The sequence below is a fragment of the Chiroxiphia lanceolata genome, chromosome 1 (genome assembly GCF_009829145.1).
Source record: "Chiroxiphia lanceolata isolate bChiLan1 chromosome 1, bChiLan1.pri, whole genome shotgun sequence".
Taxonomy (NCBI): Eukaryota; Metazoa; Chordata; class Aves; order Passeriformes; family Pipridae; genus Chiroxiphia; species Chiroxiphia lanceolata.
Genome location: NC_045637.1, coordinates 118,291,707 through 118,363,795, shown reverse-complemented (window position 1 = coordinate 118,363,795; position 72,089 = coordinate 118,291,707). Strand labels below are relative to the sequence as shown.

At 37.7% G+C, this 72,089-nt stretch overlaps 3 protein-coding genes across 5 annotated transcripts; 1 reads left to right on the top strand and 2 right to left on the bottom strand.

Moving 5' to 3' along the window:
- Positions 1-21,448: 21,448 nt before the first annotated feature.
- EFHB (EF-hand domain family member B) lies at positions 21,449-37,043 on the bottom strand. Of its 2 annotated transcripts, none has more exons than XM_032705435.1 (13): positions 36,942-37,043; positions 36,647-36,709; positions 35,624-35,767; positions 34,118-34,298; positions 33,405-33,515; positions 31,679-31,805; positions 31,227-31,310; positions 29,608-29,675; positions 27,492-27,646; positions 26,471-26,678; positions 25,885-26,079; positions 25,190-25,371; positions 21,449-23,186 (listed from the first exon to the last, which is right to left on the bottom strand). In XM_032705435.1, the coding sequence occupies exons 1-13, from the start codon at positions 37,020-37,022 to the stop codon at positions 23,040-23,042; spliced, it is 1,746 nt and encodes a 581-aa protein (XP_032561326.1). In that variant the 5' UTR covers positions 37,023-37,043; the 3' UTR covers positions 21,449-23,039. The 2 variants fall into 2 exon arrangements, with proteins under 2 accessions (XP_032561326.1, XP_032561317.1); XM_032705426.1 differs by having other exon boundaries at positions 21,451-23,186; positions 25,885-26,091.
- Positions 37,044-43,820: 6,777 nt separating this feature from the next.
- On the top strand, positions 43,821-60,533 carry RAB5A (RAB5A, member RAS oncogene family). 2 transcript variants are annotated; one of them, XM_032705448.1, is made up of 6 exons: positions 43,821-44,040; positions 49,808-50,060; positions 53,400-53,551; positions 54,535-54,657; positions 56,508-56,601; positions 59,047-60,533. In XM_032705448.1, the coding sequence occupies exons 2-6, from the start codon at positions 49,898-49,900 to the stop codon at positions 59,160-59,162; spliced, it is 648 nt and encodes a 215-aa protein (XP_032561339.1). In that variant the 5' UTR covers positions 43,821-44,040; positions 49,808-49,897; the 3' UTR covers positions 59,163-60,533. The 2 variants fall into 2 exon arrangements, with proteins under 2 accessions (XP_032561339.1, XP_032561342.1); XM_032705451.1 differs by lacking the exon at positions 43,821-44,040 and adding an exon at positions 45,176-45,286.
- A 968-nt stretch (positions 60,534-61,501) lies between these two features.
- On the bottom strand, positions 61,502-67,379 carry PP2D1 (protein phosphatase 2C like domain containing 1). The gene is given in 8 exon segments (XM_032687476.1): positions 61,502-61,878; positions 61,881-61,994; positions 61,997-62,085; positions 65,396-65,698; positions 65,700-65,740; positions 65,742-65,932; positions 65,935-66,040; positions 67,230-67,379. Coding segments are annotated over 8 exon segments (1,299 nt in total). The 3' UTR covers positions 61,502-61,573.
- Between the last annotated feature and the right edge of the window lie 4,710 nt (positions 67,380-72,089).

Genomic DNA, 72,089 nt, shown 5'->3' with positions numbered 1-72,089 from the left:
ACAGAGTGGAAGGACTGACAGGTAATTTGTAATAGATATTTTCTCTCCAAGAATGAGTCAACAGTTTCAGTAAGCACACAGCTTTTCTTTTTTCCACAAAGTTATTTTTTACTCATTCTCGAAATGGAGAAGTGTTGTATCTACTATTGCTTCAATATATCTGAAAGTTTTTGCACCTTCTTGAATAAATGAAACTATATCAATTGGATCTCCAATTTGCCAGCAAAAACCACGAATTTTTATTGTTCTTTGATAAAAGTCACAGGAAAACTGCATGAAGGCAGTCTGTGACAATCTCCCAAAGACTGACAACCTCCAGAGACTGATAGCCCTGCTGAATCTGCAAGGACTGCCCCCCCCCCAAAAAAAAAAAAAAAAAAAAAGCCACAAGGACACCTGTGTGCCTGCTTGAGCCAAGGACTCTGGAACCTGGCAGCCTTTGGGCATCCAGCTGGAGTTGACCCAGCAAGGGCACTATAAGACAAGGTGTGAGTGAGCTACATGAGCAGGCTTTACGTGAACAGTTAACTACTAATTACCATTTGAGAAACAAAGGCATTCTAAATAATGCTAGTGTTCTGTGACTTGCATGCATGCACACACACAATAGAAACAGAAATTCACATTGCATACAATTAATAAGACATCGATACCTTTAAATTCGATCAGATATTTGCCACCGATGCTATTACAAACACATTTATAGATGTATTTACCCAAAGACCTCTATTTCAGTTTATCATATGTATTTAGTCTCCAAAAACACTCTATGATTATTGCTAACACACTGCATTCTAAAACCTCACTGTTTTCAAGTCCATTTCACTGTACATTTCAAAAGCGCACAGCACTAGCTTTTGTCATTTTCTCCCTGCCTCCTTTAAGCCAGTCAAGTTGCTTCCACAACAAAATACCGACTAAAATTTTTTAAAAAAAAAAAAAAGGGAAAAAGTCCTAATTGAATTCTCTGAGTTCGAAAAATATCCACGTAACTGGATGCTTCCACATCTACTGTTACTTTTATATGCATTGACATAATTCTAATTTTTTTCCTACCTGCTGTCAGCACATACATTATTTTAATAAAATTCACATTGCATTCAAGCTCCATGTCCTACATAAATGTATGTGAAGACTGACTCACTTAGCACCTCCAATCTAACTCAATGGAAAGTACAACAGGCAACCTGCTTTCCATAGCACCGTGCTGATTGGCATTAGCTGTGCTAACATTACTGTCTGATTGCGTCCCATATCAGTCTCAATCATCTCGTCTAGTGTCGGTGTCCAGGCAACCAGCACAGCTACAGAGGTTATTTTGTCTATTTTGTTTAAGTATTGATGAGACTTTAGCTTTTCTTCCCACTTTCTAGAATTTCTCCAACTTTAAAAGACTTTTATTTAAAAGACAAAACACAGCCAATATTAATTTTTGTAGCAGTTCTTAGTAGAATTTATCTGTGAACACTCAGAAAAGTTTTAATAATAGTGATTGAAAGGTTTCCACAGCCCTGACAAGATCTCAGTTTGATATACATTAACATGCATCTACCCTTACTCCTGAATAGTCGAAATTACAGATGCAACAAACTGGTAAATATGGTTGTGGTAGCTTGTGTTACTGTCTGCAGCTGTTCTTCCCATACTTGGCTCCTTGCAGTTACTGTCCTCATAGCAGGAGTTTAAAAAAACAGAAATCAAACAAACAAACAAACAAACCACACCAACAAAAACAACCCCAGAAGCAGCATCCAGGGCACAGCTGTCACAGTTGACAGCATATTGCTTTAGCCGCAGACCCGCGGTCAACATCCATTTACACCGAAGTGCAACAGTGGAGTCACAGGTTCCACTTCTTTCACTGGGGAGGGCATGGGAATTGCCCAAGGAACACATTTAAATACTACAGCTGCTTATTTTACCAGATATTTGCAAGAGCTCTAAGTAGAGAAATAGTACTTTGAATCTACTCCCTGCTAGAGGTGGTCAAAGATTTTTTTGGCCCCCTTTTGCTCCCTGGAAGTTGTTCTGTAAGTTGTTACCTATTTAGAGTTGGATGTTTTGTTCTTTTAGGTTTGTTTTACAGGAAACGTTGTCAGCGAAACAATTCTTTTCTATTATAAAATTTAAAGTCTATTTTGACTTTAATGCAGCATCAAAATACTATGAAAGAATCTGGACTGGGTTTTGTGGGTTGGTTTTCATCCTGTATTGGCTTAAGCAATTTAAACAGAAAAGGTAAAAAGCCAAACTCTTACAAGACCGCAAATAACTCCATTAACACTTAACAAGCTACTTGTATAAACCCTAGTTAGGGTGGAGAAGAGTATGCTGAACTCATTTTGCATGTCTCCTCATTAAAAAGAGCAATTACAAACAAATGTGCATTCCTTTCATTTAAAAGGGGCTGTTCAAGGAAGCAAAACCTATCACATGAAGAAATATATCAGCAGCACACTGAACCCAAAAAAAAGCAACTGGAATTGCTGATTATTGCTAATACACTCAAAGAGAAGAGGTAATTATAAGGACAGTAATTTTGTTTCCTTTTCTTACTCAAATCATTCAATACAAGTAAGAGACTGTGTAGGGCTATCAGAGATCTCATTTTGCATGCAGAACTCCATATTAACAGGTCACTGGTGTATTAAAAACCCAAACACCATTCTTCTGCCTTAGAAAAGAGCATCACTAACAAATGTGAATTGCTTGCACACACGTTAGTTTCAGCTGCATTTTTTTTGTACAAAATTTGTGTCAGGCTGCTGAAAGCCCTGGCAAAGATTACATTTGTTTTTGCTTGTAAAAGTTATTTCTCAGTAACAGATAACACTACACAAATGAGAGAAAAACTAATAAAATCTAGAGACAGACCATCACAGTGTCACTCTAATATTTCATGATTTCTAGTGCCTGTATTCTCTTGGATGAGCAGTAGACTTGGTAGTGTTAATTTTCCAGTGGGACCTGATGATCTTAGAGGTCTTTTCCAGCCTAAATGATTTCATGCCTACTTCTGTCCCGAGGATGCTGCACAAAGCACAAGACTTTTCAGAAATAACTTTGAAATTACATACCTGCTGACCTTCACCCTTACAGCACATTCACAGTCCTCAAAGCAAGCACAGGTACCAGTCCACATCACTGATAAGAAGGTACTGCTGGCAGACTGTGGCCATCACTTACTTCCTGCAATGTGCTGCAAGCTCTTCAAGGAAGCTCCCTCTTTCAACAGTTCTCTGTAAAGTTCCTAAAGCAATTTATGTGCCATATAAATAAACAAAACATACTTTTGGAGCAGATAACCTTTCTAATATTTGTTTAAAGCATTTAAATTTGTCCGTAGAAGTGTCTAAGCAAAGCAGATTTTATAAAAAAAATGCAAAATGCTACTCAAAATCCCTTTAACACTGCAGCACATTATTTGTTTCCCTTTCCTTTCCCCAAGAGTTAAGATTTAAACAGGTTTTGGCTAACATATTCTCATACTTCAAATTATATACCATGGTGCATGAATCATAAAGATAATTTAGTGGCTTAAATGTTGATCAAAGTAATATTCTACTGATTTCTGAACTTGTCAGGGGAGACGAGTCATGATTTTTAGTTTCTCCTCATTTCTTCAATGGTAGTAGATTGAAGTTGCTCATTTCTTTGTTAGTAGCTTCAAAACACAGAAGCAATTTTGTAACTTGCATTGGATCACATTTTACTGCACCAATTTTTACACAAAGGAAGGAAAATGGAGAAGATAAACATTTTCAGTTCCTTGAAGTATTGGTGACCAATTATCTGACTATTCTGAAAGTCCTACACAAAACTCATAATTTTATTCAAGGTATATAATTCTCAGATAGCAGCATGATGCAGTATGGAACCTGAATGTTTTTTCAGTATTTTTATAGTAGTGTTTTAATAGCTGCTGCAACAGTGTTGGTAAAGTTTCTAGGACCATTTCTACCTTTGAAACATCAGGTAGATTTTCTTTTTTGCATATGGATTTTAAAACACCGACCTTTATTTTTAGGATTTGTATTTTCAGTATTCCTCTTTTACTACAGAAAGACAAACAGTTCAGCAACTTGGACTCTGAGCTGTAGTTCAGAAGACCCCAGAATGAACTCCCCAGGTTATCATCTGTTATTCAATGTGACCTTACACGGGTTCCTAGGGGAATGAAGGTCTAGGAAGATTTAGGAGACAGCACTTTTGACTCCAGACTACAAGGACAGGATAAATACCTCAAGGAATGTTAAAAGTTCAGTTAGTATTTTAGTGACCACTGAAATATCCAAGACATATCTAATGAAAAAAAGCATACCTCACAGTCCTGTTTAAGCAGTGCATTAATCAACAACACTGCTTCCCATGTGTATAACCTCTTCCATTTTAGAGGAGCAATCCTTTTGCTATCTTTTTATTCAGTAAACTTTGATTAGTTTTATCAGAGCTAATTTTCTAAGAGACATAAGTACATGTAAGTGCTAGGGGAAAATAATGTAGTCACAATGTTCTCTTCGCAGCATCTTCATGCAGGAAATGTTTTTGAAACATGAGAGTCAGCTCCTACGCATTGAATTGAGTACAAAGACACAGTCCAGAGTTTCAGAGCCATTGTGCATAACTACCATCCGTAGAACCTGAAGGGAAGATACAGAGAACATTCCTTGATGGGCAAGGTGCAGCAGCCTTGCCCTTAGAGCAGATTGCTTTGTATGAAGCAATGCCTGCCTGTCTTTCCTGTGCACCTATGTGCAATGAAAGGGGAGTAAGCACTTTCATTCTATTCTCTTCTGCCTCATGGCACACAAAGGAAGAACTGTCAAATCACAAGTTTTATAGCAGCAGTATGACACCACATCCTCTGAAGCATTAGAAAAAAAACACTGAAACAAAAAGTAATAGCAAAAAAACCCTAAACAAAACACCAGAATTCAACAAAAAATTACAAAACAGGTTTTCTAATCTTTTTCTTCTGAGTGAAAAAAACTAAACCCAAAATGTGTATCTACAGTAGTTCATTTAGGAAGCTTGTTATGAGAACAGGTACAACATTTCAGACACAGTCTGAAATTGAGAACCAATTACATTCTTTCCTCCCCTCATCCTTTACGGGAAGGAAGCACAAAAAATAACTCCTCTATAGGTTTTTTATTTACAGAAGTCAATATTAATAATATTTTTTTCCTTTAGACTGAGAGATGGAAAAATATTCCATACACGTTCATTTAAAACATAAGGCAGTTAGGGGTATTAGCCAAAACATTTATCCTTGGTGAGAAATGGCGAGTGCTACCGGACAAAATTAAAATAATTAAGGAACATTGCAGCTGGATTTCTGCAACCTCATCTACAGAATTCTCTGCATTCACCTTATTCATGTGTTTACTAATTTCTCATCATTACTAGCTAAAAGAAGCCTGAGTGCCTTCTGTTCGTTGTACATTTATTCATAAAAGGTTCACTGTTTTCCTCATATGAATGTTTTCAGCAGTTTATAAAAAGCCAATGTGGCGATTCAGTTCAAGAATTTTAGTCCATTTTCTTAAGCTGAATAACCAGTGCTCAAATCTCCTAAACATATGGGGACCAGACACTGAGTTCATAGGTACTAAATAATGAGTTGTCATACATTCTCCATGTCCAAGGATAGCACTGAAACTCATAAACAACCATTGTTCTGTACAGCTGAATTGCTTATCCACTGAGGACAGCAGTACTGCCTGATTTTGCACCAAATCAAGCCATAATCAGTATTTGCACCACATCTTATCATGTTTTTGGTTTCTTGCTTTCATCTTTTTGACAACTTCCTTAAATCCTTTAGCTTAAGATGGTTTACAACCTGTTTATAATCAGCATCACTGCAGGCAGGACCAAATTCTGAAGTGCAGAGGATTTGTAACCCAGCAGTTCTCACACACCTGAGGTAGGTCTCTGATAGATTACCACCAGCACTGATTTTGCATATCAGAAAGGACAAGGCCAAAACCTTCTAATTTGTTATTTGGCTCTGTCTTCCACCAACCTACACCAGTCTTTCCTAAAGAGGAAATCCAGTGCAGGGGGAAGTTGAAACTAAACCGCATTACCTGTACTGCACTTCACTGGCAAGTTACTCCTACTTCCCAATACCACCTGGAAAGGTATCTTGCTTCACTTTGAACTGAAAACAGATACCTTTCGGGTACATATAGTAGGAATATCTACAAAGGTAATTAAAGCATACTGGAAATCAATATAACCTTTGAGATCTGTATATAGTAACTGTTTTGGATGAGATGGTTGTTTTTTGCATGGTTCTGAATATCATATGGTAATTCACATCCATGAAAATATAAAGAGAAGACGCTAAGAAATTCAGATGGCAGCATTTTGTAGCGTCACTGAGGGTGTGGGGTTGAAGAGAATAGGTGGTGGAGAGTTTCAGAAACACAGAGAGTAAACAAAGACATTTTCTGAGGAGAATGGACAGAAATAAGTTTAGGTAAATTCTGTTTTGGTATTTGTTAAGGCAACTTCATGGGTCCCAGTGAGAAATGAGTGTTGTCGTTTGAAAAAGGTTTTCCCCCCCTGGAGTTGGAAAGTGGTTTGCTCCAGGGGTGGTGTTCTTGGTGTTGAGCCCATCAGGGCACCCCTGCAAAATTAGCATATTACACAGACCAGAAGACAAGTTGTTGGCAGAGAGAATTGGAGCAATGAGGTAGCAGAGGGGAGCCCCAGGTGCCCCTAGGCACCCTGCAGCCCCGGGTTTATGGCTATGGCCAGGGCTGCAGTAGTTCCTGGCCGTTTTCCCCCCTATGAGCAGGGGAAGCAGCAGCAGTGATCATGAAGCAGAGCAGAAAGAATTCCAGGCAGAAGAGAGAAACTTCAAGCAGTCTCGCTGCCACCCCCCCTGCCATGGTGAGGGGAAGGAGCAACCCAAGCTGAGACTGGAGCAACAGAGATGGGCCGAGGGCTCCGAGGTGCCCTACGTGAGGTTTGGGCGAGGGCAGCCAAAAACTGAAGGATGAGGAATGCAGGGGATGTCCCCCCTCCCTTGCCACGTGGCAGTCAAGCTGATGCTACAATTGAGACAGAGAGAAGTCAAACCAAGCAGGCTCTTTCTGGGTAAGGACTTTAATGAAAGCTATTTGGGGTATAAGACTGAGCAGAACCCAGAATCCTGCAGCCTAGGGAGAAGAGTAAACCCAAAGTGGAGAAGACCCTGAATCTTACTCCCTGGGACGAACCTTCACGAAGCAGGGGGAAAAGGACTCAAATGCTTTGAGACTCCCTGTAGCTTGTGATGCAGACATGGCGCAGCAAATGTTCTCTTGCAGTCCAGGAGGAGCCCTTGGCAGAGGCCAAGCAGCTGGTGGGGGTGCAGAAGAACCCCCCATTTACTCCAATGAGAGACTTTAGCTATCATCCTGAAGGTTCTTCTTCTGAAATGATGTGGGAGGAGATCAAGGGGTGGTAGAAATTGTATTAATACTGTGTATTTGTTTGCTTTTTAGTTTTTATTCTGTTTTAACTTTGACATAATTCCCCTATGCTGGGTTTGTTGCCTGTCTGAAAACTTCTCTCAACATTTTAGCAGATTTGTGGGGGTTTTAAAAATTGGTTTTGAGGCTCTAACCACAACAACGAGAAACAAAGAAACACACAAGAAGGCCTTTACCCCACTTGTACATCCCAGCTTCAAGGGTTATTTGCCCAATTGCATGTCCCTTCCAACTCAGAATATTCTGCGATTCTATGTGGGAATTTGAAAAATTTCATGACATAAGTTATAAAGACATCACTAATTAGTTCTAGGAAATATACTATCTATATAGCATATTATGCTGACCCTTTCAGCTATTTCTTTAAGGCTATAAGAACTAGAAAGGCTTTTAAAAAAAAAGTCAGAAATAGAATTTTCATTTCTGTCTCCAACTGTTGTTTGAACAAAAGCAAACAAACCACATAGATACCACAAGAATTAAAAACAATAAAAAGATCATCGCATACCTCTTTTCGTTCCATCTCAACATGAAACACTGCAGCATTAGCTGGAATCCCACCACAAAAATCATCAGACCAAGAGAAATAAGAAGCCTAGTTCTGCCCTATCACAGAGATCAGAAGTTCTGCACCTCTTTGCCACAAACAATACCAGGAGATATAAACAACAACACCTGAATAAAATCCCAACCTAATTGAGGAGAAACAAGGAGAGAGTGAATCTTTTTTTCCTGTTTTCATCTTCTCATCTGAGTGTTATTTACAGCTCATACAAGCAGCTGTGTCTCTTCCCGTGTAAAAGACTTTCAGGCTTAGGGCAGACTATTCAAACTCTAAAACACCATCTCAGTGCAATTAAAGCACACATACCTGGCAGAAATAATAAAACAGATTGCAGGGGAATATGGGGGGTTAGTGAAGAGTCAGTAAGATCAACATAAAACAGCAGAAGTATGCGATAATTTCTATTAATCAGGCTGATAGTTTCACAAAAAACTAGGCCATGTTTAAAAGTGACAAACTGCCAAAATATGCTAAACAAGCAGTTTTACTTCCCTTTTAGAGTTCTCATGAAGCAAAGCTGGCCCAACGCTGCCCATTCTTGGTCTCCATTTCACTGAAGATGAATGAGGAAGAGATACAGCTAAAATACTGTGTGTCCCTTTCAGCATTGCCTACACTCTGGCACTCATAATTTCTGTATGAAAGGGAGGAGTGAAACAGTTTCTCTACTTCTGTATCAATGCTTTTCTCTTTCCCATTTTACTAATACATTTCCTCCACATGTCATCTCTCCTTGTATTCATTATACAGTCATAAGTAACATAAGTAGGGTGGTCAGACTTTGGAATTGGTTGCCCAGGGAGGTGGTGGGTCACCATCCCTGGAGGTGTTTAAAAGGCATCTGGATCTGGCACTGGGCAATGTGATGTAGTGGTTTAGGGGTTACAGTGGCAGTGCTGGGTTGATGGTTGGACTGCATGATCCTAAAGGTCTCTTCCAACCTTGGTGATTCTATGATTCTATTCCATGGTTTGAACACAATTTTCACTATGGAAAACACTTTCATGGGAAAAAATACAGAGTTCTACTAAATTTTCTTTTGAGTCTAGATAAATTTTATGTATTTATGAGTGTAAAGATATGTTCACCTTGATATAATACAAACAAAGATCATAGTCCTATTATACAAGATTATTCTGAAAATTACTGATTTTTGTACATTGTTAATTTTTGTTCCAAAATTCCACATTTATGATATTTGAGTAACTGGAACATGAACCCAGTATACCTTCATACATTTGAAGTACTAAAAATTCTTCATTTACTTTTAAGGTTTTTTTTCACCTCTTAGACATGTAGACCAATAAACCTATTTTTCTTCTGTCTTTAAAATAATGAGATAAGTACAGAAAATATAGCTTTGTTTCTCATTTAAAATTACAAGGATGTATAAGACTAACACGTCTTTTCTCTAAGAATACAAAAATCATACTTACATGACTTACTGACAATTTCACCTTATCTAGCAATTTAGTGAATGAGTAATTCAAGTATGAAAATGTTATATTTGAATTAAAGTATGTCATTCTGAAGAATGGTGAAAGTAAATAAGGACAGTACCATAAAAACAGAGGTGGTTAGAGACAGGATTAAGTATTGCACCTAGCCCATAAGTTTCTTTAACTTTGGATTTCTAAAAGAAAATTAGATAAAGTTGTTTGGAAAATAACAGGCAAAGAAGCATCACAGCAGACACGTGTAAAGTAAAATGAGTATTAAAGAAATTAAAGGAGAAATAGCCTCGTAAGTTTTCCTCAGGAACATTTACATCTGTGAATTAATACTAATCTTAGTCCACTGCATCTGTTGATGCTGCTTGCTGTGTCTGCATAGTTAAAACCTAAAGGAAGTGACATGCAGAGATCTCAACAGCAGATGTTGCTTAAAAGCATTTCAGTGGAGGAGAAACAAAAAACCAAAGAAATCCAGCAGTTTTCACTGGATTTCTGAGGTTTTCTTTATGTTGTTTCCTTTGGGGAAATTAATCACAAATAATTTTGAAAAATAATCATTTTTCCCCCATTTTTGGGGGACCAGATGTCTGGCTTATTACTTTTTATTGTCTGTCAAATCACGTACAAAATAAACATTAAAGTATTAGACAAAGCAGACCCATTCTTCACAAAGTAAAATCCATGAGGATCTCATATGTTCTATAGTTTGACCATCCCCAAGATGGAGAATCATCAGTCACTCCAGCAGTCTACATAAGCATGTGCTTCACTATTTAATTACTTCATTATTTCAATAACCCATTTAAGCACAAAATTTCAACATATTTTATTCAATTTCATCATTGTGTTTTGTCCAAAAGCCACTGTAAGTAGTGAAAGAGAGGCTTTAGAATACTTTCAGAGGATGATATAAAGGACTCTGATGCAAGATAGACTCAAGAAAAGAAGAAGAAAAGTCTTTAGTAAGATGGTAAGTTTGTGGTTTCAGGAGAGAAGGCAAAGTGAAAGTACAAGAGCATTTGAGAGGGAAGACTTGTAAAGAGAAGCCTTCATCATGCAACTATAGTAGGAGCTTTGGGATAGATGTTGGGAATTAAGAGTTTACAGAAAAAGGGAAGAACTAAAATTCAGCATTAATATGGAGTTCTAAGATTACAGTCTGGGATGAAAGCTTTGGCAGCGAATACTCACAGCCAAAATTAGTGAAAAGCATCATTTTGCTAGTTCCAAGAAAATAATTTCCACTTAACCTAATCAGTTATACTTAGGAAAACATCTGAAATAATTTTCAGCAACCCTAAGGAAAGAGTGGGCAGATAAATACCCCCTAACTAAATAACTTCACTTCCACATACAAGCCCACACATTGAACAAAGGACAAAACACGGCTCAAGTGACTTGCACAATGGTCTGACCATGAACCATTTGTTCACAGACTAATAGGCAGTGTCAGCTTGTCAGCAGCTTCTGTGTCACTATCATCACTTTCTGCAGCACTGCCGGTGGCAAGAGCTCCTGCTAACATGGACACTTCTTTGCAAGGGCTGCAATGTTTTGCTATTGGATGGCACTGGAGAGGATATGCTTTTGCAAGCAAACCATGATTCTTATTCAACCCTAAGGGTAGATTCAAACTGAGGCAAAACGCTCTTACAGTTGTATTTGCTCTTTCAGCTGAAATTTTAGAATTTTTACCAACCTTTAAGAAAATGTTAAGAAAATTAAAATATCAGGCAACCTGACATCAGGACTAGGTCTTGATTTTCCCCTGTATTAATCAGAAAAAATAACATGCAAGTGGAGAGTTGAGATGCTGGCTCAGTTTCTCTGTTATTAGACAAAAGTGTCATAACCAATTCACTTCCTTAAAAGTAGAAGTTAAATTCAGGATCCCTGTAACAAAGTTAGAGTATGAATCACTGGAAGGCTATGGATAAAGTAATATATAGACATACTGCTTATTTATAATGTCTCCTGCCTGTGAGTGGCCATATTTCTAGTTACTCTGTGAGGAACTTTAATGGCTTTTACTTTTTGAAAATGCTGATAGCCTATCCTTTGAAATACCAGACCACTTACAAGTAATTCAAGTGGTCCTGGAAAACAAAGAATTGAAAGCAGGTTAAATCTCCAGTACTTAAAAATAATTCTTTTTAAAGTCCTGTTAAACTCAAGTTGTTTTCCTTCTCCCATCTCTATGACCTTAAAGAAAGACGTCTTTTGTTTTAGAGTCTTGGTCTTTATTTGAAAAAGAAGTGTGTGAGATGAGGATTTAAGAGAAAAAAATTTTTATATTCTCAAGTGTTTCTTAATAGAGGGACAATTTCATTGATTTTTGGCTCAATTTGTTTTGGTTTCATTTTGCTTTCCTCAGAGAAAGACTGATAGGTTTTAATATAGTTCAATCTCAAGAGCTGGAAATGTGACAGTCCTCAGCTCTGTTCCCCTGCTCTGCAACAGTTCCTGGGGTCAGGTATTTAGAGTGAATCTATTACTGGGTGAATTGGAGTATATTTTAAAATGAAGTAAGTTTAACATTGAGAGGATATGAGAATCAAGTAGAAAACGCATTATCAATATTTGAGCAACAGAGTGAATAATTCACTACAGAAAACACCATTCTTAAGCATTACACAGCCAAATGCTTAATTCAAAACATGTTTGCTAGCAGTGACATTAGTAATAAAATATGAATAGCTATTTAAAACTTTTTAAAGTAATTTTTCCATCCTTTTAGAGCAAAAGTATTTTACATTATCATTGCTTAACAAATAAGAACAACAACAAAAGGAAAAAAACCCCACAGTTTTTTTATCTTTTGTTTAATCAAAACCTGTATATTAACACTGAAGACAAAAATATTTCTCTAATGCATGCACTCACTAAAGAATTTTTTGCATACTTATTAGGTTATTGTAAATTGTTATTGCAATGCTACCGTAAAATATGCAGTGGCTTTTGGGGAATATTGTTAGGATTTAAAATTTTCCTATTTTAATTATCATTCACTATGGCTTCTACATATGTCAAATCAAAAACTTACAATTAAAGGGATAATAACTCTTTATATAACATATTTTATAGATATTAAAGTGTATATCTAATATATTTTATATAACTTACATTGTTATTTGCATCAATGATAAAATGTGATGTTTCTTGAAGATCTTTGAGCTATGAAAATGTCTGCTGTAGACAGCAGCTGTGCTAACCCTAACAGACAAAAATATTCTGAACACTTGTGTTGGTTTAATACTTATTGAACTTGACTGAAAATCTTCTACCTGCTTAAATCTGCATGTTGAAATCCAATCATACGAATATTACAAAAAACATGATTAATGACACAGATGTATAGCAGGGGAGAAAGTATGATAAGGTATTTATTTGCACATCACAATAGCCCAGAATGATTGAATTACATTTCTCTCAGAGAAGGTTAGATGGACCAGAGTGAACACGCAATATTAGAGATCCCCAAATTAATGTCCCCCGCCTTAGAAAGAGAAAGAGGCATCGTCAGAAGTGGAAAGCATCAGCTGACGTTTTGGCTTTCGAAAACACAGCATTAAGCAATCCCATCCCTCGGATAGCAGGTACTGCTCCCTGCAGGAGCGGCACCCCTCGGCCGCGGCTCTGGAAATCCTAGAGCGGCCCCTGCCGTCGGCTTCTTGTCGCCCGCGCTGCCAGTGCGCAATTGAATCTAAACTTCTAAATATTATCTCACCGACAAGGGTTTCTTCCCTGTCTTTTGACTGCCACCTAGTAAATACATAAATAAATAGCTTTGAATCGCATGAGTCATTAAGAGCAAATGCTGAGCCAAAACCGTGGTACAAAAGAAGGTCTTCGGTTTAAAAAAAAAAAAATGTTGTAAATCAAACTCACAAATACATTAATTTTAAGCAAAAGTACTCTCTTCCACATGGTAATATAATGTACATAGACGTAAAAGGTGCAAATGAAGCCTAGGGACTGAGGAAGGTAAATGAAGTGCTGAGTCTGGAAACATCATAGAAATATAGAATGGTTTGGGTTGGAAGGGATCTTGAAGATGATGTAGTTCCAACCCACCTGCAATGAGCATGGACATGGTCATGAACACCCTCCACTAGACCAGGTTGCTCAAAACCCCATCCAGTCTGGCCTTGAACACTTCTGGGGATGGGGCATCCACCCCTTCTCTGGGCAACCTGTCCCAGTGCCTCACCACTCTCATAGTAAAGAATTTCTTTGTAATATCTAATCTAAACCTGCTCTCTTTCAGTTTAAAGATATTACCCTTTGTTTTCATTCCATGCACTTGTAAAAAGTCCCTCTCCAGCTCTCTTGTAGGACCCCTTTAGGTACTGGAAGGCTGCTCTGAGGTCTCCCTGGAGCCTTCTCTTCTCCAGGCTGAACAGCCCCAAAAATTCACCTCGTACCTAACTTAAAGAGGTTCTAAATCTTTCCTTAATCTTTGAATAGTGAGAAAAATATTTGAGAAACTAAACTGCCACATAAGTGTACATCTTTCCTTCTGTTTAAGGTGAAGAAACTTAAGGAAAACTGGTGCTTCAATAAGTTAAGTAGAAAGACTTTTGTGCTTGGTAACACCAACAATCCTACTTCAGAAATATATATCTCAATCATCATATATATATATCAATATATATATCAATATCATATATATATATCAATATATATCTCAATCATCATATCTCAATCATCATATTTATATTTAAAATGAAATATATTTTTAAATGCCAGATAAAACCATTTTACATGGTTTTACATTTTACATGGTTTTATCATGACTCACAATTCCACAATATCATTACTAACTTGGAATCCTGGAATTAAGGTTGTGAATGACATCTAGAAGTTCAAACAAATGGGTTGGTTGTCAGAAATGCAAAGCGGATTGCAGCTCTCAATTCTGACAGGAAAATGGATTTGAAGCAATACAAAACATCCTCCCACTTGCATGAAATACTAAAAAATATTTAGACAAGCATATTTTCTACATCACCCTACCAACAGTCATTCAATAAAGTGTTAATTATTGATATTTCTACAGTTTCCAAGGAAATTAAAGAGAATAATAAAATAGTGTATTTCTATTACATGATTGACAACTTAGGGAAGAACAGTGATTTATTATTATATTTCTGTAGTCATTCAAAATAAAGAATCAGCAGTATAAATTGTTTTAGTTTAGAGTGAGTGATACATATAAGATATATTGTGAGTCCTGTCAGAGTTTCTTCAACATAACAAGAAAAAGAGTAATGATGGAATAAGGAGAAAGTCTTCACTTTATTGTTTTTACTTGCTTTTTTTAAACTAATTAGGAAACTAACAGAAAGAATCTCCCTCTATGGAAAATTCTTATGTGGTTTAATAAGGGGGGTAAAGAAAAACACCTTCTGAAGGAATTTCTTTGGCTCTTCTCGTTTTGCTCCTTCACTCATTTCCTTCATCTTTCTCTATAAAATAATAATTTACTCAACAGGGAATGTTTCCTCCCACACTTCTTGGGATAATAAAACACTGTCTGAATGTCTCCTGTACCTTCTGTGTTAGAAAGGAACACTTTCTATTTAAAAAAGACTATGCAGAAATTGTGGACTTTGTCAGTTTAAGAGATGCTGAGTAGCTAAATTTATCGGTTAAACTTATTTCACTGTTATACATGCAATAACCCATCTATACAGCCTCTAGACACTTCTAAACTCTGCTGTTTCACTACAGGAAGTTATAATTGAACTTACAGTCCTAAGAAGGTTAGCTAGATATGAAACAATTATGATATATGGAATAACCACCCTGTATAAGAGTCTTTCCATAAAAGGAAAGACATATTTCCATATTTCACAGTCTGGGGAGCCAGGGACACACTGTACTGGCACACTGCTGTCGTACAATCCAATACACAACTTTCCTCTCAATGTTTCAAAACATCTTTTAATAGTGCAGAATAACTTCTGCTCTACAGACAAGTATAATACATTTTTCTCACAAACACTTTGCTATATATCAAGAAAGAGTCAATGCCCTCTTAGTCACTTCTCTTTAGGGAATCCCAGCTTTCTTTCAGGTAGCCTCTTTGGCAAAAATGGATGGAGTTGACTGAAAAGTCTCTTCGGACTTTTGTTCTTATCAAAGAAAAACAAAGTCCTTTTGATGCAAGTTTTTCTTCTCTCCGAAAAGAAAAATTGTGTCTTTTCCTATATTACTCATTTCTAACTTCCCCACTTTCTCCTATTTTTCTTCTTATTGTGTTTGTTCTACTTTCTTCAGTAAAATAAAGAAAAAACAAGACACTGTTTCCCTAGGTCCTTTTTTGTTTGTTTGTTTTATTTTTGCACTTAAAAGGAAATAAGCCACAGAAACTGTGTAACAGCATGCAAAACATTAGTTTCTTTTTTTTTTTTTTATTCCAAAAGAGTCCTTTTCCCCACCAATTCTGTTACTTGTTAACCAGAGGGAGAATTTGACATGACATTTGACATCTTTCAAGCCCCAGTATCAAAAAATCTTCAATTCATGCAAAGCTCTTTCCAGGATAGCACTCTGTTTCCCTAATTCTTCAGTGAAGACGCAGTGGAAAGGGAAACAATCATCACTCATCTGAACCATGGCTACTTTTATGAACAAATGTTTGTTATGCAGAATTTTGTTCAATAATCTCTCAGTTCTTTTTGTTCTCAGATAGTAAGACAAATAATCATGACACTGGAACATTGTTAGCACATCTCTGACCACCTGCAGACACTATTAGGCTGTGTGTTCCTACTATGTCAATCTTACTGGCCCTAAGTAAATTGTCTGAACAGAAAAGCTGACAAACACAATAAATGGTGGGAAATGATGCAAAAAATGAGTCAGTAACAAAGTACTAGTATTTTCTGTGACAGGCTACTGCTCAGGCTACCGTTATTGTTTCCAGCAATAAAAAATAGCAAAACAACAACAACAAAACCAACCCAGCCAAACAATTTTTAAGAAACGACAGCTATTATTCAAGTGATAAATACTTGTCAGGATATCTAAGCTTTTGGTCTCAGTCTTATCCCTCTGTTACTACATTAGGTTTCACGTCAAAGGAACCTGAGAGGTGAACTGTGTACTTTCTTAAGGAAGGATGTATTAAATATTGATGATGATTTAATAAGGGTTTACTGGTGGTTTAGCAAGGGTTAACTGGCTTATGTAACCACCCGTGTGATCAGATTAGAAGAGAAAACAAGGTCCAAGACAGACAATTATGTGTCTGCATGTACACAGAGAGCAGTTCCCTACTGTTTTCAGTAGATGGCTTCACAGCTACGAATGAATTTAACACTTGTCCAAAATAAAATGGTAATATAAGTCTTTGTTTCCCTGTCTGTAGAATAAGGACAAAAGCAGACTTGGAAGAAAAAAAAAAAAAGAAAACCAAAACCAGCTCTACAACCCCATGCATCATGTTACTATTTTAACTGTAATTTAACCCAGTTCAAATGAGGTAATTGATCACTAGCTTGGTTTTTTTTCCTCAGATTTTTTGGTACTGCTTTCCATTGTAAAGATAGTACAAATAAGGACTTCAAATAGATTCTTACTGAGAGATCAGAAGTCTGGAATCCACTGACATCTGGCTTTCAGCAGGACTATACTTTGAGTGAATCATTGTACAAGTGATGTTTTGTTACCTATATAAATCCACTAAAATAAGAAGACCAATAAATACAGAGGTAGCATTAATCTACATTCCTGCTGTGACCAAACAACAGAAACAACACTTGCAGATAGCATTAGCTTTGGCCCTAGGCCAAGAGACGTGGCATTTAAGAAAGCTAACAGACTGAATCTGATCTTTATTTTCACAGGGTTAGCATGAGCTTGTGCACTAATCTTGGCCTATTATAGATGTAAGGGGTAGCTAGAGCCCTTTGTTGAATTTATGCAAAGAAAGGATTACATCTCAGTATAATAAATATCTCTCACTATCACCTTAACAATTTATCTTGCTACATCTACCATGGTGCCATCAAAACAGAGTGTTTATTAAAGCAAAACCAGTTTAATCTTAGGTTTCATCATCCATCCAACACCTCCAAAGCATTTTATGAAAAAAAATATGTCGACTGTCCAGCTGTATAAACTGAACCAAACAACCAAATTCTGTTCTCACAGGAACATGCAAACTGGAATCAAATCCACTTGACTCAGTGTATTTATAAAAGCAAAGCAGGTCATGGGGGACTAGGTTTGCATTAAGCATAGAACTATGTAATCCATGGTTGCTGCACTCAGCAGTGCCTTTCTGACTCAGTATAATATAATTGTATAGCTTTGAACACTTTTGAAACTACCCCTGACTCTACATTTGAAATACAGCAGTCCTTTCTAATAATTTCCCTATTGAGGGAAATAAACTGATAGTGCAGAGAAAGCTCCTGTCTGCCACTTTTAAATCCATGTTCACTGTATCTCAGAAAATGTGCTGCAGGATCAGAAAAACCTCAGGGAGAAGTAACATGCCAAAAGAACACTTTGGAATAATTCCTGTGCAGGCAATAGCTAAGCTATTTTTCTGTTCAGTGTATCACTAAAGCTATTGAACTCCTTGCCAAACGATGTTGCAGAGGCTAGAGTATCATAAAGTTTCAAGGGCGCACTGGGGAAGTTCATGGAGAGAAATGTGTTTAAGATCACTGAATGTAAGAAAAATACATGTTTTTCAAAAAAGTCCTTCCTTCTTTTCAACCACTTGAAGTTCAAGTGGTTGAAACACTGGAAGATTGCCCAGAAGAAACATCAAAACTTTTGCCCTTATAGGCTACTTCTCCATAAACATATTTTTGACCACTGTCAGATGGCACACTGGACTAGATAGAACCTTTGGGCTGCCCTGTAGAGATACTCTTTACATTCTTATGGTATATTCATTTCTCATAAGCAAAAGCCCTAAATTTTTTTTATGCATTAAGCCTTGTCACTTCCTTGGCGAACACACTTTTAGTAAAGCAGGCCATAGAGGATTTTGTATTCTGTCTTTATAATCTGTTGAAAACTACTGGGGGAAAAAAAATCACCCCATGATTAACTGGTAACATTTGAAAACGCTTCTGCTTTTATTTCAGGCCTTTGTTCCACCCCAGATTCGAATAAATACTTGACAGTTTCTAAAATCTGCAAAAAATTTCAAGGCTTACAGGAAAGCTATTTCTAGAAATATGTGCTCTTAAGATACTCTGTCTGCTTTAGAGCTGATTGTGTGGTAGAACCTTATCTAGTGAATATACACCACACACAGGATTATTATTTCTTTTAAGATGCAGACCATATGATCCCTATTACTAGAGGAAGAGAGACTTCACAAAAGCCACATGAATAAAACTTCTCCGTGGTACTCTAGCCCTCTTTTTTTTTTCAGATTAGGTCTTGATTTTGCCATTTTCATTTACATGTAGGCACTGGAATGAGTGAGCTTTGAAACATACAGAATACATCAAATATTTACTCATTAGGTATTACAGAATTTAACACGTCATCTTCTAGCGTATAATCTCAGAACACAGCTGCACATACCTGTGTCCTCAGAAATATAAATTTCCACACTTGGAAGAAGGAACGTGGACCCAGGATGAACACGTTCTCTACCTACTCCAGGCCTCAGAGAGGCTGCACACATCTGGCAGAAATCAGCAAGCGCCTGTCTTGGCAAATCAGAGCACAGTGACAACTGTTTTAACTACCTTTCCCCTTGCAGATTAATCCTGGTCAAAGATGTCAAAATCTTTCCTACAGGTTTGCATAATCTATGTTGTCATCTTCAAAATTAATATAGTATTAAAGAGTAGTAAAGAAATATAGATCCAATTGGAACACTTAACCATTCAGCTCTTAATGTTTCTCTGGCATGCCTAAACCTGTACCCATCTTCTAGAAAAGCACTCTGGACACAGAGTGAAGCCACAGAGGCTGAAGCCACAGTGCCCCGTGATAGACCGTCAAATATAAATAACCAATGTCCAATGAAATACATCCTAATGGCAAACATCAACTACTTAGGCTGTATAAGTCATTCCAAAACCAGCATACCAGCTCACACCTGTTGGCAAAACAAAGACTTAGGTCATCTTCCTGGAAACTTTTCCACAGTACATCCTTTTTTGCTTAAACATCTATTTGACATACTCTTCTCAGCATAAAAGGTTATTAGCATTCTATTTAGCATCCAAATGATTATATACAGTTGTTTAAAAACTAAACCAAGCAACCAACCAAAACTGGCCGTTCACTTCTAGGAATGAGTTCCAGGACCGACCAGGAAATTTACTTGATAAGGTAGATCATTGAAAACCAGTAATTCTTGATATTCGGGAAAAAAAAAAAGCTGAATCTTTTTAAGACAAATATATTAAAGTAATCTAGGAATAATATCAAGGTGAGGTCTGCATTTATTTGTACATACACTTCTATGGAAGACAGTAGGCTGAATCTTCCAGCATCTCAAACACAAATCATTGCACAGATGAATTTTTCCATCAGAGAACAGTAATAATAACAGAATAATTGAGTCCAACATGAGCTTTACTTAGCCCAAGTTACTGCCAAATAAGTCATATTAGCTGTAGGCTCATCTTCACATTCTAATATATGACAATATGTGCTAATATTCAAATTCTAAAGATTAAGAGCCAGAAATACAGAATGAATAAAACATAATTTTGCACATTCAAATCCTCAACCTTATCTTTTACAGGTGTTTTCAGGTATTGAAAGTCAGTTTCCTCATCATGGCTTTTGGGGAGGCACAAACACTGGCCTCTACCTCTGCAGAGAGGAAGATCTCCCTGCTCTGTCCCTGGAAACAATATCTCTGCTCTAAAATGAACTTTGTTCATTTGATAGAACCACATAAAAATGCATCATTATTAAATACATTACTCTTTGGAGTAATCATCGCAGTGAAACAGAGATTAGGGAGAAATAGTGCACAAGTATCTGAATGTGCTGTATCTTTTATCCAGTGTCTATTTTTATAAAAATTCCATAAAGAAAATTTGACCCAAAATGTCCAGAACTCACTGATTTTTAACATTTACCTTTGTTATAATTTGCTGTGTACTAGTTTTGTCCACAATGTCTCAGTCAACACATTTACAATCGCTGTGATTTTTTTAATGTAACTGTTAACAGAAAAAATTGTCTCGAGCACTAAATGTGTACATTTGCTCTTAGAACACATGGCTTTGGGGTCATAGTGAAGGTTGTTTTCCCAGTTCTTCCTGGAAAACTTTTCCTTGGATACAGCCCACGGGTTAATGCAAGGTAGTGTGCTATTCTGTCATAATCAACTCCATACCTAGAATCATGCTGCAATACAGAAGAAAGCAAACCTTTTATTTTCTGTCAATTGAAATATCTTGAAGGAACCATAAAAATCACAAAAGTCTGCACGAAGGCTCTGTGTACACAAAGCATTTAACTAAAGAAAACAAAAGGATTGGGAAACTCCGGAGAAGTAACTGTCTCTGTCACAGTGATTAAGTCTTTCAGGGGCCTCCTATGAATATTGTGATGAAAAAAAAGCACCTAACAAGCAGAATTTATGGCTCTGTAATTAGTCTTTTAAAGCTGAAACTTAGTTAATTTCAAACCCAAATTTGAAAGGAAATCTTTAGTCTGTGGTTAGAAATACACCGGCAAAAAACTAAACCTTGATTTATCAGTCTTCTTTATTTATTTATTATTTAGAAGACTGCCCAAGAACAACGTTGATAGCATTTAATTGACACAGGAAAAGATTCTACTGAAAGTAGAGGAATGCAAGTGGGTATCTACACTAGATTCAAAAGACAGGTTACACAGAATTTCAAGCTGCTGAACAAACACAACAGGTCTCATATATATACATATATATACACACACACAAACACACACAAATCTGGTAATTTTTTTAAAAATTTATTTTTTCCCTGAAGTGAGCTTAATTCTTTCATATAAAATTTTCTATTGAAGGAGAAAAATACATATATTTTTTTAAAAGTAATTCTGTCTAATGCTTTTGGAATTCTGCTGCAACAAAGGCAAAGAATTCTTCCCTCCCGTATTATATGAGCAGAAGAGAAGTTTTAAAGAATTTCACTGGAGGTAGTAAAATCCTGACATAATAAATTCAATTGAAATTAGCCATACATTTATCTTTCTGTCATTTGTCCACTTGGGACAGTCACAGTCTGCTTCCTGCATGCTTCCAACTGCACGTGGAGAGTTCCAGAAGGATGGGAAGGCAAGGCTACAGCAGCACAGAAAAACATTCATTCACAGAAGGAAAGAGACTGCCTTCATCAAGCAGCACTTCCACCACCTGCTCCCTGGTGATACCGGAAAGCAAATTCTATCTATTTGATATAAGACAGCTACTATTAATGCCACAATAATAAAGTAGAAAAGGGTCTAGCTTGCAGATTGCAGATTTCACATAACAAGCTAGTAAATGACAAGCTCCTAGAACACTGCCGAAAAAGGAAGCTTAACAATCATGTGAGGAAAAGGTCACAATGAAATTTTAAGCTGGTAGTACATGTGCATTTCTAGTATTTAAGGTATCAGAACCTTTACTTTCATTGTAGAACTCAGTAACTTGGCTGGCAACGTTCTCCAAATCTTACTAAGGTATTTAAAGCATCAATAGGTGACAAAGTTATATTATTCCTGAAATCCTATGTGATAAGATTACACTGGGCAAGGATCTTTCTTTTATATTACTTTGAAAGCCTAGAAATAACATTTCTCTGTTAATAATGAACAATTTCCATTTGTTTTATACCAAGTTCAGTACTGTAGGTGAAGAGTGAACATTCCAATTCACAGTTGCAGATTTTAGCACAAACACCTCTAAATATCCATTCTTTTTTCTTGTTTGTGAAAGCTGATTACTACTAATAGCCATAAGCTTGCATAGAGGATATGAGCCCTCTGCCACACAACTGGGCATTTATTTTTGCACTTCTTAACCCATTGGGTTTTATGGAGTCTCTTTGATGACAACACTTTAGATCCCGCACCGTGGCTATGTAGTTTCCTTACTATTTTACTGTAAAGCACTTTCTCACATGAATTTTTAAACATGTCAAATATTTTGCCACAACCAGATCTCTGTTGACAATAATTATGGAATATTAGAAGTAAGGCAAAATGTCATTCTATGATAGTAATCTTTAAGAGGTCTTGAATATCTGATGCATTTATCTTTAGTACTTTCAAAACTGTCTTGTTCATAAGAGAAAAAATAAATTAAAAAATGCAAATTGGAATATAACATAAATATTTAATTTACAAACATGCTGTATCCTCTTTTATTGCTATGTATGTCAGTTCCTACGACCATGATGCTCCATATATACATGGACACTCAGAAAGACAATACACAGAGAATTCCAGTCCAATAAACACACATTATTGAAAATATTTATTGTATTCAGCATCAGAATTATGTCAATTTAAATAAATGCAATGCCCAGAGACTGGAATCAGCAATGGGTTTTTGCATGTGATTCATGTTATTATGTGCAGTATATTCCACATATTTTCTTCACAATCACAAAGTTCTCTTATCTCATGTTTTGTACACACTTGCTTCCATATTTCTTCTAACCTTTCACCTGAAACATCCATGCCAATGTTGTGGAGAATTTGTGCAATCTACAGAAATAATACAAAATACACAATTAACATAATTCTGCTCAGCATTTTGTTAAACTATATTGAGTCTGGCTTTTACATATATTAGTAATCTCTATTTGCCAAAGAATATTTTCCCACTCTTAAATAAAAACTACAGATCACATTCTGCATCCTTAACCAAAGAAGTTCCTATTTAAGTAAATTCAAATCTTATTGTGATGAAAACTACACAGAATTGTCTGTAATTAATAAAATAATGTTGGTACACTATTTCAACATTGAAAAAAATCAAACACAGAAGACTCAGATAAAAATAAATGTTTTTTAAAAGCCCTAAGTCAAGTTCTGTTTAGCCACTGTTTTTGCTGTTTGCAGTTATCAACACAAATCAGATTCTACATCATCTGCATTTCACAGCAAGAATACTTCTTACATAACTTCTATTGTCTTCAACAGACTGGATTCCAGTGAAAAAAATAGCAAGCCCAAGAACTATTTTGTTCTTTTGTAACATGATGAGTCACCTCAGGAAACTGGTTTATAGCCAGAATTCACATTCATTTCTACAGGTCTATACAAAAACCGGTAGTATTACATTACTCTGGGCTTTCATCTAATAATAATATCATATGATCATAAAATAACTACATTAACTATGATATTTTGAAAATGTTAATTAAAAAATAGTCATGATAAAATGCCAAAACAGTCCATTTCATGAACATAGGGTGATTTAACAGACTCAGAGGTGGTTCTGCACTGAATTCTGTACAGTCAGTATAGTCTACAATGGAGTATGATATCTCAGATGTGTTATAGCTTCAAAGAAGAGCCCTGTCTGGTCCCTGAAAGATGTAGTTGGCTTCTCAATCAAGCATGAATTCTATTTACTGTTAGCTATATGCTGCATGCATGCATTTCCTCTTACAGAGCTAGATTATAAAATGGTTCAGGTACACAACATACTGACAAGGTATTTTATGGATATGTATAGAACGTGACATCACACCTTTCACATCCAGCCACTAACTAGCAACACTCTGTTCTGTAAAATATATATTGAAATCCCAGATCTGCTTCCAAGCGTGACTGAATATTTAATATAATGAGTAGTAGAGAGGGACAGGTTGCCAAGGCTTCTTTTCTCATTTAGATTGGAATTTCACAATTCATTGCAATTGTCTCATAAATTGTACTTCAGCTAATGAAGTTATCTCTTTATATTTTTTCACTATAAATTGCATACAAATGTAAAAGCAAAAGAGTAAACAATACTGAAGAAGAAGCAGCAAATTTGTTTTAGTATTTATGTGAGAGAAATTCTGGTCTGTGAGAAAACAGAGAGGTAGCAGCCTGCAGAGATATCAGAAAGAAAATTCCCTACAGTCTCATGTCCTATCTTCCTCTTCAGAAATATGAGACAGCACAGCATCGCTGCGTGACTCCCAATATCCTCTATCACTGTACAAGTCCTTTGCAGAACTGGGCCTCTGAATGTGACTCAGCAGAGCACCTAAGAGATATATACAAGTAGTTTCCCAAACTTGCCATTAGCAAAACCTGCCAAGTTTGTTCAAGGGGAGACACTTTGGGTAAAATTTTACACTGAACACCTCTCCGTGATAGAAATTAGTTTTATGCACCTGTAAAAATCTTCTTCTTGGACTTTTAAGACATCTCATGGAATATAGAATAACTTTGGTTGGAAGAGATCTCTGGAGACCACCCATACAACAACATAATTAAAGCAGGGCAAACTTTGCCATTAAACCAGGTTGCTTGAGACCTTGCTCAGAAATTGAATATTTTGGATCTCAATAAAATTAATATCTACCATCTTTATGAATAATTTATAATGTGAAGAGTACATAGATTTCAGATCGTTAAATGGATGTAAAGAAAGATGGTAATCTCGAAACAATGAATTTTACAATCTGTGTATTTGATAACATGCCTTTCCACTCCCACAAGGCTAGAGGAACAATTATCTTGGAAGAATACGCTGAAGAAATTCACTATACCTCTGCCTTTGGTCTCTTTTTTAAAAGCTCTCTTTCGTGCACTCCATTTTGACCGAAGACAGAAGGGAACAATAATGCAAAACTACTGCCCTGGTCACCATAATTAGTTGTGTCACTGAGGCGACGAATTCGAGGAGCAGGAATATCTGAACGAATAGTTGGAATACCACACATTGGATAACCTGCGGAAATCAAACAACAGGCATCATGGAAAAGCCTGTACATAAAGATAGTGCCAGGGAGGATAAAACATTTTGTGTGAAACAAGAAGAAATGTGATGCTTCATCTCACACAGGATCAATAACAAGTCATGTAATTTTCTTCCTTGTATCTTTTTTCGCATTTTTAAAAATCTTGGCTTCAGCTACATCATGGAACATGAAAACAGGGAATCTTGAAGTAATATTCTGCTACTTATCCAGTATTTTCTGCTCAAAGTATCTGAGGTGTTTCCAAGAAGATACGGTTCTCCTAGAATTACTAGCATAATTTCTCAAAGACATCTAGATTAACTTTGATGTTTTGAATGGATTAACCATTCCAACTTCCAAGCCACAACCTTAAACAAACTTAGTTTAGATAAATTAATTCACTACTGTACTTTAGTAGAACCTATAGCAACAGTTTTAAACTTTGCTCCTGATTTTGTCTTAAGGAATGCCCAGAAGTGAGAAGCACAGTCCAGTGTACTTACAGGACAGTGGGAGACCACCTACTACAGCATTATACTGAGAAGACGTTGTTTGATAACTTGCAAACACACGGTCTGTTGGTTTTGTAGGCGTTTTTGGTGTCTTTTCTGAGCTTTCCAGTTCTTTTAACATGAGATCTTCCTGCTTTGGCTGTGGCTCATCTTTTCTCTGTGTGTCTTCAGGAACAAGACAGGCACCTAATTTTTTCCCTATAAACAGAAGTTATGGTACGGCCAGGATATACTATCAACACATTGTAGACTAAGAGGTAAAAAACACTGCTTGAAGAACTATAAAGTAGGTAACATAATTCATCTGCATTTCTGCTAATGATTCGAAGAGATGTTTTACTTTCTCCTAATCTATAGTATTAAGGAAACTTCCCAGTGACAATCTCAACGTGCAACAAAGAACTTCAGGGTTCTGAAATGCATCTGTACCTGAGGCTCTGCTGATAGCGAGCAAGGTAAATGCACTCTCTAAATCCTACCCTTATAAAGGAGCACTTAGCTTACAACACAATGTCCCTTCAACAGCTGTTCCAAGAACAAGATCATCCCCACAAGTTCCAAGTATTAAGGCATCTACCTTTAGCAATTATTTTTTCTTCAAACTCTTTAATAGCTGTTTTGTCTTTCCAGTTCAGAAAGTTTGTAAACTCCAGATAATTAATCAGACCATCTTTATCCAAATCACAGCAGTCAAATAAGGAATCCAGGAGCTCATCATCTAGATTCAGATTAAGCTGAAAACAGGACTTTCTTAGGTTGTCCTTGTCTATCATTCCATCACCATTCTATTATAAATAAAATAAAACAGTTGTTAAATTCTATGATTCTATAACTGCCATTATAAAATGACTCTGCCAAAAGAAACACATACATGTGTTCACAGAGATATCTACACACAAATAGCACCAGACACACCATTTCAAGAACAGTAATGTTGCTGAGTAGAGAAATAAACCCTGAGTAATTTAGAAATTAGAAATCTGAATATAAAAGTGTCAAAAAGTAATTTTCAACTTAAATAATATAGTGATTTGAGAGTAAAAGTGTGACAGGGTATTGTGACAAGGTAACGGTCTAATCACAAATGTTGGGGAAAAGCCAAGATGCCTTTGAAAGTAAGACATCAATCATTCCAATCACTTTGTATACATTACAATTAATGTTACATATGAAATGTCAATCATATTTTTTTTTTCTAGAGAGAAAAAAAAAGATCTGAAATTCTGATGCCTGGCAACTCAGTCAAAAAGTACAGCTTGGAAGAAAATACGAACATAATCCCTTCAAACTCCTTTCCCTTCAAGGAGAAATGCCAAATTTTGATGTGCAAAAATTGCTAAGATTACTCCTGCTCACACGTTCCTTGCTCGCTCTAACGTGGATTTTTCAAACGCTATTGTGAAATGCTCCAAATACTATTGTGTTTAATTCAACAGCATATCACAGTAGATTAAACACACAACAACTATGAAGTTACCTTGTCTTTATATTCTTCACCTATATTTACCTCGCTATGCTTATCCTTCTTCATGGCTGTACCTCCATAGCACAGGAGCACTAATGTCACACGTTACATTTATACTTTTCAGAGCACTAACCTTATCATAATGCCTGAATGCTTTTAGCAACACATCGAAATTCTCATAGTTAGCTTTCTTCAAACTTTGCCGAACTGCAACCAAGATGGCTTTTTCTCTGTTCTTACCACGGAGGAACTCACATGGAACACGGACATGAAGAAGATCATAAAGTCCTGTAAAAATGAACAGTTCCTCAATTAGTTGTGCATATACAGAAAACAGACATAAAAAATAAAAAAAGCTTGCATTTTTAAGGAAAAGGAGAATTTAAGTTTCAAGAGGCTGATTTTCAGCACTGCTGAACATCCGATACAGCCATTTAATTACAAGATCAACGGTCCGTATAATGATTTCTCTACTCACACAGTTAATACCAAAAATTTTGAAACATCATAATGTAGCTTCATGAATCTGTCCACTGCTTCCAAAAGCCTCTGACAGCAGTAGGAGTTACTCAATGTCCAGATAATTGAGAAATAAAAGAACATATATTATTCATCTACCACTTCCAGTCTGTCATGTTCCAGATACTTACGAGACCCAATGTAAAATTTCAGATAATTATATATCACTGGTTTCTAGAATGTGCTATTTTTATGTTACTGTTCCCATTTTTCTATGTATCCTAACTTTATTAATATTTTTAAACACTTTGGCACACTGAGCTACAATCTTAATCCAAATCCCCAAGACACTGAAGTAACTCTCTAGAGTGCATGAAGTTCATTCAGAGTCCAGTAACAAACATGAGTAGCTCATATAATCCCCTTCTAACAGTAATGTATGTACATCATTTTCTATTTGTTAATAGAAATTTCTATTTGTTAATTCTTTTGTTCAGTTCCTTCTGCTCTTATAGGACAATTATACCTACACATTTAAAATATTTAACTTTATTACACTACATAATAATAAATGTATAAAAGCTTATGCACAAGCTTTGGACAAGCTTTCTCTGGTCGTGACTAATTTAATAACTTTGAGCCACTTACATTTTTTGCTTCCTAATTATTGACTGTATTCCCTAGTTATTAAACACAGTGTTAAAACAACATCAATCCCAACACTGACTATTGGAGTTGACAAGCTTTCAAAATTTTGCCATAATGAAAATTCATAGTTTTTTATTTTTACTCTGCTTTCCATCTCCCTGCAACCTTCAAAAACTTATTATTCTTATTTATTGCCTGTTATTTTTAGTCTTTTTCAAGAAGTGCTGAAAAAATCATTGAGAAGAAAGATGCATCACTGATTTAAGTAGTCATCTTAATTTGTCACAGTTTTCTGCTGTTTCCCATTTTGTTACCTTCAGACACAAAGGCTTTAAAAGAGTAAAAAAACCCTGATATGGTTTGAAGCTGGCTCCCTGCCAAGTCGCCAAACCTTACCACCAGAAGCCCCCCCCCCCCAAACCTCAGAGAGAAGAGGGAGAGAAAAAAAAACCAACCAACTAAGAAAACCCGAAACGAGAGAAAGACAGCTAAAGTGATATATATAAATATATATAGAATTTCACTAGGGAAGGGGAAGGGGGAAGGGAAAGGGAACAAAACCAAAATAATATATATATATCCCAATCAGTAGCCCGAGATCTAGTAACTAAGAGTTAGCAAAGAAAATATCCCACCACTCTCCTTGGGACAACCTAGAGTCGCTCCGGTACGATCGCCGGCAACCTCCACTTCCCAAGGTCGACAAGGTCCTACCAGGCCTCGCTCCCCAACCCGGCAGACTCAACAGCAGGGAACCTGCACCTCCAAGCCGCCGGAAGGAAAGAGAGCGAAGGCCTCTCCTCCTTTCTTCTTATAATCTGGCTTACGTAAAAATCGTAGGGAATACTGGGTAAATCTGGACCCTTCCTTGGTTACAAACTGGTCACCAAGGAAGGCCTAGCCCAAACCACCACAAACCCTCAACATATAATTCAAAACCTAAAGTTTCTTTATTTGCAACATTTATTTTTTCCCCACTAGCAGCTTCAATTCTCAAATTTTCCCTCCAAAAATTTACTATCCATAAATTTTTGTACCTTGCCTCTAAGATAGATAGGAAAACTATATACTACACAACCAACAGCAATTACTTCAGCATATCTCATCAGCAAGATAAGATTTTATTCTGCCTTTAAACTTACCATATTCATCTGGAGGGACTACTAATCCAAATGTATGACCTGGGGGAACATTCATAGTTTCTGCCATGCTGTCAATAAGGACATTTCTTTGTTAATTGTCACACAGTTAATAGCCAAAATAAAACCTCTGCTACTATTAAAAAAGTTATAATTTGTTGTATAATTAAGGATAACCCACAAAAATACATGTGATACCTCTGAAATTTTTTTATCAGTACTTTGTTTCAAAGTTACCATTCCAGAAAAGCGTCCCTTTATAAAGCTAACTAGAACATTTGCTGTTTGTAATATAACACAGCCAAGTGTAAACATCAACCTGTTGGACATTTATGCTCATTAAAGGGAAAAATATTCTATGTTATTTTTTTTCCTAAGACACTGATAGAAACGTGCAAGAAAAGTCCTTATATCATAGCCAAATAATAGGAATGTTTAGGATAAGATCACCAACTGAAATGTCTCTGAATAAACTACTTTTGGCTAAAGTGGAAAAACTGAATCACATCTCTGCTTTTCCACATGCAATTTTATGTCTACCAAAACCAGCAACCAACTCAATATACATCTGGAAAACTTGGTCCACTATTATTTACCAGAAATTGAAGATGTTGTTGCTGACATTAAAGAACTGTTTGTTTATTTTTTAATTTGATAAAGATGCAATGTTAATTTTATGTTTAATAATTAAATAATTAAAACTGATACATTAATCAAAAATCTCCATCAAAACTGAAATGATAATCAGTGCACTGTTCTAAAGCACAAAGCAAACAAACAAAAAACCCACACAGAGACGGAAGTACTGTAATCTAAAAACTATCCTGTGTATTTTTCTTTTATCATTTTCATAGCACACATAGGATGTGGATGGTGTAAAGTGCACTAAATAAGATTAGGTTAGCTTGTATCTGTCTTGTAATACTAGTGTTGGGTTTGAGCTTGCACTGCAACCCATCCCTGACTGATCGTACTGCCTCATGCTGCTCAAGCTTCAGGTCTGTCTCACAGTAAGCTGGGACACAGTGAAGGGGAGACTAGAAACTGGTTCATATTTGTGTTCATTCCTTACATGTACTTATGAGCACAGTTCTCCAGACTAACTTAAGCCTGGGATCTTGAGTTTAAAATTAAAATTTGCTACCGAAGTCAACGATTGTGTTCAGACACAATTTCGTAGAAATCTAGAGCATACAGCCTTGTATACACTCAGGAGCCCTAGGTTTGTAGCATGCCTGCATCCTGACCACACTGTGCCTTAGGACTTCTGTGGCACTCCATAAACATTCCTCTGTAAAATTACAAAGCTGTTCCAGATCGCCTGTGGTTTATGAAGCGTTCTAATGATTCAACTGAGATTGATAAGTGCTGCTGAATAACAAAATTTAGTTCCACGTCCTTTTCCAAGGCAGTAATACAGTGAGGTTATAGGTGATGTATCACAGATTACCAGAAATAGTGTCAGAGTAAGCAAAATGGTCAAATCCCAGAACATTAGGTGAGATATTTCAATTCTTTCAAACCTTTCTAACTGCAAAAGATGGGACAGGGGGGAATGTCTTACAGTGTTTGTAATTTTTTTAGTATAAATTTGTTCTTGGAAGGTATCTTTGCTTACTTACGGATCAAGGGCTTTTCCAATCTGAGGCTGAAATTTTTCCTTGAAATCATCACTTCGTTTCAATACAAGGTTAGCTGCTCTCTTCCTACAAATTATGAAAATAACTGCTACACATATTTGTTTAAAAATATTCAAGAATTTTTCAATAATGTTTTAAAATGTTATTTATGTTTAAAGGGAACAGCAACTCCTCTGTAAGACAAACACAAACTCAGTAATTGAAAAATTTTCCTATTTAAAATCAAAGGACTTTACATTATGCTTTACATGATGCCAAGTGGTGTTATACTATGGTAGAAGTGATTTGGATCAACAGTTCTGAAATCACACCTTGCATTTTCCGTACAGTTCAATACAGCTAAGTATGGGATTGTGAGATGTACAATTTTTTTCAAAAACGAAGACTCGCTCTTCTTAAAAATTCACACTACCAGTTAACTCACTGCAACTTACGATTCCAGATCAAAGGCCCACTTTAAGGTCTTGGCTGTATTTCGCCCATCTTCAAAGCGAGGGGTTTCCATTCCATATACAAAAGACTTGTTGAAGTGTGAGTTATACTTCCTATTGACTGCTTCCCCTGCAGAAGTAGTAAGCATATCAACCTATATAAAACACCTCAGGAAGAAAAATACACCAAGTACCTTCACTCTTCAGACAAAACAATGAAGAAACAAAATCAAATAAAAACCAAACACGTTCAATTAAAGATAATTTATGTTTATTGTGTAGTTAGGAATAATCTCATTGTCAAAAGTGAAGATAAAAGGCAAAATAAAAAGCAGAAACTACTCCAGTGGTAGGATAGTTGGATATTTTTTTATGTCTGATTAAAGACAACCCCAACAGAATAAATGAAACCAGGTAGCCTAAGTGGGGAGGGTCATGCAAACAAATCACTTTATAATGTCTGTACCTAAGCAGAGATGTGTTCTATTTCATTTACTGTTTGTTTTTTAAAAATGTAGAAAGGCAAAAAGTGTTTTTGAGGTGCTGCACTTTCAGATATACTCTTGCTACATCTTTTTGTCACAGAAAAAACTGTCATTCTGTTTCTTCAAGGTCTTTTCAATCACTTTTTGAAAAGAATGGTGGTTAGAACTTTCAAAAATATAATTCACTGAATGCTTTCTAATAAGGGCTTAATCTGGCTGTATGGTAGCATAGAATTTTTATGTTATTGCTGGGGCACATAATTGACTTTTCTTTTTTTTCTGTCTTTCTGTTTCTGTCTTGGTCTCTCCATGATCTTGTGGATGGAAGTTACAAAGGAGACAGAGACAGATAATGAATAATTCAACCAAAATACCTGAGAAAGGCAGGGGAGAAGGGAAATAAAATTACAAGTTTGGCCAATTTATACCAATACTACTTGTAGTACAATTTCTCAGTGAGACAACGGTACTATAATTTCACCTCTACCTAACTGTCTCCACATAAAATTTACAGTATTACAACTGAAAGATCTGTATTGCAGTTTCTTACATGTTTGGCCTGCACCTACAAAACTCTGGCTACTACCACAAGCAGCAACTTTATTATAATAGTAATCTTACAGACCAGCAATTTAAGTCTTTTGGTCTAAGTGGAAATGATGGAACTGGGAAAAATAGAAGTGGCTGCAAAAGTAATACATGTGCTGTGTTTTAGAGTCCTATTTGTCTCTCTCTTCCTGTGGAGACCTGTGAAATAAAGGGTAACTGCTCCTGAACAGATCACCTCACACAAGTACAGCCCCCAGAGGCTGAAGCAGTGGAGGCACAGCCCACTGGAAGGGCAGAGACAGAGGCTGTGAGACGGACTCACAGGCAGGATCCTGTAGGCCGCATTCCAGAGAGCCACCCAGCAGCCTGAAATTTTTGGAATTAGCTTGATGGTGAGCTCTTCATTAGAAAGTCTGGCTGCTCTGAAATTCTCTTTGGATCCTGACAAAAGAGACCAACTAAAGCTGAAAGTACTGGAATGTGTTGGGCTCACAGTCTGTGGCTTTAAGGACAAGACTGCCTTCAGTGGCACAGACAGTGTCAAACTCAGTAGGCAACCAGGACATCTATGAGTTTCTAGTTAATTGGAAATACTCTTCTTTTCAAAGAGCACCCAAAAGAAATCAGGCTTCCAAATCCTTCATTAAGCTCTTACACCATCTTTTACGGGGTTTCTTATTAGCCTCTGAACTTACCCACGTCATAAGCCTCATGTGACACAACATACAAATCATGTCCTTCTCTGGCTTCTTTATCCACTTCCTCAAAGGTTTTTGGTGGATTTACAAGCACTCCAGCTGGTATATCTGGAAATGAATGTATGGTTGGGGGAGATAAGGGGGTGGGTGTTTTGTTTGGTTGGCTCTCAATTTTAAACAGTATCTTGTTAAAGAAGTTGCTAATACCGTGGAAGAATGATAGTTCTTACCACATTTCTAGGCAATCTATAGTCAGTCTATAGTTAACCTAACATGACATGGGACTACGGAAAAAAAAAAAAATCACAGAAATCAAAATGAACTTTTGCAAGAGAGCTTCATGGGCAACACATAGGTGATTTCCTCCAGTCTATGGAGGAAAGATGGACAGGTCAAGGAAGTTTCTTTCATTAGACCTATTAAAATTGTTGGGAAAAGGAAAGTAAGTTGACAGCTACCTAAACAGTTCTTCAGGGAAATCTATACACACGGATCAGGAACATAGCTAAAGGCCCCACCAGTTACCACATGTTCTTGGGTGCTTGTTTCTTCACTGTAACTGAAAAATATAGTTTTAGGCCTTTCAATAACTGTTATAACAATTTTTCTGTTAAAATGGAATTGTTGGAAGCATGGAGCATGTGCTAGATACTAAATTGCAGATTATCTTGTATTTACAAGAAATATATTTTAATGGTAAATTTTCCTACCTTTGATAGTTTTTTTCCCAAATGTAGTATTAACTATATCCAAGCCCTCAGGTAACATAGAAGATTGATCATGTGTTCTACCCAAACGTTCTTCACGACTACTATAGTAGATTGCTTCTTTCATGTCTTGTACCTTTTCTTGATAAACAGTTTTAGGAATTGGACTTATCAACGAAGCTACCTAAAGACATCACAAACAACACAAGAGGCAGGAAAACCAGCAAAATAACATTATTCACACATCAATATGACTACCTACGCACATACACAAGATCAAATGCTTGCTCAGAAGTGTTCTGATGAGATCTTATATGGTTACACTGATATAATTTTATCCAACGAGTTGCAAACTGAAACTGTAGCTTGACAGAAGGCCACTAATAATCAGTGCTATGCTAAATCTCCAGCTAAATAAAATACTTATTACAAGACAGAACTTTTTTTTTTTAATGCTAGTTTTCCACTTGTTAATTTATACATTTTCTGACTGCAACCTTTGTTTTCTTAGCACATATTAGAAACTAGAGTCAAATTATAGTATGACCAAAACTTAAGTGATTTGCTTTTTCAGGCTGCCCATCACAGTAACGAGGACTCTAGAGAAGGTTTACGATTGGACTCTCATTGAATGTTACATAAAGAAATACTGAAAAAAAGTAGTAGCAAATACAATTGATCCAAACCCACGCTTCACAAACTCACTAGGGTTACAACTCTTCCTCCAGTTAATATTTGATTAATAATGCGAAGTCTTCAAAGACACTTCAGGCTAAACAAATCAATCCATTCATCATAAAACTTGTGAGGAGGGACAGCAAAACCTGGTTGTCTTTCATTTTGGATATGTCTAATAAATGTCCTACTCAACATCCTCTAATATCAGGCCCTACTTCCTTCATAAAAGTGCATTTTTACTAACACAACTGTTATTTTTAGACATGTGAACACTAACTATGTGATAAAAACACTAAGATCTCTTCAGTTGTTTGATTACAGATTACAAAAATAATTTCTGAAGAATACACACAAAATAGTCTGACATGCCCAAACATCACTTTTTAGCTAACAAAATCAGCTTCAACCCAAAGGTAAGAAAAAATACATAATAATTACACCAAACTATAAGCATGTTCTCAGCAGTTTTCTTGATAAGAACTCAACTGCTTTTATCTCTGTAATCCATAAGAAGAAAGGAGCAAAATTTGCGGATAGAAGACTGTTCATTAACTTAAATCTTAAAATGAAATTAATAATTCAGTAGTCACTACAAAAATTAAGTCACTGATAAAAGTTACTGAACTTCAAGTGTTTTCCAATTTCAATCATGCTAAATAAATCCTGATTTGACCTCAGAATTCAGGTAATTCACAACAGCTGTGACATACTGCACTATAAATCACTCAGCTATGTACCTTTATCCCTGGCTATGAAGAAATAAGCTGCTGTCATTAAGAATACTCTTAAGGGGTTCATTCTTAAACAAAAGTAAGAGAGTCACATTCTTACACTGAATGAGGAACGTGACTTTATGCCATGTGTCAAGTGAGTTGCAACGTCGGGATCATCTGCTGTGCCGTAGAATATTACTTTAGCACCAGGAGCTGGATCTGTTGTATTTCGAAACTTTCGCACAGTAGTTGGAGTAATGGGCTACATATAAGGCAAAGCAAAAACAATTTTACACCAGGTATTCACAAAACATTAATGAAAAGGTACTGCAGACATTTCAGTCTGATTTCACAGAGGTAAGAACAAAATATGAGGATGTTTTAGGGCTATAACACATGCATATGCTCCTGAAGATGCTGATATTGTGAGTCTAAGGTCAACATAACTCAGCCTAAATTTCATCAAACCAGTGTTGCTAAGTTTCAACTCTTCTCATCTTTGATTTGGGTAACTGCTACTTCACATGTTCTTTATGAAAAATAGATGTTACCCTCATCAATTTCAGAAACCTTGAACCAAATTCACAACAACTCCACCATGAATGAAACAATTTTGGAAATCATTTAAACCAGAGTCTGAGTTTTTTTTAAACTATAATTTAAAGGGAGAACTGTATTTATGGGATCCGTTTGTGTCTCAGTACCCTCTGACTCTTCAGGGGCATGGGGAAGGGCCAGTAGGAATCACAATTCTGAGGGGCATCCTTGTAAAGAAGAAGGACCTCCATCAGAAGACATATTAATTCCAATAATAATTACTACAATTGTGTTACCATAGGAAAAAACTATCTAAATAATTCTATTCAGTCCTAACTAAGCATACATGGCGACTTTTATAAAACAGATGAAGTGAAAAAGAGCTGCCAGAAATGTTTTCAATCCTGTCAGCTACTCTTTATGATCCCACGTGACAAAAACTAACACTGAAAACAAAAAATAGTACTTTCTAAAGAGAAGAGATGTAGAAAAAATCAACAAGGCTTCACTGATTTTTTTTTTTTCCAGGGCTCGCCTCAAAGCACGTTCGCTAATGGAAAATCATAACAAAGTTTCACAAGGAGCGTGTGCAAAACCAACTCACCCTGGGTAACACCTCGGTGAGGCAACTCGCAACCGTGCCATAAGCAGGACGCAACTTCCCAGCCTAAACAATGCAATAAAAAAAAAAAAAAAAAAGGCATAACCAAGCTCCCTGTAATAATGCACACAACTAGTGTGTGCCGCGCGTACTTTTGGGGGGAGAGAGAGGGGTCGCACGGAGATGCGCCTGCCCAATTCCACACGCTGCCCCTCTTCCAGCCCCTTCTGGGCGAGACCCGGCAGAGGGGCGGGCGGCTCCGCGGTAGTGGTGGGACCCCTTCGGCGAAGGCACTCACGTCTGGCTGCTCGGGAGTCCCGTGAGGGTCCGTCTCCTCGGGATTCGTCCCCTCGGGGCAGGGCGGCGGCTGCTCCTCCATGGCGGCCGCTCCCCCCGTTCGGCAACGGCGGCGGAGGCAGCGACGGGAGCGCTCGTGCGAGGCGGGCGGCGCGGCCGCCCCTCACAGCGCCCCGCCATCGCTCTCGCACCCAGCGCCCACCGTCCTTCCCCTCACAGCGTTCCACCATCGCCCTCGCACCCAGCGCCCACCGGCCGCCTCCCTCACAGCGCTCCGCCATCGCCCTCGGAACCCACACCATCCCCCCGCATCTCCCGCCCCTGGGAGAAAGTCAGGAAATCAATTGCACTCGGGCTATCTTGTAACTGTCATGAAAAAAAAATAAGGCGCAACCACAGAGGTAGCAAATTGCTTAGACCAGTCCTTGAAAATCTACCGGGTTTCAGACAGGTAGGTTGAGTGTTCTTAGGGTTGAAATGAGGTCTTACATGGTCAAAAGTGTGATCAAACTTTAAATCTTTATTACTGTAATAAAAACTACAGCCCCTTTCACAAATGTTGTATGCTGAGACTGTTCCTCTAGAGGAAACTGCAACTCCCATCCACACAGCACAGAGGTGGGTGACAGCATTACCCATATGAGTGCTCTTAATGTTTGTCTTAAATGAGTTAACACCTCGTATATCTAAACCACTGTGATTGCCTTTCAGAAGCAGATGCCGGTTATTTCAGAAAAGCAGCATGGGTAAGACTGAACAAGTCTCACTGCTGTTTAACAGACCTTCGGCTCTCACAAAGACTTTTATTCTCAGATGACATTTAGCAAATTCTCCCCTTCCTCCCAGCAAAACATCAAAATTTAATCACATCCTTTTCCATTCTCTACAGTCCTACGATGACAAAACCAATTTTAGATAAACATACGGACCATAATCGTAATTAATCAACAAACATTACCAGCTGTTACCATTTTAGTCTCTGCTCTAACATTTGTTTGATAAGGATTTTAAATGAAGGACGCTAAATTAAAACTGAATTCTCAGGACCCTTACCTATAAATGGAAGATAGACTCAGGAAGCAATTGCTCCCTGATGACCGGCTCCCCAGGCACTAGGGGTGCCTGACAACCTGCTCCAGCTGTTGAAGTCATTCACAGTACACATCAGTGCTATGATCAGCTAACTTCCAGCACGTGTGAACCTAGCTTAGTCTTCTCCGGCAAGAAGCATCATGTTAGCATCAGCTGTGATCTAGCTGTGGCCATGTTAGTGCCCTTTTTCAAAACCAGATGTGTTTTTCGGCTGTAGATATGGCTGTACCATGCTCCTAATACAGAACATCTGTGACCACTTGGGAACTAAAGAAGCTCTTTTAAATTCTTAATGTGTTCAGTTCATTTCCTATTGCAATCACATTTGTTGTTACTTAGAGTGCTCCTGCAAAATAGTTGTTAGTTTAATAAATAAAATGATTGGTTATGCCTTGCCTTATGATCTATTCATCTGTAAGGTGCAATTTTTTATCTAGTAAAGGCTAAATAGTGATTTGAACAAAACTGCATGTATTAGAAATCTGGGAGGAATTTGATCTTATTGAGAGAAGTACCTGGGTAAGGATAAAGCTGTCAGAAGAAGAGGAAACTATTTATACAGAGGAAGAGCAAGTAATGCACAAATTAGTAATAATAGGGCACTTCAATTTTTATCCTTGTTTTGTTGTATTTCTAGATGGCTCTCTATCTGTGCTCAAGATATTACCATTTTTTGTACGTTCTGTACCTTGCTGATTTATTTTTACATTGTTTTTTCCCCGGTAGGTGGCCACACTTGCTAATTGAAGGAGTCCACTCAGACCTGATGGAGCAGGCTGTGTCAAAGGAAGGAAACTAGGACCTGGCCATGTAAAAAGAATGCCTATTGCCAAAACAAGTAGAGCAGAAGTCCTCATCCTTCTCTTTTTGCCTCTCTGTGGTTGTTTTCTCTTCAGCAGAAATAAAGATCCCTTTAAATCAATTTGAAACCTACTAACAATATGCATTCTTTCCTATAATTCTTCTCATTTTAGGAATCGGTGTCATATTCATTCCTTCTTATACTGAAACTTATTTCATCCACAGGAAGAATATGCATAGTGTGGAAAGAATCTGTAAATTTTAAAGATAAGCTCATGAATTAACAAAAACCAGTTGAACTCAATTTTAGGGGAAAAAAAAAAGATCAAAACTCTTTTTAATTCAGCATGAATTTGTCATCTCCTATGTTAAAAAAAGTAGGATCTCTAGAGAAATATGTTTGGAAAAATTTGAATAAAATTTTCCATTCTACAGCAGCATTTTTTTCCTCAACAGTACTTGACATATCACTATTTGCTGACATCCAATTCCCACAGTCTAGTACCTTCTTCTGTCTTGTTTAGGCTAAAACCGAGGAATGGAAACTGCCTAAAACCCAGTATTTTGTTTTCTTTATGAAGCACAAACACCCCATGTTCTGCAACACAGTTCTCACTCTGACTATGGTGCTGGCACAGACGGCAGTCAAAACACTAACTTTGTAAATTCCTTAAGGTCTCTGAAGGTCAGAGAACTCCATGTAAAACAGTGCAAATTTTGTGAAACACCTAAAGGACATCATCTATGCCGATGCATTTTGCTGTTGTTATTGCCTGGTTACTTTCACGGTTTTTATTCAACTCATTTACAGATAGTAAACTACTCCTTTCTATGTGCTGCACACATTTCATAAGCTATGATATGATGAAACCAATGTAGGTACAGAAAAAATGTACACAAGCAGAGACAGAAGACAAAAAAAGGATATTATAGCAGATGGACACATGAAAAAAAAATTGGGAAGTTCAAACACACTAAAGAGATTCTGCACGTCGTATAAAGTCAACTTCCATTAAAATTACACATCTAGCACTGGATTGAAACACAAGAAGGCTGAGCAAAGAACTCTGCAGAGTAAAGCTAAAATGGGTGGAAATCCATCTGGTGAAATCATGACCCACTTACACAAATGTGTTAATATCATTCAGCACAGTTTCACTTTTGGTATTTGCCATATGACCCACGATGAAATAAAATACGAACACATGATCACTGGTAGGGCTATCTGTGTGATTTCAGCATTTTCCTTAAACATCTGGTTTTCCAGGCTACTGCAGAAGAAGGTCATCTTCACCACTAGCATTCACAGAGACCTGTCAAGCCCAAAATACACTAGTGGGAACTCAGTCATTTGATTTCTGCCACACGCTCTCTTGCCTCTATTTCACACATTCACAATTCATCTTTGCTGTTTGCTGACCCTCTCTGTCAGCGTCAACCTGCTGTGAACAATTTGGGAGCTTTACAAAGCAAGAGAGACACACTATGTCATGACTGTTGTGGTCAGGGAGTTAGCCAGTAGGAACCTCCTGCAGGTAACACAGGCTTCCTAACAGCACACCAGTATTGTAGCTCTGCTGTTGTGTGATCCCAGTTTCAGAGTGCATCCATCCCATAATCCAAAACACGGACTGCCTACATAGTTAACAGACAAAAAGCATATGAGATTTCCATTCATGCTAGCAGTTTCAGCAAAATGGCCAACTGCAGCACTTCTGAAGTCTGCTCAAAGCATTTTGAAAAATTCTCTAATCTCTCCTGCGAAAGTAATACGTTATCCCTTTTGCTTCCTTTTTGTTAGTGCAATTATATTACATGAACAGAATTCCTGCATCAAAAATTTGACTCAGCCTTGAACTTCAGGTACATTATTCCAATTCTAGAAAGCATTTATCTATTTATATTAGAAGCATAGAATATGATCCCTATATATGGAATATTTTGGTTCTTGTTTCCTGAACATTATGGGCATTATGTTCTGTATTTTCTCTCATTCTTGTTGTGTAAACTTAACGTGTGGTTTCATTTTGCACCTAACTAAAGCTTACTGCCAAACAGGAGGTTCTTGGCCCATTGTCTTCTCTGAACTCGTACTCCTTTACTCTCACGTGCACCAGATCTAGAGAGCCTGCAGCCACAGCAGAGATAGTTCAATCTGCTATGTTCAGACTACAAAATTATGCCCTTTGGTGAATAATTTTTGCATAACATCATTGGTTGATCCAACTCACTCTGCAGCTATACAATATCACAACTTACTCTAGAGATTTAAGTTTGCAGCTGGAAACAGAAATGGACTTGGATCATACCTTCCATCAGCAGTTCTTCATTTGAGAAGATTACGTGAAACATTAGATGTCATGTATGACATGAGCATTTAATCTCTGAATTGAATTTAGTTCAAGTTATTCTATTAATGACTTGATATTTTAATTTTTAATATTTTAATTTTTTTCATCTGAAACTGTTCATGTATGTACTGTGTCTGGCTGGGATGGAGTTAATTTTCTTCATAGCAGCCTGAATGGTGCTTTGCATTTGTAACTAAACTCGTGTGGATAGCACAGCAATACTTCAGCTACTGCTGAGCAGTGCTTGCACAGCATCAGGACTTTCTCTTTTTTCCCCAGAAGGTATGCTGGAGAGGGGCAAGAAACTTGGGAGTGTAATACAGCCAGGACAGCCGACCCAAATTAATGAAAGGGATATTCCATATCACACAGCGTCATGCTCAGCAATAGAAATTAGAGGTAGAAGAAGATGTCTTCCAAGTTGGCTGCTGCTTCGAGACAGGTTGGACCTTGGTCTGTTTATGGGAGGTAGTCAGTGATTTCCTTTGAATTGCCTTTTCCCTCCCTCTTTCCTTCATTTATTAAACTATCATTATCTTGACCCACAAGTTGTCTTGCTTTTGTTCCTCCTCTTCTGTCCTCTGTCCTACTGCAGGGAAGTGAGTGAGTGAGCAAGCAGCTGCCAGGTTGGCTGGATGCTGGCTGGTGCCTGAACGTATGCTCATAACGTATATAGCAAAAAACATCTGTTTATCAGGATTCTGATGTTTTGCTCACCAAATTCTGCAGTCCAGTTGAACAGAACGAAGCCAGTCAGAGGGTTATGACAAGTAGGCAGTACATCAGGGCAGGATTACCTGATTTAACGGACAGCTCTTACATTCAGCAAACTCACAGCTCAGAAAACTTGCACACTTTCAAACATGTTTCTCTGGAAGTAGGCTGGCATTCTACATCACTGGTGAACACAAGGACACTTTTACTTTTTTGAAGTCACATATTTGCTTTACAAAAACATTTATGTAACTGATTAACTTCAACTAAGTAAAGCAAAATGGAGAAATTATTACTCTGAGAGCAAACTGTTACCGAGGGAAAAGTATATGGAAAAGAAGAACTGTCAAAGATGAAAAGAAAAAGAAAAATCTGTTGTTACTCCAGTAAAACATACTTCAGTATGTTAAAGTATTGCTATGTCCATATTAGGGAAGATTAAAAAAACCACAAAAAAATGGAAAACACAAAAGCAGACAGATATGAGATTTATTGGTTTTCCTCTCATTCTACAAGGCCATTTGCTATAATATTTTACAAGCAGAAAAATATTTCTAAAGCAGCACTAAAAAATGGAGATTATAAAAAAAAAAAACTGTGATATGATTGATTTAACCTTTCTCCTCTGTAATCAGCATATTTCTAAAGTACCAACAACAACAGGAGGAGATAAAGCTGCATTGGCAAGAGAACTGACTGAACAACTAACAATAAAGTCATATTTTATGAATGAACAGCATTATGGAGCCTCACTTCTAGCACAACACTGACCACAGGCCTTCCATAACATAATTTTTGTTTCATTTAAATACATGTGGTTGAGCCAAAACTTATTTTGAGAATACAGCAACATCAACTCTCGATTCAGTATCTCCCGTGATGGAGTATCTAAACAAGCTTCGTTAAATTGTACCAATTACTAAATAACATTATTGATAAACTTATTAAACATCTTAGCAGGTATTTTTTTTATTTCCTTCAAACTATTAGACCTTGTAAAATCTGCTGTACTGCAGAAACACTTTGTCTTGACTGTTCTGCTTCCTATACAATCCACTCATAGTCTGTGACCAACTGATCCTTCTCTCTCACAAGGTCATTCTTCACACTATGAAGCAATCAAGACATTGTTTATATCCATCTATGAAGCAAGACTTTTCTGTGTTAGCAACCTGTCCTCTCAAGTTTTTAGCACTCTGTCAGTAATGAGTCAGCTTCTAAGGCTTTATCAGTGGCTGTTCAACGTTTTAGAAAGTCAGGTAAATTCCCGACTGCAATTCAGATTTGCCGGTGTAGTTCCTCATTTGAACTGATTTGGAATAGCTTTGGAAATAATAGCTTTGGAAAATGGTTCTTTTAGAGAATTAAACCAGGACTTTTCTGTCTTGTCATACCCAGCGCCCATCCCTGGAAGTTCAGCAGCACTGCCCCCGCAGTCTCTATAGGATTGGCATGGAATCACAGAATGGCCTGGGTTGGAAGGGACCTTGAAGATCATCCTGTTCCAGTCCCCCTGACATGGACAAGGACACTTTTCACTAAACCAGGCTGCTCAGAGCCCCATCCAGCTTGGCCTTGAACAGTTCCAGGGATGGGGGTATCCACCTCCCTGGGAATCCTGTTCCAGTGCCTCACCACCCTCACAGTAAATGGAAGACGATGGGAAGATGCTCGGGTCGCTCGCAGAGACTCTTCCTGTGGGTGCCGGGGTAAGTAGGAGACACGGTACACCCTGACAAGGAGCGCAGGCTCCGGTGCCTCGGGCGCGGCCGGGCAGGGGCGGTGCGGGAAAGGCGGGGGATCGGGAACAAAAGGAGGCGGGGAAAGGTGGGGAAGAAAGGGGGGCCACGTGACGGCGCGGGCGGACCGGAAGGGCAGGGCGCCTGCGGGCCGTGACGTGACGTGGCGGCGGCGGCGGAAGTGCGTGTGCGCGGGTGCGAGCGTGTTTGGGTCGGGGCGGCGGCGGCGGAAGTGGCGGCGGGGCCGGGACAGCTCGGCTGGGACACCTCGGCCGCGCCCCCGCCCCTCGCCCCCAGACGGGAGCCGCCTCCCCTCTCCCCCTCCTTCGCACACCCTGCCCGCAGCGCCCGCCAGCCCCCACGGACGTCGCTGCGCCGCCGCCCCGGCCCCCGCCCCGGCCAGGTGAGGAGGCGGCGGCGCGGGGGGGCCCCGGCGGCGGGAGAGGGGCGGGGGGCGCCTGTTGTGCGGGACTGCTCCCTGGGCCCTGCGGGGACGCCATGCCGCGGTGCGGGCGGCCGAGGGGGCGGCCCGGCGTGCGGGGAGGAGAGGCGGGTCGCTCCCTTCCCGGCTCAAAATGGCGCCCCCGGTTTTCCCACTTCCCCTTATTCCTGTGCCTGGAAGGCAGCCGCGGGGGAGGGGAGGTGGCGGCGGGGGCTATAGGGGCTGGGCTCAGGGGAGCGAGTATCCTGCCTGGCCTGCGGGCGCTCCTGCGGGGAGGTGTCGCCGTCCGGGGCTGGCGGTGAGGGTTGTTGCCCTCGAGTTGCTTGTGAGATACGAAAGGGGAGGTTGGGTGATGTGCCCCGCGCTTTCCCTTTCGCTTGCGGCTGGAGGAGGGACGGTGAATTAGGTGGGAAGTAGAAATACTCCCGGCAACGCATCGGTATCGGGGGAATCACGACAGGCCTGGTATACTAGTATGTTCTACAACACACTCAATTGGAACTAGATGTAAAGCCAGAGTATGGTGGAGAAACAAACCCATGCCTTTTTATCTTTTAGAGGAGAGCTAAATGGCTTAAGAGCTATCAAAATGTTCCAAACACCAGGGCCATAAAAGGCTGTTCTCTCAGCATTTTTGGTGACTTGTTTTTTCTACCTTATACCTCTTTCAGAGCTTGGGGATGAAAAGGAGAGGCTGAACAGCTAATTAAGCAGCTGAAATTAATCAGCTTCTTCCATGTAATGTTCAGGCCAAGTAAAAAGCATAGCATTTACTTTTTTTTTTTCTGGTTTCGTAGTGACTTTTCAGAGTTACAGTCAGGCTAGATTACATGTATGTATTGTTCTTCCATAAGAAATATCAGAAAAAGGTAGATGTTGGCTGAAGTGAGTTGGCTAGAGACAATGGTATTGTAGTCATCATTGTTACTTACATTTCCTGTATGATAAACCAGGTTACCTGAAAGCAGGTGGTACCATTCATCATTCAGATGAGCTTATGAGCTTCCTATTACCTTTAATGGGAAGGCTATGACTTTTTGCAGCGATTGTGTTGATTCACTCGTTTAACTTACTGTCTCATTATGTTTCAGTATAAACTGGCCTGTGTGACACTCGTTTTGCTAGTTGTTCATATTACTGTCTTGAACCCTGCAGTAAGGTGCCACCCTAGTTCTGCTGGACCTGGAAAGGAAAAACAGAAGACTTGGTTAGTAGGAGTGACTAATAATCAGACTTTTTAGTTACTGCTTTTTAAAAATATTCAAGGTAGTCCAGTATAAAGAAACTAAAGTAGACAGATAATGATTGCAACCTCAGCATTGTATGATCTCTGTTAAAGAAGTGTGAAAAAGTTTATTAGAAATTGATACAACAGCAAGTGTGTTCATGGTAAGAAACACTGTTGTTTGCTATGAAATATAAAAGTGGTGAAATGTTCCAGTTTTAAATTTAACGTGAATTTTTGTGTTGTGGCCTTTGTATTTGATAATGCAATTAATCATATTAGTTGTAGGAACAGTGCTTGGTCTCTTAATCTCTTCAGTAGACTGGGTTTTGTCAGCAGTGTCACTTTGATACTTTTGTACTAGTTGTGTTGTAGTTGAAAATAGGCACTGATCTGAAAGCTTATGTGACTGAATTATGCCATCAAATTGTGAATTTGTAGGTATTGGCTAGGGCTGTTGGTATTTTGCACACAGATTCAAATAAGATTTGTATATGATCTTTGTAGGACTCTACTCTTTCACAAATAAAACTCAGACTCTCTAGCAGCATACAAATTTCTCTTCTAGAGCGATGAGAATACCCAACATCTGGTAAATTAGTTGGTAGGATTAGCAGGAGTACTTTGCTAATAATATAGTACAAGCTTTGTGTTCTGATATTTCAGCATGGAGCTGCTGTGTCTTGGGGATATTTGGGAGGAGTGAAAGTTCCTATTTACCAGAGGGACCTATGTATTTATAGTGCCCAAGACTGCAAAATGAGCCTTTTAATATATGATGGAGTTCTTATGTTAAACGCTGTAAAAGTAAGAAAATGTCCCTCATTTCTATTCATGTGAAGCCATCCACCTCAGAAATTTTTATAGTATTTTCTTCAGCAGATTTTGATAACTGTCGTTGCATAACTCCCATATATATTAGTTTTGGTTCCAGTCAAACAGTTATGAGCTTCCTTTTGTGTAGGTGAATGAAAATCTCTTACCAAGGTTTTATTTCTTCACGTTTCAAATGTATTGATTACAAAGTGTGCATAACGTGCAAAATTTTGGGCAGGCAGGGTCGGAAGGCATGATAGTGGGTCTTCGCCAGGAAATTTTCATCAGAATTAAGGGTAAAAAATAGGTATGGCAGACAAGCCCTTGAGTAAGTGTTCAGAATTGTCTTGAAAGTGATCTGTCAAAAAATACTTGAATTTTCAGTGTATCTGTAGGGTACTGACTGTAGTATTCACCTCTGGTTCTCAAGCCTTGTGTTTTACTGATAAATTAAGGAACAGGAGAATGAACATGACCTGAGGCTTGGAGTTTGCATGGGGTTGGTAGCATTGAAATCTACTTCTAAATCCTTGTGAGGCACTATGCTGAGCTCACAGATCTGAAAAGAACAGGCAAAAAACATTCTGTGATGGCAGTGTCAAACTATAGTACTGCTTCCCTTTAGAATAAGGAAATACTTCCCTTGCTTTTTGTGTGTATATGCTGCCATATTGTGATCTCTAAGTAAAGAGTTTCAGCATCACCTGAAACTTCAAAAGATGATGGCTTCAATATACACTTATAGAAGATATTAGTGACTTTTTTAATATATCAAAATCATCTGGATGTGCTCCATCAGGTTTTCAGTCTGGCGTTTATTTTATCCTTAGCTGTTAAAAAGCGGGTGGCATGACTGTAGTAGGTTTTATTATTAATTTATTAGAAATATTGATGTGACTATCAAAGGAATGAGGTTTGCAGTGTGTTTCTTAGATTTTGCTACCAGACTTGCAGCTGGTTATTTTTGTACATGGTATCTGAATGTCTAGAATGATTTTTGGGGGAGGGATGCTGTAAGGGTGTAAACTTTGGAGTTCTCTGGTAGCTACAGCTTCTGTAGCTTGGGCATCTATAAAAATTGAAGTAGATATTTGTCTTGACAACTTGTTTCAGCTTTGTGTTCTGAAGGAGTTTTGCAAGGGGTAGTAATTACTGTTTCGTAAGTGATATAAGTCTGAATAACTAGAAGCTGTAAATGGCCAGTTGAAACAGGTAAATATTATGTGAGTTAAATCAGTCTTACCCGTTCTTCTGTCATACCTCGTTTTGCTCTCGGTGTGGGTAACAGCAAGCAAAAAAGCAGTCACAGCAAGTAACCAGTGTGGTGGGTTGATTTCCTCACTGTGTGTCATCCAGAAGTCACTTGCTCCCAAGAGTACTAAGTTGCACGGTCCTTGGATGTCATCCTTATGTCTTTATGAATGCTGCAGAGTCTAGAAAAACATGGGATGTATTAAAATGAAAGGGTTTTAAATTATTTCATAATTGTCCAAACACACTGGAATGCTACAGCAAACAGATGTGTTCTTTTAATTTTAAACCAGAAATAACTTGTCTTCATTCATTTTCCAAAGGAAAAGATAAACAAATGGCTGACAGTATTCTGAACTACCTATATTGTGGATATGCCTTACTTTCTCTAATGTAGTATAGGGAGAGATTAACTGTTGTTACTGATCAATTATTTTATCTGAATTGCTCCACAACTTCTGATCCATATTTAAGCAGTATGGAGGTGGCAGAGTTTTGCTGGAGAACCAACACACCAGCAGTGAATGAATTGTTGTTTTCTGGTGTAAGGATGAAAGGCCTGGTATTTTTAAAATAATTGGATCTATTCCTGTATTCTGAAATATTTCACCAAAATTAATTTAATGAGTAAGAATCTGAGTATGGAGTTAATACCATACTTAATGGTGGCGAGATATGCAAAGGCTTTTTTACTTTGTAGAAATATTCTTTTGCTGTGGTACACTTTCACATGTTTGTAAGAACATACATCTAAAATATGATACTTACTAGACTGTGTTGTACAACTAAAATTTAAAAAATATATATCTTTTGATTTAAGTATGATGTAATAGTCAAATAGGACACAAACTCAGGGCAGAATACAGAACTGTAATATCCTACCTGAAACAAGCTAAATTATTTTGATACATATGGGAAAAGAAACAACATCAGCAAATAGGAGTGTCTTTAGGATGTTGAAAATAGTTTTTTAATACCTGTGTTCAAGTTGTGTTTACACTGAGAAATAGAATACCTGTTTTTCAGCTGGAATGTAATTCAGTAAGTAATGCTTAGATTTTTGTTTTGATTTATTCCATGAAAATTAGTTTTGTGAGGAAGTATCTTATTGGAAGATGGAGTTCTGCTAGAGTGCTGAAGCACTTGGGTTGAGTTTACAAAAGGAGAGAGAGTTAGGAAGGAGAACGAAGGCTTAGTGTCTGAGCTCAGCATATGGCAAAGTGGAATGCTCAAGTGCCTCATCTATGTGCTAAGGGGTTTGAAATAGGAAGATGGCTAAAGACTACTGCTTGGTTTAAAATGTAGTTGCTTTACCACTAGGAATAAAGAATAAGAAGTCATTTGAAAGTGTTATGTTTGCTTACCTTTTTCAACCAAGTATTGAAGCCGTTTCCTGCATTAGGAGAATGCACTCTAACTTGCTTGCATCCTGGATACTAGAGAAACTGTATCCCCACAAAGTGTGCACAATTCAAGTAAACAATCAACTGGAGTAGGATGAAGTTATAGGCTAGTTTTGGCGTGGCTTTTGTTTCGTGTCTGCTGTTAAGTGTGTAAAAGCATAAATATTAGGCTTAGAAGTGATACCAGCAGAGTCTAAAGGCTTCTCTGTCCATATGAATTAATACTGGGGGTGAAGTCCTTTTAAGGAGTTGAAAAGGAGACAGACTAAGGAATACACTGTTTATAGTTGTTCTTAACAAAAATCTTTTTGTTGTGAATATTGATCTATTAGGACGTGTTAGTACTGGAAATAGAAATCTAACATCATAATTCTCTGGTGGCTTGTACAAAGTGATCTGGAATTCTTACTGGTCAAGAAAAATCTGATTTTCTTCATAGGGAAGGCTTTACTGTTGCTTCTCAGTACAGTTGTTAATTAGAGTATTTATCAGTGGTTTGTATGTGAAGATCTGTGCTTTTATTTAAGGATATTGCATTGATAAAAGTGAGTTGACAACTCACACTTGGAAAGAACTTACTGTGGTGTTCTATTTTTCCCAATTTGCTCAGTTTTTTAGCATTGTTTATTGATGCTGGCTTTGGAATATTGGTTAGCAATGGCATAATTATGGAAAAATTGTTACTTCTTGCTATTTGATATTTTACCAATAATTTGAAAGTCTGAATATGTTGTTCAATCTTTATATCTTAAGAAATAAGAGACCGAAGTCTTGCAAGAAGCAGCATAATTGAATTTCAATGTCCTAATTTAAAGCTTTAATGGGAAGACTAGGTATTGAAGAAGATAACTGGTTCATTTGTCATAAATTCTGGCTATAGTTGATAACTTAGCAACAATGGTAGCTATACTCTGGACTTTTCATTTTGGTAAATATTAGAACAAGTTATATGTAGTACATGTTTCATTAGTGAATGAGATCTTTCTTACTTGGTTTGTAAATCTAATACCACCCACTGTCTTTTCACAAATAGGTTGTTACTGGCAGAAGAACCACTGAGGTCTGAATCCTGGAACTTACTTTCAAAAGCTGTTGAAATAAAGGACTTCTTTCTAATTTGGACATGGCTAATCGAGGAGCAACAAGACCCAATGGGCCAAATGCTGGAAATAAAATTTGCCAGTTCAAACTAGTACTTTTAGGAGAGTCTGCAGTTGGCAAATCAAGTTTGGTGCTTCGATTTGTAAAAGGACAGTTTCATGAGTTTCAAGAAAGTACAATTGGAGGTGAGAAAATTATCCTGTTGATTTGTTTTGAGCTGAGCTTGTGTACTGTCCTTGCCCTTGTCAACCTTTAATGTAATGGCACTTCTACATTGGATAATTGACAGCAAGGATTAAATCTGAGCCCTGTGTCTGTAATTGAAAATTATAACTTTCTAAGCTAAACATAGTTGGCACTAGGCTGTAGCAAACATGCATGGAGGAAGTAAATGTGTTCTTGAACTGTATAGTTTTGAAACCCAGGCTCCTTGTTACATTTTGTCTGTGAGTGGATGTGTGGCTGTTTTAATTGTGGTGTATGCTTAATGCATGAAATGACTGCTTAAGAGTTAAGAACTTAGTTCCTATGAAAAAAAAAAAGTGCTGCAAACACAAGCTTGTGTTTTGTCATTTGTGCATCCTGGCTTTGCATTTGATTTGGGTGAACTTGCTACATTTCTGGATATACCTTTCTTTGTTAGTAATCGCAGACTTAATGTGCTGTTTTTACATTTTGTGACTTCAAACAAAACAGGTGCTGGTTACTAGAATTAAAAAAATCTGTTAAACTGAACAGATTTTTTGCCACTCTTCCCCTTGACAGATTTCTTATATTATATTGTGTTTTGAAGTTGTTTGTGCTTTGAGCTGTATTCCTCCTTGGATAAATTTAAACTTATCCTAAAACTACCAAACAGCATGCAGACTTAAAAAAATTTGGATTTTATGGATTGATAAATATTCTCCAGTAGTTGCTGCTTGCATGAGTCAGTCTGTTACATTGTAATATTTGTGTGAAGCCCTTTCAGTGGTCTGTATGTGTCTTCACACACCAACAGTTGTTGAAAAGTAAAAAGCTTACAAAGCTTACAAAAATAAATACAAGCTGAGTTTCATTGCATTCTTCTTTTGCCCTATTTCTAGCTGTTACATGTATTTATTTTGTGTATCTGTCAGCATACATGGAGAACCACATATTTTCTCCTTTAGCAATCTTACTGATGCACACTTGGCTTTGCGCATTTTATCATGGCTTTAGAGTAGGTGTTAGTGTGAAAGGTTTCTGTATTCTCTCATGCACCTGTGCAGTAACATGGAGAGCATTCTCAAAGATCTATAGTGAATTAACTTTCCAATATCAATGAGATTTTTTTGTTTTTAAAAAAACAGTTAAATTTCAGTGAAATTCATTGTTCTGTTTCAGTGATCTCCGATTCATTTAACCTCCTTTTAGTTTTTTTCTTGTTTTAGTGTTTGTGTTTGGGATAACCCAAAATGTGTTACACTGTTTAAAATCTATACAAAAGTGAAACAAGACCGTAAGTTCAAGTTCAGATATATAGTGTTTAGTGTGATCTGTATTAACTTGGGCCTCTTCTATATAAAACAGAAAAAACCAAAATGCCATATAATACAGCTGAGAGATACTAAATGCAGCAATGTTGGGATTTAGAAAAAGTTTTCTACAGAGAAAGCTGTCTAACTGTGTAGCTTGTAGTTGCCTAAGGCATAATTTTCTTTGTATACAGAAGGGCCTTTTAACAAAGAGAGGCTTATGTGCATTGTGAATCTGAATAAAAACATCTGAAAGGGAGTGAAGTTAAAGGCAGACATGTTGGATGGTGGTGGTGTGTTTTTGCCACTTCAGACTAATGTAGCAATGCCTGTTAGTTGCTTAAGACAAAAGTATGGCTGTTAAGGATGATAGGCTTTCAGATAATTAACACAGTTGATTAACTGTCAATTTACTATGGCCTTGCAAGATAGAAGAAAGATACCTGTTTTGCAAAAATTAGCAGGTGTTTTAAGGTGGTTAAAGTGTTTCTTTTGACAAAAATGAGAATATCATAGAACAAACATCTTGTTTTAATTCTCTTCCCAAGTAAATACCTTCATTTATGGAGTTTAAGTATGTTTTTTTGTTAAGAGAATAATGTCCGTAAGAACTTCAAAATCCACTTGCTTAACATCTTGTCTCTGCCTTGGACAGATATAATATTGAGCTACTTCTGAGGAGGAAGCACTTAGTTTAGTGCAGTATATATGGTTGTGGGGTTTTTTTCACTCTGTTTTGGTTCTGGGCTGCTTAAGGAGATGCCAAGTGGAGCCTGTTTTACTGATGCTTAGATATTTAGCATTTAGAGAGTTTTATGAGGATTTAACATTGGAACATCAAAGCCTTTACCTTCTCCAGCCTGCCTGCTCATCTGTGATGGATGCTAATACCCTTGAAGCAGGAGCACCTGACCACTTAAGGAGTCAGATTCTTGTCATGGTTTAACCCCAGCCAGCAACTAAGTTGCAGCTGCTCGCTCACAGCTGAAATAGGGACACTTCTGGTATGCTAGTTACAATGTCCTTTACAAAGCAAGATTAGCTTGCTTTTGGCTTCTGTAATAAGTTGAAGGTTGCAGCAGTTTTGGAATGATTCATAGGCTATGATGCCTTGGAGTATGTAGGACAGGATAACATCCCAGGTATGCAGGCAGGTCAGTGTCTCTTCAGACCTTTGATTTAAATTGGCCACAATCTGTCAGTATGCCCAGTGATGAGAGTCCCCACTTCAGCCAAGTAGTGGGCTTTCCTTAGTTTTATAATACTAGTTTCTATATTGTGTGGGTAGTTGGCCTCCGTACTTTTAATATGTACCTTAATCTTAATGGAAAAACTTTTGCTAGGAGTAACTGCTTGAAGACTTAGAATAAGTTACTATTTTCTGTAACCGAAAGAACATTATTTATGGTAATGCATTTGGCTGTAGTGGCAGTGGATGCAAGCTGCCCTGAAACTGCAGGCTGTTGAAATTATGCTGAAATTAACTCATGAGATCACTTGCAAAGTCATGCTGCTTTAAGAACAAGAACTTTTGAGAAGTGCTTCTTCTTTTTTCCATGCCCATTAGCTAAGGTGAAGTTGTCAGGAGCTGAAAATCAAAGCTTTAAGATACTATTCAAGTGATGTAAATGTGTAGAACTGAAAATATATGAACTATGTATTATAGTATGATGGGATACTGTTACTGCTACTCTGTAATACAGTGTGTTGAAGCAGGATGAAATGTGTCTAGAAGGTTTAAAAGAAAGCTTATGGTTACTCAGATTCATTATTAAAAAAAAAAAGGGAATCCTTCCCAATTCTTCCTTTCTTGTGTCTTTAACTTGAGGAGAATCTGGTTGTTTAAATGACTGTTCTGTGTTGATCAGTTACGGTCCGTCAGCTAATGCTTGCATTAAACCTGCTATATTACAATAGTAGGCTGGAACTGTTTAAGGAAATCATATTTGCATCTCTGTGAGCATAATTTTGTGTGAATATAGTGATATAAATAGACTTCTGGTTTCAGCACCTCTGTCTTTTTTGTAGCTGCTTTTCTAACCCAGACTGTATGTCTGGATGATACAACGGTAAAATTTGAAATTTGGGATACAGCTGGGCAAGAGCGGTACCACAGTTTAGCACCCATGTACTACAGAGGAGCACAAGCAGCTATAGTGGTGTACGACATTACAAATGAGGTAAGTACTACACTAGGGAGGCACAAGGGGCATTTGGAAGTTAGGCTTATATTGACCGTTCCTTAGTTTTTCCTCACTGACTTGTGTGAATCACTTCATGATTTCGTAGAATCATAGAATGGTTTGAGTTGGAAGGAACTCTTAAAGGTCATTTACTCCAACATCCTTGCCATGTGCAGGGACATCTGCTAGACCAGGTTGCTCATTTCATACTGGACTATGTAATGTTAATTTGTGTCTGTAAACTTTTTTTGTCAAAAGACCATTTATAGGGGGTTTTCTTCTTTTGTATAAATAAAGAGAAAGAAAGTAAATTCTACTGTAAAAATGTTTAAAACCCACCTTTAAATCAGTTCACCAAGTGTGAGCTGTTACTCTCACCACATTGCTGGTGGCAGTTTTATTTCTGATAGTGAAAGACATTTTAATATTGTATTATTGCAGATTGCAAGTAAGGATTGGAAAGGTGGCACAAGCCATTAAGACCAAAACCTAAGGTTATTTGATTTCTTTTTATTTGAATTTAGATAAGCTTCACTTGTTTTTAATAAAATGAGACTTAAAAACCAAAACTCTCAAAAACCCCAGAAATCGTGTACCATAATGAATAGTGCTCACTAATTAGTAAGTAATTTTGAGACTCTTTCAATATAGCTGTTCATACACTTGATTATTCTAGAGAAATTGAAATTCCCATTTTTATCTTCTAACTACTTCTCTTTCCTTACTCTGTCTACATAAAGATCTTCCTATCTTTACTTGCTTTTTCAGCATTATCTCAACTAAGCACAGTTGGGAACTAAGGTAGGGATGTTTTGTTTTAAAAGCTCAGTTGGTGAGTTGGAGTGTGCCTTTGGACTAAGGTAGCAAGCAGCCTTGCATTTGGCCTTTTGTGCTTGAAATGTAGATAACAGAGATGGGGATGATAGGTGAGTACAAAAGGATGATAAAACTCAGTTGCATCATTTTGCAATCATTAACAGGAGTCCTTTGCCAGAGCGAAAAATTGGGTCAAAGAACTTCAGCGACAAGCAAGTCCTAACATTGTAATAGCTTTAGCAGGAAACAAAGCTGATCTAGCTAACAAAAGAGCTGTGGATTTCCAGGTATGTACATAACTTCTTTTCATAGAAATATCATTTTATTTGAATAGATACTAAATAAATCTAGGAGGAGCTTACATGCATAGCCTAGCTAGTTGTTGTGGAGGTCATGCTATTAAATATAAACATCAGCTGAGACTAATTAAATTATACATGCTACTGTAAAACCTATTTCTGTACAAGTGATATGTAGCAATAGACTTTTTTGAATAATTAAGTTTGACTCAGAGGAATAACTAATTTATTTGAGTATCTTTAAGGCTAATTAATTATCTGTTCTTTCATGTGACCTCTGTCTTCTACTGGAAATTATCAGTAACTAGAGTTTCAATGGATGAGATAGCAGTTACTCAGTGCAAACTATTCTGTCTGACTTGTCAGCCAGAGAATTTTGATTATCATGTGATACAAAGCTGATTGATTTGCCCAGCTTCCTTAGGCTGTACTGTTGAAGCAGTATTCAGGTTTTAATTGTGCTTTTCATGGTATTCTTTTTAGTTTAGTGATAATATTGATGTTCTCACTGCTGTATTCTGTCTTCTAGAAAGTTTAGCCAGGTCATCAGAAAATAGCTTCCAAAATGAATAAAAAATTTACTGCTGGTAGCTCTGGTCCATTCATGATTGACTGAATTTGAATTCAGATAGTATTTATTAGTTGTTAATTCTGTTATGGTTTTTAATCTGTATTTAACGTTACTGTGTGAGAGATTGCTGTAGTGAATCCTTTTGCAACTATAGAGTCGAATTATGAAGGTTAGCAGTGGTTCAGGTGTTTTTCTACCAGAATTCAACAACTCAGTGTTCTAGTTTCATATTTCATGTCAGTTGTAACATAAAGCTTTGTGACAGAAGATCTTTGTGTTTTGTGAAAAGTTGTGGTATTTAACAAAAGCGTCATACATCATGAAGTATGAGGTCTTGCAGTCAAACATGTAATCAAATGTAACTGCCAAAGTAGACCTACCTTTACATTTTTTGGACAATTAGAATGTTAATATTTTTTGAATGTTAGGGTTTTTGCTAATGTGGATTTTTGGGCTTCTTGCAGGCTTTGACAGTCCTTTCTCATTGCAAATCACGTATTAGATTTCTAGGTATTTGTTAATGTGTTATTTCAGGTATAGTTACATCTTAGCAGATGTCACTTAATTATAGAATGCTGTAGGTTATTCTTTCCATCATAGGTCTCTTGTAGTTTGGCTTCTTTGTAGATTTCTTATTGAATGCAAAGGCAGTTACATAATCATAAGAAGACGGGGATTTTCAGCTGAATTGAGTAGTAGGAAGTGGCAAAAATAGTCAAGTTCTCATGAGCAGTGTATCAGATGAAAATTCATACTGTAAGGGGAGATAACATGGCAAAATACTTCATACTGCTTATTTGTTATAATTGTGAATTTCTATCAGGATAATGAAATTGTTCTGATCCATCTGCTCCAGTGCTTGAAAGATATGAGATAGTTGCAAACTGCCTTCTTTCCAGGGTAATAATAGACTTTCTGACATTTGATGGCACTTTCTGGAGCTCATTTGTTCTTGCTATCATGGCTAGTGTTTTGGATTCAGGTTGTCCCTTTCATAAATATTTTCATTTATTATTTAGTTTTGCCTGATATGTTTCTGTATGGATATTTTTAAGATTGCATTTCTAATTGTTTAGCTGCTTGATGGAATTACAACTTCTCCATCGCTAATGAATAGCATATTGTCATATGAGTGTTTCAACAAACTGTCTTTCTTTCAAAATGGTATAGAAATTGTTCCTTAGTAGCAATAAAAGTACCATGTGTAGTAATTATGTGATTTTTTAATTTTTTTAATGAAGTAATGTTTTTTTATTTTAACTTGCAGGAAGCACAGGCTTATGCAGATGACAACAGCTTATTGTTCATGGAGACATCTGCCAAAACATCTATGAACGTAAATGAAATATTCATGGCAATTGGTGAGTTTATGAACAAACTAAGAACTTAAAAAGAATTTTTTTCATGCCATGTAGACCATTGCAATCTTCCTAACCCAAGGTCTTTGTTTGTAACCTGAATTATTTCTGGCACTGAAGTTTCTTTAGGACCTTTTATTTGTTTAATTTTGTTTAGGTAGCTGTCTGAAATCCAGAAGTTGTGCCAAAGATGGCTATGTGTGCTTAAATTCACTGTCCAAGTAATATGTAAAGGATGCTGCATATGAAAAGTAAATTTACTAATAATTTTTAGACTTAACATAATCTTAAGGATTTCTGTAAAGTTGCCAATGTATACTAGTAAGTATAAATTATTAAGAAATTTTGTGTATTCCATTGATGTAACCAAAATTGTATTTAATTGTTGATAAACTTTTGAAAGGGGAGGAAAAAGAAAGAATACATTTTAGGCCGGTCACTAACCTGTTAAATAATAACCTTAATCACAGTAGGAACTCTGCTGCTCAGTAATAGTAACATATAGCATCAAATAATCTCATTAAACTGTTTTGTATGTTGCACCACGGTGACCTCTCCAACCCGCTTTTTGTGGAAAAAAAATCATTGCTGTTAAAATTAAATGTTTCTAAAGAGCTCTTACCCTCTGCTTTTCAAGTCAGGAAAGCAGAAGATAATTTGTGGTGTGCTTCAAACTTCCAGTAGATGCGAATTAAATTATCACTATAGCAACACTTTATAACAAGTACTTCCTTCATATTAACTATAAATACTTTGGGAGGGGGGACGGACACAAACACGTAACTGTATGAGAGGAAAGTATATTTTTCTCATAATTGTTCAAGATAGGGCTGCATTTAATGATACAGAAATGCTCAATTGCACCATTCTGGTGAAATTTCAGAATTAATGTGTTTAATGATGCAGTTTGCATCCTGTACCAAATATGTTTGGTTTGTTTTTTTTTCTTTTTTTTTTTAATTTGGTATATCAACAATAATTCTTACCTCTCCGTATTTTAATGAAGTATACAAAGTAAATTTTAGGAAAACAATGCCTAACTGATAACTGGGTATTTTGTCTGCAATGTTGGTTGGCCATGTGAGTATTCTTTTGCATCAGTGGGGTGAAATTCAGGTTTGTCAGTGCATCAGAACAAGATCTATGCAACAGTGGACTCTGGAAGGAAATCTTGGAGGCTATGAGTATTGCATGGAATTTGGAATAGTCTGCACAACATGGTGCAGTTCTCAGGACCATGTGTAAATACAGTCTTTAAAACTGGGACAAAATGTAAAAATGAGAACAATGACAGAATTGTGGGATGCAAGTTACAGCTGCTTGTAAATTGATTGCTTTAGAGTTTGTTCAAAACTTTCAGTTAAAAAAATGTTGAGTTCTAGATGCAGTTAGAGAATTCAAAATGATAGTGCTCTGAAGGCATTTTTCTACTGGTGCTTTGTCCTTCTGTGCTGTCTCAGCAGCTTAGTACCATGTGAATTCTTGGGTTTTATCACAGAATTGTAGAACAGCCCAAGTCGGAAGGGACCTCAGAAGATCCCTCTAATCCACCCTTTTGTGGGAAAGGGAGTCTAGATTACTTAGCACCCTGAGATTATCTAGCACCACAGCACATTGTTGATGTTTGCTCTGCTGTTTTTTCTGGCTGCATTTTGTTCCTTTCAGGAAAAGCTGTTATTTAAAAGGCTGACCACAGTAATTACTTTGGAGTGAAAGCACATGCAACCAAACTGTAGAACAGGGGTGGTTGCTGGGTCCCAGTTCATGTGCAAGACAGGCCCATGGAAGTCCTTTTATGGACTCTTATGGTTAAAATAAGCAATTTTCTGATGGAAGAAGTCTAGGAGAAGCTACTGCTCAGAAAGGTAACAGTTGTCACCCTTATTTTTCGTGTCAGGACTGAGGGGGTACCTTGGAGCTACAAAGGCAACAAAGAAATTATCAGTCAATTGATTCATAGGAGCTGGAGAGAAGAGAGAGCTTGAAATAAATAAGAGAGGCTTGATCTGGTGCTGACGCCATTTTATATGTTGTATGCAAATACTTACTCTGGCTAGATATCTGGGAACTAGTTTGACCCATTTCTGTCTGTGTTTGGTGCCTTTTCAGTGTTTCTGTATCTTTTCTCACTAACATCCTGATCTTAAAGCCTGTTCCATGTGGGTGGATTCCCACAACAGCTGTCATTTGCTGGCATAGCACACCTGCGCAGATACATTTTACTGCTCAAGTTACTAATGCATTTGATGCTTGGAAAATCATAGATAAGGGAGTTAATCATTAAGAAGTGTCTTAACTTCTTTCATTACCAATGCAGTGAATCAAATCCAATTATATGGTGAGTATACTGATATGCTTATAGAGTAATAATGTGTTGACTTTGTGTACTCAGGTGATTTAATCTTAGTAAAATCTCAGTTTAACTCTTATATCCTGTTCGTCTTACAGCAAAAAAATTGCCCAAGAATGAACCACAGAACGCAGGAGCCAGCTCTGCCAGAGGAAGAGGAGTAGACCTTACTGAACCCACACAACCACCCAAGAGTCAATGTTGTAGTAACTAAAAGATCAATTGCTTTAAACTGTTCTGAATATTCTTCTGCTTCCTAACTGTTAATAACCATGGAATTGGAGTGCTTAACCTGGTCCAGTACAGCTTCCCAACAGCGAAGAGACTTATGATAATAGTCAAGTTCATGATACAGAGTTTTCTTTTGATGTAAAATTTTAACATGCATGTATCCACCACTGGCTATAATGTTTCAGCAGTAGAGGAGAGATGGAAGGGACATAAACTTCCTTCAGTTGAAAGGTTTTAAAAATCAGTTGTTATTATTAGGGGTGTAGAAGAACTGCTCTCTGTGGACCTAATTGGCCAGTTCCTGTAGCCTCAATACTGATCACTGTTATAATAAATAGAATTGGGTCTTTTCATAATTCTCAATTGTGCTTTAAAGCCTTTTTAGAAACAGGGTCTAAAAATTACTTAAACTTCTCTGAAGTATTGATGCAACCAGTTGTTTCTGCAGGTATCCACTATTTAGTTATACATTCCATAGTTTAATAATTTAATTACAAATAATACTTGCATTAACAATTTTAAGAATCCTTTGCTTGCCAGACAGTGGAGTTTTAGTTGGTACACTGTATGTAAATGATATCAACCCAGTTAGTTATCTTAATGAATTAGTGATGAATCAAGTTTAACTTAATTTCTAATCTTTTCAGAGGGTACAGACCAGTAAATTCAGTTCTATGACTTAGGATATGTTTGGTTTTTTTTCCTCTACAAACTGTAAGAGCTCTTCAAGTAAAACCACAACAAACTCGGTGTCTGTGACTTTTCTTGTTTCTGATCATTGCTGGCCATTACAGTTTGTTTTTCCCCTAAGGAAAAAAATAGTGCACTAACAATTATGTACATCCAACTTGATTTTAAATTTGGATATTAATGTACTGTAAATAGGTACTCTGCATTGTAGTCTACATTTGTTTAATACTTTCTGTAATATTTAAGAGTTGCTTAAAGGTATACAGAATGTACAGTTACTTAAAGCTAACTTTTTTCCTCTCTAATCAAAGGAGGTTCTGAGTTCTTCCTTTATGGCTAGAACAGTAATAAATGATGCTCCTGTATCTGTAACATAAGTACTGCTGTCTGTCAGTAATGAACTTTGCAACTTTGTTTTCCAAAGTACATTTTATTTTGATCAGTCCAGTATATTGCACTAATTCTTTTAGTTATTTTCATTATATGAAATCTACAAAGTGTGTCAGAAGAGATGAATTAGTCTATTTAAATGTTGAACTGATAGAAACTTACTTGTGCAGATTTAAAATTTGCAGTAATCTGGGTTTAGCAAGGAAAATGACAGTTCACCAGTGTTTAGTTTTATATTGAGGTGCTCAGGTTTGAATAAAGTGGTTTAAAAAAATTTTGATTACTGTTTCTTATTGAGAGTCTCAGATGGTTTTATTGCATTTGTACAGTTCCAGACAAGATGTCTGATTTACTGAATGGGTCAGCATTTAAGATGATTACAAGTAAATTCATGACACAGCTAAATATAAGCCTGTCTTATATATACTCTGGCACTTCAGCTATCCTATGGTAAATTTTTAAATGTTGAGGTAATTGGGTATCTTATCACATCCATATAGAAATACAATCAAAATAGTAATATTATCTCTTCAACCTGAAGCTAATGCAGTCTGCCAGTTTTTCCCTAATGTAGCTTGTTGCATTGTTGTAGTGTCTCAGAGCTGTCTGTGCCTCTTCCTGCAGCTGATGATTTGCAATTGGATGGGTGTATTTTTGTGTCTTTTTGAAACTGGTGGTGGTGTAGAACCCACTGGTTATACAGACTTCAGCAGGTCTTGACCAGCATCACTTGCGGTTTGTCACAAAATACATTGAAGTCCATTTTTTCTGCCAGCTGTGGGCTTGAGTCACAATTAGCTGGCACGTTTTTCTATCTTTTGGGGTCTGTTTCATGACTTTAGACCCTCTTGCCACTACATTCTTTTGCAGATGTTTATGGCTGAGTTGGACCTGTTGCACAGAAGGCAGCAGTTTCTTCTTGCTCTGAAGTCTGTCACTGTGGATGAAAACTCATACATGAAATTTTCTGTCCTCAAACTGAGTTCTTCAGAACTACCTTGTATGCTAGAATTGGAGTGGTTTCTCTCTGTTCTTTGAATTTACTTAATTGTTACTGAAAAGAGACAGCTCTGAATTAGCTTGTGTTTTGTGTTTTTTGTTTGATTGGGTTTTGTGGGGGTTTTTGTGTTTTGGTTTTTTTGTTTTGGTTTGGGGTTTTTTTGTTTGTTTTTTGGTTGGTTGGGGGTTTTTTGGTGTTGTTTTTTTTTTTTTGCTTTTTTGGGGTTTTTTTGTTGGTTGGTTTGGTTTGGGTTTTCTTTGTTGTCAGTTTCCTTAGGAACTCCATCTTTGTGTGTAGTTCCTCCTAGAACACTTTCATTTATTTTGTTTCAGATTGCATTTTGAGTCACTGTGAAAAATATCTTTATTAGAATACAATATCTGTATTCCATCTTGCAAATTATTAATAGCATTTGAGTCATTTAGGTTGTCTTCAGTGAGGGACATTGAATACTGACACATGGAGAAGTCCTGTTTCGTTGAACACCATTCATGCATTCTCAAATAAGGAGTGGATGTTGTTAGAGGTGGTGCCAGTACTTCATTGTAATACAAAACCTCCCAAAACCCTTTAGAAGCCAAAATAAGAAACTGATAGGTACAGATATGAGTTACAGGTTAACAGATGTTCTTTTTGTTGCATCTCTGTGATGTCCAGGAACCCTTGTAATTCTCAGGTATCCCTCTACTAATCCATCTGGTGTATTAGTGCTGGTGTTTCCACGGTTCTGAAGTGTTTTCTCTCATGAGTGCTGTGCTCTTTTGAGAGGCAGTGACTCCTTCCATTTTTACATAAGATTGTATATACATCATCTAAAACTGAAATACTTTTAATATACCATACTGTTGGGTTTTTTTAAGATACTGCTGTTACAGTAACAGTCTTTTGTTAAGGACTGGGAAAAAACCTGAGATCATAGTTGAGTAATCTACTGCCACAGGCAACAATATGTCCATCAGTGAATTTGGTTCTGTTTTACAGCAAAGTTTTCTGTGATTTTTTTTTTATACTCCATTATTAGAGGACTGTTTCAGAATCTTATTCTCCTGACTGCAGATAAACTCTTATGAAGAGTCTTAAGTGATGTTTTATTCAGCTTAAAGTGCAGTCTGATAGAAAAGTTGCACCTTGATTGGTTTTTGAGCAAGAGTGTGTATTTTTTTCAAATATTTTCTTTTCACTCATATGAGAGTGTGTGCTTTCAAAATATTATGGCTGAATGAACTCATCAGGAAGCTCCAGGTTCAGACTGTTTCTAGCAGCATATAATTTTTAGTTCTGAAAAAAAATTAGGATATGGTGTAGGATTTAGTTTACTAACATGATGCCTTACATCTCTTCCTTGGTTAAAGTACCCAAGGGAGCAAGAGTTCTAGCAGTCATCATAGGAAGTTGAGGTCTGACTTCTTTCCTTTAGCAGGCATAGGTATTTTACCTTTCCCTCAACACTCCTGAAATCCGAGAATTTAAAGTGTTAGAAATTGCAATACTGCAGGGGGCAAGTCTTGTCAGACTTGAACGAAGAGCATGAAGGAAAGAGCTCCAACCCAAAGTGCTGTATTATTTGAGATCCTCTATGGCTGCCCTGGGAGACCATTTTTTATGTCAGAGGAGGTTATTGGTCTGCTCTCATGTGTTGGCTTAAGGGCAAAAGTGATGTCTTACAGAAGGAACTTGAGTGACATATGTGGTACCTTTCTAGACATGAAGCTGGCTGCAGTGTGTTCATTTATATTGTACTTTTAATATCTACCTAGACTAGGGGCACAGACCTCTGAAAAGTGTGTATAAGTAGGGATTGCTTATACAATAGTAGTGTTCCTTGAGCAGTATTGGCAATCTAGCGTAGGAGGCAGCTAAGTGTAGTCTGTGTGAAGGCAGATTTCTCTTGAAGGTGATTCAGAATATCAAACTGAAGGACACACCTTTAATTAATTATACAGTGTACCTTAAGTTGTGCTCCATGAATGTTTCCTTGTGCTTGCTCCCCTCTCCTTCCTCTGATTTCTGTGGAGAGCTAGAAAAACATGTAAAATATCCTTTGAACCCTTGGAATGAGACCACCAGCTGTAAGCCTAACAAAGGGCATAATATAGCCTATGTGGAACAATTTGACTGCAAAGAGTAAAATCTAGTTGCTTTTGGATACAAGTCTTGTCAGCAAACCAGAGACAGCAAAAGAATCAACAAAACCTAACTGGCCTATCAGTTTGGGACTAAATGAAGACTGAGCTGGCCAATGTCACCCTCTCCTGCTCTGTATATCTGACCATCCTCTTCAGTTGCTTACCTGGAGCTGAAGGAACATGTCTCTACTTATGTAAGAACACACTCTTGGGGGGGAAATGAAGGTTGACGTTGTGCAAATCTTTTTCTGTGGTATGTTTGGTAGAAAATTAAGTGTATTAAATTAATGTGGTTCAAAAATGTGGATTTTAATCATAAAAGGTTTAAAGTATCTCTGATCAACTTCAAACATTAATCCATTATCAGATCTTGAGTTTATGGTATCTGTAATTGCAGCCAGCAATTAAATTCTCAGGTGGGGATGGATGGAAGCAGGTAGCAAAACCAAGAAGAAATTTGGTAGAGAATTCACCCAACCCAAGTTATCTTCACCAATCTCTTTGGAATATAAAGTGGCTTTCTTTCACAACAAGGTGGAAACAAATGCATCTGAAAACAACCTTGCAGTCTTAATGTGAGTTAATTCTGTATTCTGCTACAGGGCTGTGACTGCATCTCCTGAAAGTAATAGAGCTAGGGTTAAACTACCAGTTTTGATACCTGTAACAGTAAAGTTCATATAGTTGCAAAAAGCCTGTTGGAGGTACAGTGCAGCTATAGTAACAAGCATTGGGAGAATAGTGGGGGGGGGGGCTATACCACATACAACACACTAGTTGCATGTTCAAGTTGGTTTACGGTGTTTCTCAGACTGCCAGAGGAATGCAATTACTGTTAAGCAGAAGTATTTTTTTTATATATGGAATTAGTTTTTCCAGGTGTGGAATATGATAATTTTTTTTGCCTCCTAAAAACAATGAAGCCTCTCAAATGGTTCTCCCTTTTCTTATTGATCTTTGACCTTCTTGATTAATTTCAGTCAACTTTCATATGCAGAAACAGTTGCAGTATCTGCTCACTCCTTACTAATGCCAGGCAGAGTGATAGAAAAGTAGTATAGAGCTGGGCAAGTGCTTCAAGCAGAGACTGGAAGACACTACAGAATGTAACTGTAGACACAAATCCATTTGAAACTATTCACCCACCTGCTTTTTTACATAATTCTGCACGTGCACTCCTTTGTGGGAAAGCAAGCATCTTGCCTGTAATCTTACAGCTGTCTTATGACCACAACAGGATATAATTGGTAATAAAAATCACCAGGTGGGAAAGATACAGTAACCAGAGTTGCTAATCTGCAAGAGCTTTGTCTAGTGTTCGCTGCAGCAGGGGTGGGTGGAGAAGCATTAAGGATGTATCAGTGTTTCTGATTGTAATTAATAACTGATTTCCTATACTAAAGAAAGGCAAAGCAGTGTCCTACTTTATAAGAAAACATGTCTGAATAGATCTTCCACAACAACAGTAAAAGCCAACCAATGCCTATTTCAGAAACTAGTAATTCAGATGATTCCCACAAAACATGTTTTCAGTTTGCTTGTAGCAAAATGTGGTGACACTTAGTCCAATGAAACAAATTAATAAAAAGAATATCTTAAGTGTGTTTCATTGATATTAGGAATTTATCAGATCTAAAATCAGAAGATTTGTGATTGGCTGCCATAAAGTGATGACAACCTAAACCCCTTGATATAAAAAAACCCACTCTATATTTTCTTACAGAAGTCACTTGTGTATTGTGGAATGCTTCCTAACTTTTACATTAGTAAATTGATTTTGCTGCCTTAATTCAAATATCATGCTTAGGCAACTTATCTAATAAGCTGAATACTATTGTCTGATAGCAGTATCAGTTGCAAGGGAATTTATCACATCTGCTTTACATTGTCAAGCTAAAGGAATTACTGCTTTTTATTTCCAGACACTGACTGCCAACAAACATCTAGGTTAGCTAATACTTTCTTTTATTGCATGAAGGGAAAAAAAATTCTGGTGTGTTATGAAAATACCTATAAATAGCAAAGTACAGTGGCCCAGCAGCACCTTTGACCCTTCTGCCTAATGGACTGTGTGTGTTATTTTCAGAATGTTTTCTTTCTTCTACCTCAGTGCCATCTGTCTCTTTGCTGGGAATGCTTTCCACCGAACAGGTAACCACTGAACAGCCACTCCAGTAAGATTTGGAAACCTGATTTCTTCCCAGTTGTAAAAATCTCTGCATTCTCCTAAAAGACTTGCCATACACTTTGTGAATCCATTTGTAGGGACTGATCTTCTTGGTCTCCTCATTGCCAGGCTTGTCAGAGAATATCTTCTTTTTCCCTGTAATCTGCCTTGATTACTGTGGAAAAAAAAATCTACAATTTGCACTTTGTCCTTATTTTTGTAGGAGGAACCTAGTTGCAGCAGAGCTTCCACTTTTATTTCTTGATCAGCTTTCTCAAATGTTTCTGCAGTTGTCACACTGTAACAGCCATCAAGAATTTCCAGAAAACATGTCTCTGACCTATTTCCATAGTTATCTGGTGCAATAAACCTATCTTCATGTCTCCTTGCCACGTGGGATTTTTATCTTTGCAAATTGATAAAGCTTTTATTAAAGAATTATTTACTTTCTTAAAAGGACCAGGATTGTTGATATTAGCAAGATCACACTAGTAAGTGGGAGTGGAATTCAAATGAATAATCAATATTCTGCTTATCTGTGTCAGAAAATTTAGGAATCTAGAATTTAGGTACTGCAAGGACTTCATAGGGTCTAATCAGCACAAGCTTGTCTGCCCATTCTCCGGCCAAAGCTTGTATGTTTTTCCTGTCTCTATGCACCTCTGGTTTTTTTAAAATTTAAGCTCCTTGCTCCAGTCTCCCTCATCAGCTCAGTCTCCTTCACCTCACTCTACATCTTTGATGCTGTCTCACTATTCCTAGGTCTGGCACCTGGCACTACAACCCCGGGAGTCAGAGCAGCTATAAGAGTAACTCCTAGTGAGGTACTTCCTGATAGAGGCCAACTGGTGCAGAGGGGACTGCCCAAATTCAGCACCTGCACCCTGGCATCACTGGCATGTCTCTACTTGGCAAACTGATGCTGCTTTTTAAATATTTTAACTTATTCTGATTTGGCTAAATTGATAAAAGTGACAAAAGATGCACTACTGATGCCATTTCAGCCACATTGCCAATCTGTAGTTTAAAACCTGATGATCTTGGACATTCTCTAGAAAATAATCAAGATTTTGGTTTCATGCATGTGCAACAACGTATTTTCCAAATCATATTCTCAGAAACAGCTGAACCATATTATCTAGGATTTTTTCAAATTATTCTGCTTCAGGCTCGGAAAATTCTAATATGAGCTGCTTCTTGCATTATATGCTCTCACTCTAAATCAGCATGTGACATACATGTGCAGACACCATAACAACATAAAGTCCTGACACCATGTGAGCAGCTCAGCTTGCCAGCCTATATATCATCTATCTACTAATTATGAAAACATAGTGTTTACATTCAAGTTGATTAAGTTTATTTTTTAGGATTAAGTGTTTACGTGTGTATATATGAGAAATATCAGACAAAAATCCATAGGTTTTTATATTCTCTCATCTGAGATTGTTGTTTCAGTTAATCTTTGTTAACTGCTGTTAATCCATTGCCAGGGCAAATAACAGTAGTTTAGCAGCAGAAATATGTCACAGCCATGTTACAAGAGCAGCCTTTGGTAATTTCATCCTACTTTAACCTCATCCATTTACTGGGGTTCTCTCTTTGCACTTGATACAGCCACACCTGAATAACTATTTTGCAGCTGTTGTCTCTTCCAGGATTTCAGCTAGGAAGTACATTTTCCTCTGTCTCACTAATTCTGTTCATTGCTGTAAGCATTTCTGCAGTTTGTGTTTCAACATGTGCGCTCTTTCTTGTGATGACATTTGTTTGATAAAATTTCACGGTAGTCAAAGCCCCAACCTCCTCCAACACCTCCTCCAACATCTTAAAGAATCAAGTGCCTCTGATCAGCAGAGGTAGATCAATTATAACATTTTAAAAGGAAAATCTCTTCTGTAGAGGGTGAACATATTAGCAGAGCCACTTAAAAGCCCCTCATGACTGCAGTATACTTTATCCTTGCAGAGGTGGCTTGCTGGTGGCTATGGCTCTCAGCCTGCTGTAGGACAACTTTATGGGAAAGTCCATCTCTCAACAAGAGGTGAGCATCAGCCTCCTTTAAAAGTGCTGCACCATTTCAGCAGGACAAGATAAGGAGGGACATGGTTAGAACAGCAGCAGAAGATAGGCTTGTGCAGAACTTTTTCCTTTGTTCTGCATAATTTGAATTTGAGACTGGGAGACAGCAAAAGCCTTTTAACTGCTGTCATTATGATGATCCATTCAGGCCTGAGAAAAATTAGGACTAATATATAGAGAAAGTCCGGTAAGCTGGTTTCTTGTCTTTTAAATGTGATTCCATTTTACATTTCGTGTATATAAAACCCCCTTGGATTAGAGAGAGCAAAATGATAGTTTGACCTTAGTAAACTTAATTCTTAACACTCCCACACATTTTATAGATGTTTATATCTCTGTAAATGGTGTAAGTGCTAGCAAATCACAAATTTCAAAACACCAAAACAGTCTCAGTTAATTACAATATGTAAATAACCAGGATAATATACGTAATAATTCATGTAACAAGATATGCTACAAGTCTTCAGTTGTAATAAATCTGCTTATAATTATTAAAAGGGCAACCCCGATACTTTTTTATGCTATGCATAAATTGCTTATGTTAATAGCTGAAAACCTTGTAAAAATAGAATAAAAAATGAAACATTTCCTTTGTTGATCTCTTATGAAGTAAAAAGATTAATCTGTGTTTCCTTCTCTCCTTGCATTTCCCTCATTAGGAACAGATACAGACTCAGAGGTTTTTTGCTGTCAGGTTAAAGGATAACAGTGAGTTACTGAAAGCACAATACACGAAGCTAAAGTGTTCTAGCCTCAGAGAGTGAAAGATAAAATTCAGCTTTCTAGCTCACTGCAGTTTCCCTGTGCCTATTTAGGGAGCCAAAATCCAACACAGTTTAATATTCTGAGGTGAAAATAGAAGCAGATAAAAAGAAATTACATGTAGAAGAATGGGGAGCAAACCACATTTTGAGACTATATATTTTCAAGGGCAAAAATTCGTATTTACTCTTTGTGTCGTAACAAAGAGCCTCTTGGTCAGTGCTTAATCCCGCTACTCAGAAAGGAAGGCTGCTCCACTTCTGTCATACATTGGCCTGTCTATAACAGGGGCAGAATGGAAGCAGAGCATGAGGCTTACATGGCAGAGGATACCATTGTCCCAGTAAATCTCATATTTCTGGAAAACCTTTCTAACTACGACACTTGGAGCTGCTTGCTGTTAATATGGTAAGGCAAGATTATTTTCTGCTTCTGCAGTTTGGCACTACAATCTCATTTTTTAATTAGTGAAGATGGAATATGTCCCTGAGCTTTGAGGATCCAGGATCTGATTTGCATCCAAACAGAAGAGTCCCATATGCAGTTATCTCTCTCTAACACATCATTCCTATCTCCACCCACAGAGTGCTTCTTCCTCACCTTTGGCACCATCAGAACTTAACTTGCCCAATCTCTAGTTGTGAACTCCTTCCTCTGTGAGTTTTGTGGGTTTTATTATTTGTTACATATCTGTGGTCTTAGAAAATGGTGCCTGTTATTGATGCTGAAACCAGCACTGGAAAGATGCCTGCCTGCCAGCCTGCCTGTGGGTGACAGGAAGAGGCAGAGAAGGGCTGTGTGACATAAATGGAGGTCACAGTCTCCCAAGTTTCTAATCACAGTATTATCAACTAGTATGTATAAACAGGCCTCACTGCTGCAAATCCCTGCTGAATGAGCATCAGCTTCTTTGTCTGTCTTTTCCTTCTTCCCTGCTTTACTTCTTGCTCATGCCTCAGCCAGCGCTTCCTTTTCAGTCCTGTTTTCCCCATGTGCCTGTGATGCCAGGATATGGGTTTGTTGCCTCCAGGTGTTCAGCCCAATTCCTCTCCTCTTACTGACCTCCCTTCCCTCTGCCCTGTCACACAATTTGGCAGTGGCACCTCCCCGGAAAACTGTTTGCAAAAGCATCACACCCACTTACAGAAACCATGACAGGGACTCCTAGTGTTGCCAAGACTGTCTGTCCCTGAGCTGCAGCACGCCTGACACCATCAGCACCTGCCAAGGAGCCACTGTGTAAGGCGGTAGGATTTGCCTGGTGCAGCTTGGCTGTGCTGTGCAGTGCGTGCCCGGCGGCACAGTCAGAGCCAGCCTCTGCTGTGCAGGTGCTGCCTTAGCAGGTCCCAGCTTTACATGGATACCTTTGGCCGAAGCAGCAAAGAGCAAATATCTTATGTGAAAACCCTTATGTAGCCTTTCTTAAACTCATATAAGACCTCTGAAAAACTCTTCACCTGAAAAGATGAACTCACTTGCTAACTCAGCAGCCATGCCCTACGCCTTTCACTACTTTTAGAAGACCTGGCCCTCTTGTTCTCTAAAACCGTCTGCAGAGGGAATGGTGCAGAAGGAACAAGACATCTTCTCCCAAGTGAGTCAACTTAGGTACGCATAGTATAGCCTACTTACTGCATCCCCAGAAGCAACAATGCAGTTTCAAGAAAATCTAGTTATGAAAGGTGTGGGAAGAGATAAAGACTAACCTGGTGAGTCACGGGAGCATGCCATGGGCAGAGCCTGCATTCAGGACTTGGGAACAGTCCTGCTTCTAGACCTGATGATAGGCAAGAAAGAAGGAAGTGATTAATAATTAAAATAATTATGGAATAAATTAAGATAATTAGTCTCCTTATTTATCTTCCTAAGTGTTGTCCAAAACTATAATCTTGGGATTCCAGGCCCACTGGTTTTGTGTCATCCTATAAAATAAGGGTCCTCATCATTAGGTCTTCTTGGACAAGAGTTATAATTTGTGACGCTGTCCGCTTGGGCAGAGATGCAGCTTCTCAGCTGGGAGGAAGCATCAAACTGGGAAATGGGAGTAGCAAAACAATTGCAAACCTAGTTCTGTTTACACTCCAGATATTTAGCAGCTCTTCCTTGTAGATGGGTTAGTCTTGGTGGGGCAAAGGTAACAGTTTGCAGCCCACCAAATGCCTGTGTTAGGCAGAGAGGCAGTGAAGCATCGAGTGGGTATGACAAGCCTGCTGGCCTTGCCATGGGAGGGGAGGTACATGAGATACTCAAAGAGAAAGCTGTGGCAGAAAGTGGAACATGGGTGAAGACAATGTAACTGTGCCTTCTGCATTCCCAGTGACATCCTGTCTCCCTCACCTCACAAACCCACATCTGGGGTTGCTGCCGTATTCCTGGGGTTCCTCTATTTTTTTCAGCTGTACACAGCACTATTACAGTTGATCTAAATGGAGATTTTTAACCTGTTTAATTTCTTCTGCTTGGCCAAGCTGTGGTGCTTGAGGTTGTGTTCGTAGTTCCTAGGGTTTCCAGTGCCCTTGCACGCTGATATGGGGAAGGCCCATGACTGGGTTTGCACAGTTAGATGTTCTTAGGCCATTGTAACTTCATCTTATAGAAATAATAGGAATTTTCTATGCAGAGTTTTGTTATCTAAATTGGTGTCATATTAAGAGGGCTGGTTGGCAGCTACTCAGGTGCAGGTAGCAAAAAGGAGGTCCCTTCCCTCTCACCTCTGCCAGCAGAGCCTGTGCCAGTCTCCTGGTGGTCTGTCAGGCTTTCAGCAGCAAATGACCTGCCCTACATGGGAATGGGGTGGTTTGCAAAACTGTCAGAGCACAGGCAGTCAAAGTATGCCAACTGGGGTCCCAGAGAATTGTGGAGATCTCTACCACAAATAAAGAAGAAGGAAGAACAGAAAAATATGTTAGAGAAAGGAATCAACAAAAGAATTGTGGGGAGTCAGAAGAAAGAGAAGGTAAGGAAAAAATAGATAGTATATCCCATGTTTTTATGAAGCAATCCAGAGCTCTCAGTACCACAAAATAACAGTGTCAGCCTATGTAGTGACTGCTGATAGCTAAATAACTTTAACAAACAGCTTCTGAACTTGACACGCACAATTCATGTTGAGCAAAGGCACAAGTGACTGTCCTGTGCTGCATGATTCCAGCCTTCAGTTTTCTCACCTGGCTTGTGCTAAACCGAAACTCTGACTGCAGTCAAGAAGAGCATCCTCTGTGTAAGAAGCATATAAAAACTGCTAAATGCTCCATTACTAACAAGAAGTTTGTGTGACTGAAATAGCCCTGAGTGTTGCAATGACATTTTTTCCATTTATTTTTCCTCTTTTTTTCCTTTAAAAACTGGGTAATTGGGGTGTGAAGTTTCCTATAACAGACAAAAGCCTAATGGGAAGGTCTGCCATCTGCATTATTAAAGTCACATGTTAGGGCCATGGGAAGCACTGTTAATACTACCAGTGATTCATAAGACATTGATAGCAGTCCTGAACGCGTGGTGGCCAAGAGGGAGGTCACTTCACCCATAAGGAATGTGCTAATGAAAGGACACAATAGGATTTTATTCTCACAGAAATTCCCTGGAGGAGAAAGGGCTACACTTTGCATTGAATGGCAAGAGTAAAAACAGGTGAGAGCACTGGAAGAGAGACCCATCTTGAATAAAAAGAGGGAGACAAGGCTGGGTTGGGCA

Coding starts and splice junctions, on each gene's coding strand:
- EFHB (XM_032705426.1), bottom strand. CDS start 37,022: ATGGAGGAGCAGCCGCCGCCCTGCCCCGAGGGGACGAATCCCGAGGAG. Junction 33,516..34,117: donor TGGGAAAAAAACTATCAAAG/GTAGGAAAATTT, acceptor ATTCATTTCCAG/ATATACCAGCTGGAGTGCTT. Junction 26,679..27,491: donor CATTCAGGCATTATGATAAG/GTTAGTGCTCTG, acceptor TATTTATAATAG/AATGGTGATGGAATGATAGA.
- RAB5A (XM_032705448.1), top strand. CDS start 49,898: ATGGCTAATCGAGGAGCAACAAGACCCAATGGGCCAAATGCTGGAAAT. Junction 54,658..56,507: donor AAAGAGCTGTGGATTTCCAG/GTATGTACATAA, acceptor TTTAACTTGCAG/GAAGCACAGGCTTATGCAGA. Junction 56,602..59,046: donor TGAAATATTCATGGCAATTG/GTGAGTTTATGA, acceptor TTCGTCTTACAG/CAAAAAAATTGCCCAAGAAT.